The 72,089-nt window shown below is 35.2% G+C and overlaps 3 protein-coding genes across 3 annotated transcripts; all 3 read left to right on the forward strand.

The window, feature by feature from the left end:
- The first annotated feature begins 23,847 nt into the window (after positions 1-23,847).
- Positions 23,848-26,070, forward strand: LOC108459182 (pentatricopeptide repeat-containing protein At1g06580-like). Its single transcript, XM_017758538.1, has 4 exons — positions 23,848-24,354; positions 24,546-24,723; positions 25,628-25,692; positions 25,849-26,070. Exons 1-4 carry the CDS (start codon positions 23,848-23,850, stop codon positions 26,068-26,070), a joined length of 972 nt encoding a protein of 323 aa, XP_017614027.1.
- A 4,094-nt stretch (positions 26,071-30,164) lies between these two features.
- Positions 30,165-38,917, forward strand: LOC108460469 (uncharacterized). The gene is made up of 8 exons (XM_017759973.2): positions 30,165-30,692; positions 31,534-31,902; positions 31,979-32,238; positions 34,476-34,617; positions 34,814-35,185; positions 35,260-35,391; positions 36,061-36,189; positions 36,310-38,917. Exons 1-8 carry the CDS (start codon positions 30,594-30,596, stop codon positions 38,611-38,613), a joined length of 3,807 nt encoding a protein of 1,268 aa, XP_017615462.1. The 5' UTR covers positions 30,165-30,593; the 3' UTR covers positions 38,614-38,917.
- Positions 38,918-46,039: 7,122 nt separating this feature from the next.
- LOC108459184 (uncharacterized) lies at positions 46,040-47,337 on the forward strand. Its single transcript, XM_017758540.1, has 3 exons — positions 46,040-46,732; positions 46,802-47,001; positions 47,211-47,337. The coding sequence occupies exons 1-3, from the start codon at positions 46,040-46,042 to the stop codon at positions 47,335-47,337; spliced, it is 1,020 nt and encodes a 339-aa protein (XP_017614029.1).
- The last annotated feature ends 24,752 nt before the right edge of the window (positions 47,338-72,089 follow it).

Below are 72,089 nucleotides of genomic sequence, written 5' to 3' on the forward strand. Positions count from 1 at the left end.
ATCGAAGAAAATCCAAAATCGCCACCACGTTGCGATGAGAATCAACCTAATGTTGTGACGACACGACGTGACTTTTTCTCCATCGATTCTGACTCAACCTAATTTTGGCACATGCGACTAGTTCATATGAGTGAGAAAGATATGACATTCTTGTGCAATAGAGGTTTTCTCAAAGACACTAGTGTTGGTAAGTTACGTTTCTACGAGCATTGTGTTTTTGGGAAACAAACCTGATTCAATTTTGATTCAGTAGTCGACAGAATAAAAGAGACTCTAGATTACATTTATTCGGATTTATGGGGTCCATCTTTTGACATCTCAAAAGAAGATAATAAATATTTCCTAACTTTTATTGATGTTCACTTCAGAAATGTTTGGGTTTATTTCTTGAAATAGAAAAGCGATGTCTTCAGAATCTTCAAATACTGGAAGACACTGTTAGAACAACAAATCAAAAAATCTGTGAAGCGATAGAGAATAGATAATGGTTTTGAGTTCTGTTCGTCTAAGTTTAATGATTTTTGCAAATGAGAAGGAACTAAAAGACATCAAATCATTGTTGGAATTTAGCAGCAGAATGGAGTTGCAGGCTTAAGGAAATAATTTTTTGCTGAAGCCGTAAACCTGGCAAGTTCTTTCGTAAATCGATCTCCTCATCAAGCATTGAACAGTAAAGTTCCAAAGGAGATGATTAGGTCTCCCAATTATTCTAATCTTATAATTTTCGATTGTCCTACTTATGCTAAAGTTAGCCAGGGAAAGCTCAAACTAAGGGTTGATAAATGCATCTTTCTCGAATACTCTATCAGTATAAAAGGTTTTAAGTTGTGGTGTTCAGAATCTGACAAAATAATTGTTAGCAGAGATGTTATGTTTGATGAATTTTTCATGTTTCGATCAGATAATAGGGCTTTTACTTTTAAAGACACAACAAATCAGAGTGTCTCGAGTAAGGTGGGGTCAAAAGTCGAAACAAGGGGTGATGTCACGACTAGAAAATACGAATGTCGCAACGACACGATGAACAAAGGTCTTGTCTTGACGAAGAGACTCAAGAGGTCGCAATGACATAACAAAATTCTGATTCTTGCAAGTTTGAAGCTGTTTCGGATCTGGTTGGGGTGCCATTCGACCCTCAGGTTCCCTCACTATCTCAGTTAACTAGTTATCAGTTGGCTCATGATAGGAAAATGTGAGAAATACGACCACTACTAAAATATTGTGAAGGAAACCTAATGTCTTATGCTCTAAGTGTTGTTGAGAGCATTGATTCAATCGATCTTTTGTGTTGTTATGAGGCAGTTCAAGCCTCTGATTATAGCAAATTGCTCATTGCAATGGAAGAAGAGATAGAATCACTTCAAAAGAACGAGACTTGAAGGCTAGTTAAACCACCCATCGATAAAAGAATCGTTGGTTGCAAATGGGTGTTTAAAAAGAAGGAAGGTTTAGGTCTTAATGACACTAGGTACAATGCAAGACTGATTGCAAAGGGCTACAGTCAAGTGGTTCATGATGTTTTCTCTCCCGTTGTGAAACATACTTCCATTTGGGCACTTTTGGCCCTTGTTGTATCAAATAATCTTGAGTTAGAGTAGTTAGATGTAAAGATTTCTTTCCATCACAATAACTTTAAGGAGGTCATCTACATGCAATAATAAAAAAACTTTAAATTTGAAAGTAAAAAAAGATTATGTTTGTCTCTTACAAAAGTCTTTGTACAGTTTGAAGCACTCTCCTCGGCAGTGGTATAAAACATTTGACTCATTCATGTTGAATATTGGTTTTTCTTGAAATAAGTATGACAATTGTGTTTATCTACAATGTCCTGATGATGATTCTCTTATATATTTGTTGTTTTATGTTGATGATATGTTAATTACGACTAAGAATCCATATGATATTGATCATCTTAAAACCATGCTTAACTCTAAGTTCGAGATGAAGGATTTAGGTGCAGGAAAGAAAATTTTGGGGATGGAAAATTTGAAAAATAGACATTTCAAAAAAAAATTTTATCGCAACAAAGGTACATCAAGAAGATCCTTGACCAATTTGAGATGTAAGATGCAAAACTGATAAGTACTACTTTAGATGCACATTTTAAACACCCAATACAAAATGAAGAAGATCAAAGGTACATGTCAAAAGTACATTATTCAAGCACAATTGGAAGTTTGATGCATGCAATGGTATGCACTCATTATGATATTTTGCATGTTGTTAGTGTTGTTAGCAGATACATGGCCAATCCTGGTAAGTTACGTGCAATTCAGTGGATTTTCATATATTTATGGGGTACTTCTAACATGTGCTTAGAGTTTGGAAGAAATCAAAAGGGTTTTGTTGAATATGTTGATTCTAATTATGCATGAGACTTAGATTGAAGAAGGTCTCTTACAAGTTACCTATTTGTTTTTGGGAGTTGTGTCATTACTTGGAAAGCGTTACATTAAGCCATAGTGGCTTTGTCGACTACTGAAGTAGAATATATGGCAATTATAGAAGCAGTAAAAGAAATAATTTGGTTAAGGGGTCTATCTTGTAACACCATTAACCTGTATCCGTCGTCGGAACAGGGTTACGTAGCATTATTGTAGTTTATAGAGTAATTTCATATAATTCATGTCATTTACTTTTCATATCCAAAACTAATCATATTTTCCCTTGAATGCATCCTCAGGGTCTAAAATATTAGAATCAAGCCAGGACTAAATTGAGATCTTAGAGAATTTTTTGCGAAATTTCAAAAAAAAATTCTTATATACAAGGGTCACAAACCTGTGTGAGTAGGCTGTGTGACAAGCCCATGTCTTTCTCACCCAACCTAAACCTTCAACCTACAATAACATTTGCAAACGTTTGCCAACCAATTCAAGTCATATAAATCAAACAAACATCATTAACATGTATGAAATAGTATCACATAATCATATGATCAAACTTACCTTCTTGTAATGATTTATATTTACCCTAATTCAATTTAACCAAACCACATACATATAAGCTAAACATGATATATATCCTTATAATAACATGCCAAAACAATCCATTTTTAGCCATTCCAATGGCTAAGCTACAAAAACTATTTACATGCCAATATAGGCTAAGTTAACCTACACATGTCATTATATCAAAATAAGATTACTTTTTATACCAAAACAAGCTGGAGGATAGTGTGATGATTCTCCGACCGTTCTTCAACCTTAACGAGCTTTCGAAACACTATAAAACATAGAAAATAAAACCTAGTAAGCATTCAATGCTTAGTAAGTTCGTATAACAGAAAGTAAACTTACCAATCATATTCATTTAAATAATCATAACAATAACGTGCTTCCCAACAAATTAGCAAATTTGCCTAATCACATACATTCAAATAAGCAAGTTAGTCACATAATTCACATGTACATTAAGTAAGCATGGATGAGCTCATCATGCTACACTCATTTTAGGTATTTCAGAAGTATTTGGGACATAACTCTTTTAATCTCATAATTTTTCATGTCAGAAGTTTTGTCCATTGAATTATTGAAATATCGATGGATACTCAAGTAGTACACACAAGGTGTACAAAACTATAAACCGTCAATTCATAATCAGGGGTACCCAATAAGGCCCTTAATCAAAGAGCACACACTCGAGACACATATCAGGATGCTCAGATGAGCATGTAACAGGATACTTATCCGGGCTAAATAGGAAACTCATAAGAGTTGTATTTAGGGAGCTCATAGAGTTTATCAGATAACTCTGAAGAGTATCAAGGAGCACTTGATAAGGTAACAGGGAGTTTAAGCGAGCCATGATAGGAAGCCCATAAGAGCTTATATCAAGACACTCACGTAGAGTTGCGTTTGTGTTCGCATTATATGCAGGAACACAATTGATCAAATCATGTAACAGGATGATCACACTGAGCTGCGGTAGTGCGCAACACATGCATGATCACTATCGATCAAGATACTCTCAAGAACTATTTATCAAGCTACTCGAGATGGCTTTAACAGGATTGTTCGTCGGAGCTATATTCTATCTACACCAAATGCACGACCACATGTAATATGAGAAATAACATATATCCATTGAATTTCATTATTCAAACGGAACTTATTATTTTCTAGATATGATTGAACATATGATTATTTCATTTATTTTTAACATTTATATAATTCACAAAATCACATACCACATTCAATTCAAACATATAATTAAACACAATTTGGTTACACAAACTTACCTTGACACTTGCTTATGTATGAAAATCTACTAATCCGAAACTTTTTCTTTTCCTCGATCTAGCTTTGAATTTGAGTTGTCCAGATCTATATAAATGAATTTCATCATCAATTTATCACATTTCATATTCAATAGGATTCAATTTACAATTTTGACAAAATTACCATTTTGCCCCTAAACTTTTCATAAATTCCAATTTCATCCCTAGGCTCGAAAAATGAAATTTATGCAATTTAATCATTATTCCAAGCCTAACCAATTTTTACATGTCTTAATAACAGCCCATGAATTTCTTAAAAATCAAAAGTTTTCCATGGGTTTTAAAAATTTTCAATTTAGTCCCTAAATCACAATTTCATGAAAATTCTCTTTATAACAGTTGTTTATCTATTAACGATCTTTCATTTTCTACCACAAATTCAAAATTTCAGCACATTCATCCATGGAAAAATTTTTATATTTTGATATCTTTTCAAATTAATCCCCAAAATAGATAGATTAGACTATCTCAATCTCAAAAATATAAAATTACTAAAAACAAGACAAGAAAACATACCTAATTAAGTTGATTAGTTTTCTTTCTCTCTCCTAGGGTTTCCATGCAAAATTTGGGGATGAAGATGATAGAAAATGATAATATTTCTATTTAATTATTTATCATCCATTAATTTTTCCACTTTCTAATTTAGTCCTTGCCTTTTTCTAATTTTTCATGGATGATTCATCAAAAATATCTACTAACTATTCTTTAATGGTCTAATTACCATATAAAGACCTCGAGTTTTTAATTTCATAGCTATTTGATACTTATAACTATCAGAACTCAACTTTTTCATTTTATGTAATTTGGTCCTTTTCATAATTAAGCACATAATCGTTAAAATTTTCTTATCAGAATCTTCATATAACATTCTTATCATAATACGGACCATGCAATAATATTAAAATAAATATTATTTCTGCTCGAATTTGTGGTCCCGAAACCACTGTTCTGATTTCACTAAAATTGGGCTGTTACAATCTCTCCCTTAAGAATTTTCGTCCTTGAAAATCTTACCAATAAAATGGTTTGAGTATTGCTTTTTCATGGTGTAACACCCCTTACCCATATCCGACGCCGGGACAGGGTTCGAGGCGTTATCTGACTTAAACGTAAACAAACATTCGAATCCAAATCATAAAATTTCATCCAACTTTAAAACTTTACAATCACATGTAAATTGTCCCTTATGAGGGCCTACGAGGCCCAAAACATACTTTGGGAGTGGTTCGGGACTAAATCGAGAACTTTAACGATTTCAGGATAACTTAGAAAATTTTCATGTTTTGAGGAGTCACACGCCCGTGTGGGTAGGTCGTCTGATCACACATGCCCGTGTGGCTTGGGACACACCCCGTTTCCTCAGCCCGTGTAACTCTTTGACTATGATGTCATCAAGCAAATAAGGTCACACGGCCAAGTCACACGCCCGTGTGCTTAGGCCATATGGCGAATTAAATTCCCAAAATTAAGTGCAGACTTCACACGGCCTGGGAACACGCCCATGTCCTAAGGCCGTGTCCTTCACATGGCTGAGACATACAGTCGTGTCTCTACCCATGTGTTTACTACTGAGCATTCTATTTTACATATCTAGGGTGCAGGGGACATACGGTCGAACAACATACCCATGGAGCAGACCGTGTGCCATACACGGCCTAGACACATGCCCATGTGTCTACCCATGTGAACAAATTCTAGGCTATTTTCTGAGCCTTTTTGCCACCCTTAAAGACTCACTCACTTATACATGTTCTCAGCATGTAACAAAGCATATTTAATTACTCCAATATCCATATCCATGATTAAATTATGCCCCTAATGCCTCCATCCACTATCGCAATTTTTTATGCATCTCTTAATCTTTTCATACCAATTATAACCTCTAGGTTATTATATACTTCTTTCCAACTTTACACATTTATAACATTGTTATGGCCATACTCATTAATCATGGATCATTCACCAAATAAACATGCCATACCTTACATCCATCATTCACAAACAACCACATCAACATGAACACATTGCATGCATACATGATTAATAAGGGTTACAACCCAATAATAAATATGAGCCACGTCTCATGGCCACATACAAAATGAATTTATCCATCATCAAAAGCCACCACACTTGGCCAAATTAAATGACACATATGACAAAAAGGTGAGTTACCCTATACATGCCATTATATCAAAATGAATTTTTTTATACCCAAAACGAGATTGTTGATAGTGTGATCAACGCTCTAATCTTCCTCCAACCTTCATGAGTCTGCAAGCACTAAAAGACAGGGAAAATGAAACGGGGTAAGCATTACATGCTTAGTAAGTTCATATAACTGAAAGTAAACTTACCTGTCATTTTAAACACATGATCTAAATAAGTCATACTATTCATTAATTATAGATAAATTTTCCCTAAACACATGCACTCAATCAACAAGTTAGTCACAAATAATCCAAGGTGCATGGTTGAGCTCGTCATATCATGTACACGTTCCACTTCATGTTCTCATGTCTTATATATATATATTATCCATTGAATTATTGAATTCCCGATGGATATTTCATCCATCAATTCATATCCAGTAGTACCTTTTTGGTACACTCTCGAGCCACATATCCTACAGCAGAATTACCAGTCCAGACTAAATTCTAGCTATATTATATACTCTAAGGGCTTTGTCGAATTATCAATCCAAGTTAAATCCTTTATATGACAAAGAATTCCCTACAGGGTCATATTTGGATTACCAGTCCAGGCTAAATCCCAATTGAAACATATGTTCGATAGGCTAATTTTACGATTACCTGTCCGGGCTAAATCCTTTCTGCAACACATGCAAGATTCTATTTCTTATAAGACGTAACCTATCCATCGGAATTTAAAAATTCAAGCGGATTACAATCTCTTTTTAATCAATTCTTAACTTATGAATAATTTCTCATAATTCAATATTCTTACATTACACATTCAATTCCATACAACAATCAAAATCAACATATTTACATATTCAATTTACACAAACTTACCTGGATGATGTTTCGGATTTGAATTTCGACTATTCCAAAACCTTTTGTTTTCCACGGTCTACTTCCGAGATTGGTCTTTTCGAGTCTATATAAACAATTTAACTTATTAATCTATCACATTCATCAATTTCAGCCCGAAAATTCACTCTATGGTGAAATTACCTTTTTACCCCTAACTTTACACATTTTTACACTTTGGTCCCGAGGCTCGTAAAATGAAATGCATGCATTTTCTTGGTTACTTAAGCCTAGTAGAACATGTATTATACTTATACCAGCCTACATTTGCCTTCAAATCAAATTTTTAACCACCTAATTTACCATTTTTACAAGAAGGTCCTTTTAGTGTTTCCATGCAAAACTACTTGGTAAAAGATGCTAAACACACACCAAACTTTCATATTCCTCCATTAATCATCAAAATATAAGCATGAAACATATGGGTCAAGTTTCAAACATGAACCCTATCTCAAAATGATGGTAGAAATAGCTAAATCATACTTTAAAGACCTCAAAAACATAAAGAACATTAAAAATGGGGCTAGGACATACTTACAATCAAGCCAGAAAGTTGAAGAAAAACCCTAGCTATGGCTCCTTAAGAATTCCGACTAAGGGGGAGGAAGATGGACACAATTTTTTACTTATTTTCCCTTTTTATTCTTTAATTAACCAAATGACCAAAATGCCCTTTTTACTAAACTTTGAATTTTTATCCATGCATGCCCATTTTTGTCCAAAATTTTAGCACTTGGTCAAATTACTAATTAAGGGCCTCTAATTAATAATCCAACTCAATTCCATGCTAAAAGCTTCTAGAATTCAAGTTTTGCAACTTATTCAATTTAGTCTTTAAAAATAAATTGGGCATATTAGGTATAGAATTTCTTCATGAAATTTTCACACAAGCATACATTCACATCCTAGACCTCATAATAATCATAAAATAATTATTTCTACTTCAGATTTTTGGTCTCAAAACCACTGTTCCGACTAGGCCCTAAGTTAGGATGTTACACATGTTATCCTTCGGTTCCTAGGTAGCTTCTTCAATACCATGTCATTGCCAGAGAACTTTTACCAATGCTACTTTTTTATTTCTTAACTCTTTTGTTTCACGTGCCAGAATTTTGATCAGTTCCTCACTGTATGTTATATCAAGCTGAATCTTAACTTCTGTTGTAGAAATAACATGTGAAGGATCCGACCGATACCGTCGCAACATAGACACATGAAAGACATTATGAATTCGATCAAGTTCTGATGGTAATGCTAACTGATATGCAACAGGTCCAACTCTTTCAGTAATCTCATAAGGCGCGATGAATCGTGGACCCAATTTTCCTTTACAGCCAAATCGAAGAACTTTCTTCCAAGGTGATACTTTTAAAAATACCTTATCGCCGACCTAAAATTCTATCTCTTTTCATTTAAGATTGGCATAAGACTTTTGATGATCAAAGGCTGCTTTCAAACTGTCTAGAATTACTTTCACCTTTTTTTCAGTTTCACGAACTAAGTCAACTCTGTGTATCTTTTTCTCATTGAGCTTTGTACAATACAATGGAGTTCTACATTTACAACCATACAAAGCTTCATACGGTGTCATTTTAATACTGGACTGATAGTTGTTATTATAAGAAAATTCAACTAAAGGCAAATATTTTTCCCAGTTACCATCAAATTCAAGCACACAACACCGAAGCATATCTTCTAAAATCTGTATAACACATTCGAATTATCCATCAATCTGAGGATGGAATATGCTACAAAATATAACTGTGTACCCAAGACTTCTTGCAACTTGCTCCAAAATTGAGATGTAAACCGAGGATCTCTGTCTAAAATAATGGAGACAGGCACTCCATGCAATCTAACAATCTTAGAAACATATAATTCAGCTAATCTATCCAAAGAAAAATCCATACGTACTGGAATAAAGTGTGCATTATTTGTCAATCGATCAACAATTACCCAAATAGCATCTTTCTTCTTTGGAGACAAGGGTAATCCCATTACAAAGTTCATGGTACTTCTTTCCCATTTCCATTCTAGTATCGTAATTGGCTGTAATAATCCCAAAGGAAACTAATGTTCAGCTTTTACTTACTGACATATCAAACATTTAGATACAAATTCAGAAATATCTTGTTTCATTCTTGGCCACCAGTACATCTTTTTCATATCATTGTACATTTTATTACTACTAGGATGAATAGACATATTATCGTTATGAACTTCATGTAAAACCTTCTATACAAATTCTGAGTTCTTCGGTACACATATCCTGTCTCTGAATAACAAATAACCATCAAACTCAATCTAAAATTTTGAATCAGAATTTGACTCACATTGTACCCGTTTAGCCTGTAACTCATCATAACCCTTCTGAGCTTCACAGATCTATTGCAGAAATGTCGGCTTTGCTTTTAACTCAGCTATAATTGAACCATCATCTGACAATGACAACCAAGTATTCATCGCTCGCAAGGAAAATAAAGATTTTTTGCTTAGGGCATCAGCAACCATATTAGCAAATGGTAGTCAATAATAAGATCATAATCTTTCAATAATTCAAGCCATCTGTGTTGTCTTAAGTTCAAATCTTTTTGTAACAGGCCGATTTTGGGGCTAGTCAAAAAAGTTGTTTCGAAACTACTAACCCAAGGTCAAGGAAATTATTTTAAATATTATTTTATGTATTTTAATAAGATTAGATAAGTGCATGAAAATTTTGGTGAATTAATTTTAGCGATTGCTTGTTTAATTACAAAAAAGGACTAAATCGCATAAAATGAAAAAGTCTTATTTTATTAGATAAGGGTGACAATTAACTAAAGAACCTAAATTTGGGGGCCTTTAAAGAGCAATTAGACCCCCAATGCTTAGGCTAGCCTGCCATAGGAGACAAAAGAAAGAGAAATGGTCCAAATTAGGTGGGTTGGTGACCAATTTTAACTAGAATAAGAATAAAATAAAGAGTAAAAGATATCATCCTTTCCTCTTCTTCTTCATCACCAAAAATGAAGCCATTAGAGGGTTTTTGAGCTTCAAAATTTTTAGTCACTTAGTCTCTCTACAAGTAAGTGATTTTAATGAGTTTTCTTAATGATTTTTACATTTTTGAGACCTTGTGTCATGAGCTTTCTAATGGGGGGACTATTTTACAAAATAGTTGAAAGTCTAGGGCTTTTATATGAGAGCATTTAGGTTGTTTTATAAATTTTTGAGGAAGAATATGAGTCTTAGATGAGTCATAAACAACTTTTGTGAAGGGATTTCTCATGAAAACCCTAATAGGGACTATTTTGCATAAATTGTAAAATAGATGATAAATGTGTGAAATAGAGGAAATTTCAGATTGTTATAAGAGTAAAAAGGGTTTTTCTAGGTTTATAATAGGGAGAAATTTGATAAAAAAATTGACTTTCGAGCATAGGGGTAAAATGGTCATTTTGTGAAAGTCTAGGGGCAAAATAGTCATTTTGCCCAATTATGAAATTTTGAGTGTCTAAATTGATGTGCTGATGAAATAAATGAATTTTATTAATTTAGATCAAGAGAAGCGTGATTCAAGTTTTGATCGAGGTAAGAACAAAATTTACGAGGATTAAGCTCGTCTTCATCATTTTGTATCGAGGTAAGTACATATGTGAATAATGCGTTATTGAAGCTTACTTTGGAATATTTTGATAATATACATGTGTAATTGGCTCGTTGTTGTTATGTATCTAAATTCTCTTTGTTGCCATGGATGTATAAATGACATGTTATGTGAGTAAGTACATTGTGAGCAAGTACGATGCTATTCGGCTAGTTATGAAATCCCGTTGGACTTTAGACATAGCATAGGATACAAAGGGGTATGTTATAAAAATTATGTGGTCTAAACTCATGAGTTAAGTTTGAGTTCATGATATGAATGTTATAGGTATCATGGGTCCAGGTACTGGCTTCGTGTACAGACCCGTGAGTGGCTCAATGACCGAATGTTACATGGTAGCTATGGGGTCCAGGTCCTGACCTGATAAAAAGGCCCGTGCGTAGCTCAAATGTGAGTCTTTCATAGCATGAGGTAGCCTTAATTTCTTATATGGTAATTAGATGCAAATTCCCCACGATCTATATGTATTCCGAGAGTTCAACAGGTAACATTGAAGATTTAATTGGTGAAAACTTGATGAGGTATGTATACTGAACTTATGGATAGTACCTGGGTAAGGGACGAGATGCATTAAGTATACATGAATGAAAGAATGAGTAAGATAGAGATGTTAAAGGATTTATAACTTTCAAGCATGACAAGTTACTGTTTGACGAATATGATTTTCTTTTAATTACACTTTATTTGAATATATGTACTTACTAAGCTCCTATGCTTACCCTCATTTCTTTTCTTTCCTTATAGTACCGCCAAGCTAGCATCAGGAATCCAGTGACGTCTTAAAGCTTCGATCACACTATCACTTAAGACCTTGGTATAGCTAGTTTAATTGTTTTATTTTCTGGCATGTATAGGGACTCGAGTTTTTTGTTTATTATTTTGTTAGTTAGCCATAATGTGTTGGCTCATATGATAAAAATGATACTCATTTTGTATAGATCATGAATGTTGGCTAACACCAATTATTATTCAATGCAATGTTGTAAATTTCTAATGGTTGTGTTTGTTTTGGTTATGCATGTTATGTTCGTATTGATCTTGGTTGATCTTGTGTAGATAGGGGTATGTAAGGGTGGCAAAGAGGCTCGATAAATAGCCTTATTTTGTCCACACGAATAGACATACGGGCGTGTTTCTAGGCCGTGTGTGACACACAGTCAACCCCATGGGTGTGTTGGTCAGCCATGTGTCCCCTGCACATAAAAATTTCTAGTCAGTATGCATGGTAGTAAACACACAGGCAAAGACACTGTGACAGCCCTAAAGTGACCCTAGTTGGAAAGCGATTTCGGGACCGCTAAACCGAGTCACCAAATTATTTGAATATGATATCTATTGTCTAAAATATGTGATTATGAATGTGTGAAAGTTTTAAGCTTCGATTTAGTAAATTGCATGTGAAATTAGTCGATAGGACTTATGTGTGACACTTTTGAAATGTAATAGGTAAATCTATAAGGATCTATTAGTGCATGTAATCAAAGGGGTGGACTTGCATGTCAATTTCCCCCTTTTTATTTGCTAGTGGCCGGCCATGACAAAGGGGTGATGGGCAAAACATGTCATAAAACATGTTGTGCAATGGTGTATGCTAGGAAAAATATAATGAGTATGGGTAATAAAGAAATGGAAAAAAAAAAAAAGAATGGTGTGAGTGTTCCCCCCCCCCCATTACCGTGAGTTGAGGGAAAGAAGAAAAAAAAAAGTGTCCATCATTTTTCACTTCTTTTGGCTGAAAATTCTAAGGAAGAAAGAAAACAAGTTGTGTTCTTTGGTTCTTCTTGGCCGATTTGAGAGGAGGAAGAAAGAAGTGAAGCAATCGGTCATCTTAGGTCGATATCAAGGTAAGGAAGTTGATACTAGTTCTTGAAATCCTAGTTGATTTTGAGTGAGATATCAAGTTATTGTTGGTAACCCATGTTGAAATTGTGATTTTGGAATAAGTAAGGTTTTCGGCTATGGAGATTAATAAGGGTGATCGTTGTGTTTCATGCTAAATCTAGATGAACAATGGTAGTTTGTTTACATCTTGATGATTATGAGTTCCTTTCTTGGATCTACCCTAGATCCATGAAGTATATTTTTATTTGGTGTTGTTGGAAGTATCGGCCATGGTATATCCATAAGCATGATTTATGCTTATTGCATGATAGGTAAGATTTGTGTTTTGGATATATGTTTATATTTGGTTATGATCAACTTGTGATTCAGCTCTTGCACATATATATATATATATATATATATGTTTGCACATGATGTATTGGTATGACATATATACTATCTCAAGGTATATATTTACATATGATGATGTTTGGTTATGAAGTAAATGATTGATGCGTATTGAGTTACAATATGTAATGCATTAGTTAGTAAAATGTATGCCATTTATGTGTGGTATTAAGTATATAATTGGCCTCAACATAGACATGCATATTCGCCACATGAGGTGGATTGGTGTGCATGTATTCGGTTAGAGGCAAGCATATTGATGCCTTATCTTGGCTTAGATAATCGGCTAAAAGAGAGTGTGGACTATTGTGTTGAGTTAGATTCATGATTTCGTACTTATGTGACTTTAATGTCTAATGAATATATATGGGCTAAGCACCTTGAGTTCCTCTTTTTGATACTCAAATGATTAAATCAATTTATTTGTCAATTTAAGCTCAAGAGCAAAGGGGAACTAAATCCGATAAAGGGAAGGAAAAAGTGGTCGAATAGCCATCGAAATTGTTCGACAACATCCGAGGTAAGTTTTCGAGTAATGGAACTTAGATTATGATTTGATTAGATCACGTTTTAAGTAAATCAAATTCATGCTCTTTGTGTGTGGCTATTGAGCCGAAATTGCAAGTGTGATAAGTGCCTCGTGTTAGAGTTTTGCTAACGAAAATGAAATACGAATGTGTCATGATTTATTGATAAATGTGCATGGTTATTCGAATGATGTCCGGGCTAAGTCCCGAAGGCTTTGTGCTAATGACTAAATCCGGACTAAGATCCGAAGGCATTTGTGCGAGTTACTAATTCCGGGCTAAGCCCGAAGGCATTGTGCGAGTTACTAAATCCGGGTTAAGTCCCGAAGGCATTTGTGCGAGTTACTATAACCGGGCTATGTCCCGAAGGCATTTGAACGAATAGCTATATCCGGTTAAATTCCGAAGGTACGTGATTCGGGAATGATTGATCTTGCTGTAAAAATTTCAGTTAATACACTTGTAAAATCCCAACAATGAGGTATGTTTCGTATGTGCTTTGAATTAGTTGAGCCCTTACAAATAAGTATTCGCTCAGTTGATAAATGAGCTACCGGCCTTTGGCTAAGTTGATCTTTGTGTATGAATATAAGGGTTGGTAATGTGAAGTAAGTATGATATTGAGAATTTGTTCATATGAAATTATCTGTTTAGCTACATGAATGCTATACTTTGGTTGTGTTTAAATTCATGGCTCAAACTTACTAAGCACTAAATGCTTACTCCGTTTTCTTTGATTCTCTGTTTTATAGATTTTGGTTTGCCAGCTATCGGACTCGGGATTGTTGAAGTCGAAGTCGCCCACACTATCAAAGCCCCTTTATTTTTTTGGTACACTTTTGGTTGAACTTTGAAATGGCATGTATAGGACTACCTTTTTTGTTGTGGGTCATGTACCCTTCGATTTTGTGTAAATTTGGATAGCCATGCGAAAATGGCTTAGATATACTTTGATCATAGCATTATAATCGTTTTGTATGTTGTTTGTCGAGAGGTATGGAAATGTTGGTAACAGTTAGCCATGGGAATGGTCATTCATGATCACTTTTGGTATATGTATGACAAACTCTAGTTGATCCATGGAGGATCATGAAATAGGTAAAGTTTACCTTAAAAATAGATGCTGATAGCAGCAGTGACGTGAATGTGAAAAATCACTAAAAATAGTAGAAATGGAATTAAATAGTGAATAAATTATGTAATCGAACCTTGATGAATCTATTTTCATAGGAAAGTAACGAAACGATCATATGAACAGTATGTTAAGAGATATTTAAGTTTTCGTGAGACAGGGCCAGAACAGTTTCTGGATTCCCTGTTCCGACTTTGAAAATACATTATAAATTAACCAGAGATAATTAGAAGTCATGCCATATATGTAAAGATTCCTTTTTGAGTCTAGTTTCCTTAGAAGCAAGCGGCATAAGCATTGAAGCCCTGTACAAGGAGTTATCTAAGTCGCATTGTAGGAAGGTCAGTGTAGTCGAACCCTGTAATAGGGGAGACTTTAACTAATAAACTGTACTAATTGGCCCAACCAAAAATTCTAGAAAAATATCTGTAGATGGACATGTGAGTCTAGTTTCAGGGAAAAATTACGAAACTGATTTTCGAGTTTTGGAACTCAAGATATGATTTTTAAGGTGACAGTGACGCAGTCAGCCAACTGCCTGGAAATTTTTAAAATGGACTGTGAAAACGAGTGGTTTAAGCCCGTTAACCCCTCGTGTCCGACTCCGGCAGCGGTCTCGGGTACGGGGTGTTACAGACACGGCCATGTGTCTCAGCCATGTGAAGGGCACAGTCTAGCACACGGGCGTGTGCCTTGGCTGTGTAGCCCTTGAGGATTGCTAACTTCAGAAATAGAATGTCCAAGTTTTTGCACACCGGCTAAGACACGGGCATGTCATGGCCATGTGAAAGACACGGTTCATGGACACGGGCGTGTGTCAGGCCGTGTGAAAACCCCTTTAGGTTTGAATTAGAAAATAAATTCACACAGGTAAAGGACACAGGCGTCTCCAATGTGCTTAGGCCGTGTGGCTCAACACGACCATGCCTAAATGGTCACACGGGCGTGTTGCCCCTCTCACACGGGCGTGTGCCCCTATGTTAAGTGTTATTTTCAAAATTCTTTGAAGGACCCAGATTGATTCTGAATGGGTTCCAATGGATGTTTTGAGCCTCATAGGCTCTTATTAAGGAGTTTATAAAAAAAATTGAAAATGCTTTTAATTTAACCATCTTTTGGTGATATGAAAACATTTGTATGGATGAGTTCAAGTTAGGTAATGCTTCATATTCCATCTCGGTGTAGGGCACGGGTGTGGGGTGTTACACTTTTTGTGACATTAAGTACTTCAAACTTTTATGATCAATAAAGATGTGACATTTTTCACCAAATAGGTAATGCTACTAGATTTTTAGTGCAAAAACAATGGCTGCCAATTCAAGGTCATGTATCGGGTAACTTTTTTCATGTGGTTTTAGCTGTCTTGATACCTTATCTTGTATCAATACACAGCCTAAATCATTCAACGATGCATTACTGTAAATTATAAATTCCTTACCTGATTTAGGTTGAACTAACACAGGTGCTTTAGTCAAGAAAGCTTTTAATCTGTCAAAACTCTGCTGACATTTATCAAACCACTCTAATTTCACATCTTTTTTCAACAGATGAGTCATCGAGGAATCTATCATTGAGAATCGTTTAACAAACCTTTGATAATACCCAGCTAATCCCAAAAAACTTCTGACTTTCGAGACATTCTTCGGTGGCTTCCAATTAACAATATCTGAAATTTTGTTCGGATCCACCCTGATACCTTCAGCAGATACTATGTGTCCGAGAAAACCAACTTTCTGTAGTCAAAATTCACATTTACTAAATTTGGCATACAATTGTTTCTCAGGCAGAGTTTGCAACACTATTCTCAAATAATCAGCATGTTCATTTTTATCTTGGGAATATACTAGAATATCATTAATAAATACCATTACAAACCTGTCTAGATATGGTCTGAAGATTCTGTTCATCAAATCCATAAATACTGCAAGTGGATTTGTCAAACCAAACGACATCACAAGAAACTCATAATACCCGTACTTGGTTCTAAAAGCTATCTTTGGAACATCTAGTTCTTTCACCCGGACAGTGGCACCTTTCAACTGATCAAACAGATCGTCAATACGAGGCAATGGATACTTGTTCTTTATTGTGACTTTGTTAAGCTGCCTGTAATCAATACACAATCTAAATGATCCATCTTTCTTCTTTATAAACAAAACTAGTGCACCCTAAGGTGAAAACCTAGGTCGAGTAAAGCCTCTGTTAATGAATTCTTGCACATGTGCTTTCAATTCTTTCAATTCGGTAGGAGCCATTCTATAGGGTGCTATGGATATCGGTGTTGTCCCCAGAACAAGATCTATAAAGAACTCCACTTTCCTAACCGGTGGTAAACCAGGTAATTCCTTCGAAAATACATCAAGAAATTTACAAACAACCGGTACTAACTGAATCTTCTACTCAGATACTTTAGTATCTAATACTTATGCAAGATAGGCATCGTACCCTTTTTTGATATATTTCTATGCTGATATTGCTAAGATCACATTAGATATCCCATCCAATTTATCAGATTCAACATGGAGTAACTCACCATTTTAACACTTTAACTCAATTTATTTCTGTTTACAATTCACTACTGCATCATGCTGGGTTAGCCAATCCATTCCCAAAATCACATCAAATTCATCAAATGACAATAGCATCAAATCAGCCGAGAAAAAATAACCCTTTACCTCACCGTACAGTTTTTACAAATTTTATCCACCATAACATACTATCCCAATGGGTTTGAAACTTTAACCACAAATTCAGTGAATTCAATAGGTAAATTTTTAATAGACATTAAATTTGAGCATATGTATGAATGTGTAGAACCAAGATCAATCAAAGTAGTAATATCAATATTAGGAAGAGAAAATGTACCAGTAATGACATTTGGTGCAAAGGCATCTTTTCTAGCACGAATAGCATATGACCTTGCCGGTGCTCATACTTCAGATTTAATTGTTGAGTCTTTTGTAGCGCCTCAACTACCACTAACATTTTTGGGATGTCGGGGTGGTCTACCTCTCGAAGTGGGATTACTCAGCTTCAAAGTTTAATTAATATCTTTTTCAACCCTTTCTGGACAATCTTTGAGGAAATGATCAAGAGAACCACATTGGTAACAAGCTCCACTTTTCAAATGGCATTCTCGAAAATGAAATTTGTTGCAATATTTACATCTTGGTTTGGGATTACTGACACTTCCCACACTTGTTACAGATGGAGACAAAGATATCCGGTTAAAGCGTTGAGAACTCCGCTCTTTTCCAGAATACCTAACTGATGTGGTAAAACGATCATAATACTTCTTTGATTTCTTTGAAATAGATGATTGTGATTTGCCCATAAATCTTTTACCAAAAATTTAAGCTTCTTTCTCTGCTTGTTTCTTTTCTTTACTTAATTCCTCGGCTTTATGTGCTCGATCAGCCAAAACCACAAACTCCCTTAATTCAAGAATTCCAATCAACAGTTTGATATCTTCATTTAATCCCTCTTCGAAACGTTTACACATATCAGCTTCAGGTGAAACCTATTCTCTGGCATATTTGTTCAATCTAACAAATTCCTCGTTCATATTTAGAACTGTCATACTTCCCTATTTAAGCTCTAAACATTCTTTCTTTTTTTGATCTAGAAATCTCTGAGTAATGTACTTCTTTTTAAATTCAGTCTGGAAAAATTCCCAAGTAACATTTTCTCTCGGTACAATAGAAATCAGAGTATTCCACCAATGGTAGGTTGTGTCTTTTAATAAAGAAATTGCACATTTCAAACACTCAGCTGGTGTACATGATAATTTATCTAAAACTCTGATGGTATTTTTCAACCAAGACTCGACCCTCTCAAGATTATCATCGACATAAACCTAAATTCCTCTTCCCCATACTTACGGATTTTATCCATTGGAGGCTTACTAAATCTAACATGTTCAGCACCCTGTGGCATCTCTAGAACCGGTTGAGGAGCAGGTAGGGAGGTTGTTGTACAGTAGGATTTGTTCTCAAATATTCAGCGAACCACTTATTCATCATTTGAAAGAAGGCTTCTTTTACCTCGTCACTTCGGCCTTAGATAAGAGCCTTCTACTACTACTAGATGCAGCTCATTGAACGGAAGCTTGAATAGTGCTCTCATCTTCCTCGGATTCAGCTTTGGCTTGGTTGGATGACATTACTATATGAAAAACACATTTAAAAATGGTCAGGAGATATCACGCTATAATAATTTATATAATGCCATGTATAGCTAAACTTGTACTTGCTACGTTAGTCCGAGAATCAGCTAAATCATAACTCAGATACCAATAAATGTAACACCCCTAACCCGTATCCATTGACAGAACAGGGTTAAGAAGCATTACTGGAGTTTACAGAGTAATTTCATATAATTAATGTCATTTACTTTTCATACCCGAAACTAATCATATTATCCCTTAAATGGATCCTCGAGGTCCAATTTAAACATTAGAATCAAGTCGGGACTAAATCGGGATCTTAGAGAATTTTTCACGAAATTTCAAAAAAATTCTTATATACAGGGGTCACACACCTGTGTAAGTAGGCCGTGTAGCTCACACGGCCAAGTGACACGCCCATGTCTCAAGCCGTGTGGGCATTCGATGTGAGGCATACGATTGTGTCTCAGCCTCTGTCCTTACTCGTGTAACTCTATGACTTGTGTCACACGACCAGCCACACGCTTGTGTGCTAAGCCGTGTGGTCAATTTAATTTTCAAAAATTAAGTGCAGGATTCACACGACCAAGACACATGCCCGTGTTCTAGACCGTGCAGCCTACATGTCTGAGACACACGCCCGTGTCTCTGCCTGTGTGTCCAATTCTGAGCATTCTACTTCTCAATTTTAAGATGTAAGGGATACACGACCAAACCACATGCCCATGTGCCAGGCCATGTGTCACACACGGTCAAGACACACGCCCGTGTGGACAAAATAAGACTATTTCTTATCCTTATTTATCACCCAAATTTAATCTTCAACCTACAATAACATTTTCATACATTTGCCAACCAATTCAAGTCATATAAATCAAACAAACATCATTAGCATGTATGAAATAGCATCACACAATCATATGATCAAACTTACCTTCTTGTAATGATTTATATTTTACCCTAATTCATTTTAACCAAACCACATACATATAAGCTAAACATGATATATATACCCTTATAATAACATGCCAAAACAATCCATTTTTAGCCATTCCAATGGCTAAGTTACAAACAAGTATTTACATGCCAACATAGGCCAAGTTAACCTATACATGCCATTATATCAACACAAGATTACTTTTTATACCAAAACAAGCTAGAGGATAGTGTGATGATTCTCCAACCATTCTCCAACCTTAATGAGCTTTTGAAACACTATAAAATAAAGAAAATAAAACCTAGTAAGTATTTAATTTCTTAGTAAGTCCGTATAACAGAAAGTAAACTTACCAATCATATTCATTTAAATAAGCATAAAAATAACATGTTTTCCAACAAATTAGCAAATTTGCCCAAGCACATACATTCAAATAAATAAGTTAGTCAGATAATTTACATGTACATTAAGTAAGCATGGATGAGCTCATCATGCTACACTCTTTTCAGGTATTTCAGAAGTATTCGGGACATAACTCGTTAATCTCATAAGTTCTCATGTCTCCGTTGAATTATTGAAATATTGATGGATACTCAGGTAGTGCACACAAGGTGTATAAAACTGTAAATCGTCAATTCATAATTAGGGGTACCCATTAGGGCACTTAATCAAAGAGCACACTCTCGAGCCATACATCAGGATGCTCAGATGAGCCATGTAACAAGACACTTATTCGGAATAAACAGAAAACTCATAAGAGTTTTACTTAGGGAGCTCATAGAGTTTATCAGATAACTCCGAAGAGTTAATATCAGGGAGCACCGGATAAGGTAACAGGGAGTTCAAACGAGCCATGTCAGGAAGCCCATAAGAGGTTATATCAGGACGCTCATGTAGAGCTGCGTTTGTGTCCGCATTATATGCTGAATCACAACCGATCGAATCGTGTAACAAGATGATTACACAGAGCTGCGGTAGTGCACAACACATGCATGATCACTACTGATCAAGATGCTCACAAGAACTATTTATCAGGATACTCGAGATGGCTTTAACAAGATTGCTTGTCCGAGCTATATTCTATCTGCAACATATATAGTACCGCATGTAATATGGGAAATCACATATATCCATTGAATTTTATTATTCAAAAAAAACTTATTATTTTCCGGATATGATTGAACATATGGTTATTTCATTTATTTTTAACATTTATATAATTCATACAATCACATACCACATTCAATTCAAACATATAATTAAACACAATTTGGTTACACGAACTTACCTTGACACTTGTTTGTGTATGAAAATCTACTAATCTGAAACTTTTTATTTTCCTCGATCTAGCTTCGAATTTGAGTTTTCTAAATCTATATAAATGAATTTAATAATCAATTTATCACATTTCATATTCAATTGGATTCAATTTACACCTAGGCAAAATTATCATTTTGCCCCTAAACTTTTCATAAATTTCAATTTCATCCCTAGGCTCGGAAAATGAAATTTATGCAATTTAATCATTATTCCAAGCCTAACCGATTTTTACATGTCTTAATAATAGCTCATGAATTTCTTAAAAATCAGAATTTTTCTATGGGTTTTACAATTTTTCAATTTAGTCCCTAAATCACAATTTCATGAAATTCTCTTTGTAAAAGTTGTTTATCTATTAACAATCTTTCATTTTCTACCATAAATTTCAAAATTTCAGCATATTCATCCATGACAAATTTTCTATACTTTGATATATTTTCAAATTAATCTCCAAAATAGATAGATTAGACTATCCCGATCTCAAAAATATAAAATTACTAAAAACGAGACAAGAAAGCATGTTAATTAAGCTTGATTAGTTTCCTTTCTCTCTCCTAGGGTTTCCATGCAAATTTTGGGGATGAAGATGATATAAAATGATAATATTTCTATTTAATTATTTATCATCCATTAATTTAGTCATTGCCATTTTCTAATTTTTCATGGACAATTCATCAAAAATATCTACTAACTTTTCTTTAATGGTCTAATTACCATATAAGGACCTCAAGTTTTGAATTCCATAGCTATTTGATACTTATAGCTACTAGAACTCAACTTTTGCATTTATGTAGTTTGGTCCTTTTCGTAATTAAGCACATAATCGATAAAATTTTCTTATTAGAATTTTCATATAACATTCCTATCATAATATAGACCATGCAATAATATTAAAATAAATTTTCTTTCTGACTCCGATTTGTGGTCTCGAAATCACTATTTCGATTTCACTAAAATTGGGCTGTTACATATTCAGTGAACTGGTAAGTTAAAAAAGGGCAACTGTCATATATTGTGATAGTCAAAATGTCATACATCTCACCAAAGATCAAATGCATCACGAGAGAATGAAGCATATAGACATTTGTTATTATTTTGCTCAAGAGGTGATCATTCAAGGGGATATTCATATTTTTAAAATTGACATAGAACACAATTTGACCAACATGTTGACACAGAGCCTTCTAGTTTCAAAGTTTAAGCATTGCTTTGAGTTGGTAAGTATTAGAAAAAGAATCAGTTAAGCCCATAATAGGGCTCGACAGTGGAGTTGGTCCAAATACAAGTCAAGGTGGAGATTTTTTTGAAAAATGCCTCTTATTTTGACCAAATTTAAGTTTGACTTTTCTTCTCTTAGTTAAACTCTATTTTTAGTTTCCCACTTAAACTTTAATTAACCTAAAGTTGTTGTAATCATATATACTACGAATTTCAGCCTATAAATAGGCCTTAGTTACTTCATGTTTTAGGCAAAAAAAAATTATTTAGATTGAAAGAATTTTGTTCTCTGTTTCGAAGGGTTTTTCTTGTAAGGCTTCAAATTTTTCTTTTAATTCTCCCCATCTTTTGTACTCTACTTTATTATAGTGAAATCTCCTTTTACTCGTGACTTTTTATCCTCTCTTGAGGAGTTTTTCTACGTAAAATTTGCATGTTTGATCTTTTTAATTCTTATTTTATTCACTTTGTTCATTGCTTAACCAGATTTATCCCTACACAACTTGACATTAACTCAAAATTGATAATAAAGTCATGATAAATAATTGTAATATATTTAGTATTCTTAATATGATGTTTTTACGTGTTAAATTTCATTTTATTCACAATTTAATCTATTTTTCATTTTAATATTGTATATATTTCATATGTTATTATTTGTTAATTTTAAATTATAAATTTCATTTTTATTATATACTATTTTAAATTAACATCCGTATTTTGAATATAAAATTTTCACATACATTTTCGCATGATAGAATTTCTAATTATCCAATAATATTAACAGGCAATTAATTTGTGAGACCTTAGTGAAGGCGGAGTATGCCTTTCAGGTAAAAAAACCGATAGTTATTTAGTAATTATTTTTAATTTTTAACCTTAGAAGTAATAAATTGTAACTTAGGGCCCGTTTGTTTACCAGGAGGTTTTAAGATGTTTGGAAGCTTGAAAAGATTTTACATTTGGAAAATATTTTCCTAAGAGATGGGTAAAATCAACGCGTTTTATGGAAAATGTCTTACAGATTTTTTTTCCGGTAAGACATTTTCCTAGAGACGGGTAAAAATCCTTTTCCCTTCCTTCTGTTCTTTATCTTCTTTCTCTCTTTCTGCAAATCTCATTCCTCTCTTTCTCTCTTTCTCAGGCAAAGGCAAATCTCATTCCTCTTCTCAAGGTCTTGGCTTAAGGTATGGCATCTTCTTTTTAAAGCTATTGTTTTTTCTTCTTGTTCTTTATTTGTCCGTATTTTTACCGACTGTCTGGTAGTACCGCTGTCGCCACCATTTGTAGGTTTCATTTCAAGCTCAGCTCTTGCTGTTTCGTTTTTCTTAATTTCGGGATATGGGTAAGCTTGATTCTTCATTACTTCTTCATTCCATTGTTAATGATGGAATGAACCTTTCTAGTTTCCACTATTCTTTTGCTCGTTATTTTAAAATCGTTTCTAATCACATGGAAACTTTAAATGAGAGTTCAATGTCTTTTAGGCAAAACCCAAAGACTTATCATCACTTCAATAATGTTGATGATGCTTTGACTTTGTTTAATGAAATGATTGAGCAGCACCCAAAGCGTTCCATTGTTGAATTCACTAAATTATTAGTAGCCCTGGTTAGAATGAGACGTTATGCCACTGTTGTTTCTCTGTATAGCCAAATGGAATTGTTGGGAGTTTCCCATAACGATTATTTTTTCAACATCTTGATTAATTGCTTTTGTCAACTTGGTGGAATTGATTCTGGGTTTTCTGTTTTGGTCAAAATGCTGAAGCTAGGTGTTAAACCTGATGTTGTAACTTTTTCCACTTTGATTAAAGGACTTTGTAAACGAAGTAAGATTTCTCAGGCGGTGAGTTTGTTTGATGAAATGGTTGAAGAAGGATATCAACCTAATTTAATTATTTACACTACAATACTGAATGGGTTGTTTTATACCAGGAATATTGATTGAGTTGTTAGGTTTCTAAGGATGATGGAAGAAAAAGGTTTTGAACTCGATTTGTAGTAAATAGCACTTTCCTTAACTATCTTTGTAAGAAGTGCTTGCTAAAGGAGGCTCATGATCTCTTCTTCGAAATGAGCAAGCAAGGCATTAATCCCAATGTCATCACATATACTACATTAATCGATACACTTTACAAGAAAGGAGTGGTTTCTAAAGCTAAAGATATCCTTGGCACAATGAAAAAGCTAGGCATTGAGCCTAATGTTGCTAAAGGTATGATTGTTTGCCTAATAGATGTTGTTATAATGTAATGATCCAGGGATTTCTTCAAAACAATTATACCTGAAAGGCTACAGAACTTCTTATAGAAATGGTCGGTGAGGGCTTTTTTAGAGGTTTGTGCACTGCCACCTTATTTTTAGGTCTCGTCTTATATGGTAAATCAATCTTGACATGACTCTCACTTGTAAATTTGAATCAATTTGCTTATAAACAACTATACTGATGTGATAAGAATTTCTGGAAATTAGAATGAATCATAATGTCTATTTTCAGTTTAGTTGATGATGTACTTCAAAGATTAAGGATGAATGAAACAAATTTTATACACCGTTTTTCACTTCTCAGACCCATGAAAAGCTATTTTGGGACATAATATTTTTCATCTAAAGTCAAGCTTCGAATTTCATACAAATTTAGTCTAAGTTTTGCTTATTTATTGCAGAAAACTACATATTGTTGTTGGTAATGGCTGATTAATATATCATCCCTTGATTTGTAATGCTCATCTACATTAAAACACACTATTTTGACTTACATATCTATCTACTATGAGCAAATTCGGTAACACCCTGGGCTCTACGTCAAAGGTTTAACTTTGCAAGCTGCCTTAATCTGATGTATCAGACATATAAACAGCAAGAACCACAATTATATCAAACTTTGCAACTTCTTAATTACCATTCTTGCTTGATGTCTGTTCCAAATCGATCTTTTCTTGCCATGACCGCTTCATGGTATTTAAGTTTGATATTAGTATTTAAGTTTAGAGGTAGACATGATTGTCTAGTCTTGATTGTTGTCACTCTGAGATTGATGCCTTGCACCATACCGGACAATCACTTTTGAAACAAATGAAATATCTAATCACCCTTGTTAGGCGTGTAACTATGTGCAGCGCTAATATTAGAGTATAAGGCTCCTGAAAAACATCATCGACTTTCATTTTCTGCTAGCAGACTCGTATGTGGCTTAACGAAGTCCACCTATGTTCGCTACTAGTCTTACAATAAATACAAGAGTGGTTGTTATTATGTTTTTATTTCTCAGGTTGGAGTTGGACCTGTGTTTTACTTAAGAATTACTCTGAAACACAAATGAATGGTTGCTTTGATGCAGGGATCTCTTTCATCGACCTTTCTTATTGAGAACCAGAACAACTTCGTGGCAATGAGGACACTGAAGAATCATCTAGATAAGACAAAGAGCCTTCCATTCGTGAAGCATATCGCGGATTTCCATTTGCTGTTGTTTCTAGCCATGTCTCATGGCCTTGGTTCCGATGTTCTAACACTAGTAGCATGTGTTAGCACAGAGACAACTGTGACAGCCCTAATTTGACCCTAGTCGGAATGTGGTTTCGGGACCACAAAACCGAGTCATAAAATTTAGTTAAAATTTTAATTGCATATCTTATATGTGTGATAGTACTTGTATAAAAATTTGATGTTTTAATTTTATCTTAGAAATGTGAATTTTGCTTGAAAGGATCTAGTTGAGAGACTTAGAAAATTATGATAGGTAAATAAGTAAGGACCAAATAGTATTAAAATAGGAAAGTTTGGGTTTGCATGTCAAAGTGCCCAATTCATGTTAAGTGGCCAGCCAAGCATGGTTCCATTCCTCCAAGTTTATGTTGTTTATTATTTAATATTGGTAAGTAAATTAAAATAAATTAAAAAAGGAATTAAAAGGAAAAGATGAATAAAATAAGGAGGGAAGAGGAGTGTTCATCTTTTTTTCTTTGGCTATTGCCGTGAGTGAGGAGAAGGAAGGGAGATTTGGTTATTTGATTTTGGCTTGGAAGATGGCTAGAATGAGGTATGTATTGAATGATTCTTGAAAATCTATGCATGTTTGAGATGGTTAGTTCAAATTCTACTCATCCTATAGATTAGACTTAGGATTTTGAGGTTGAAATTCGACCAAGAAGCTTGAAACTCTTAGTAGATGTGTTAATGTCATTAAAATGGATAGTAATGTAGGATATGGTGAGTGGTTAATTGCTTTTAACTTGAAAGTTGAGGTTAAAATGGGTTAAGTGATTGCCGAATCTAATTTAGGGGTGGAGGATTGTGTTTCATGTTATATTGGATAGGTAGAGGTTGTAATGAGGTTGAAATTGTTGAATTGTTAGTTGGGTAACAAATGAAGCAATCGGCCATATGGGGTAAAAATGGGATGTTCATTTTAGTTGTTGTTTCATTTTTGTGAGAAATGGGTCAAGTGTTTATGAGATGAAATTTTGTGATTAGATGAATTAAAAGTAATAGTATAGTTGATATATATATATATATATAGATATACATATTCGGCCATCACTTAGGAGCTTATGTGATGTTGAGTTTAAGCTTTGCATATTCGGCTATATATACATATATATGTAAGCCCATTCGTGATATTACCTTAGGACTATGTATATATAACCGACAAAAAGATGGGAAAAACTAGCAAAGGTGATTGCCAAATGTCCAATGTATACATATGCATGTGTGATTGGATTATTGAAAGTATGGTAATTGCATAAGGTTATTAGCCGAATAGCTAAGAACATAAGGTAGCAAGATAAAAATTTTACCATGCCGTTCCGTATGTCATAAAATCATTAAAATGTGAATACCAATATATGTAGCAAAGCAGTTGAATGAGTTAATTTATTTGTTTAAGCTCAAGATCCTAAAGGAGAGGTGTCCAACAAGGGGAAATCGAAGGTCATCTAGTAGCCGACTTGGAATTATTTTACCCAACACAAGGTAAGTCATTAAGCATATAGTTGGTATTGATTTAAATGATCGTAATACCTATGCAATTGTGTTTAATGAGATGAAATGTTTACAAATGTATATGTATGTAGAGATGAAATTGTCGAATGTAAAAAGGAAGTGAAGCGTATAGAGTGGCTGGTTTTCGGCACTAAGTGTGCGGGCAATAAGTGTTCACGGTTGTGAGATTGGCACTAAGTGTGTGGGCTTGAAATGCATGGCACTAAGTGTGCGAGTTTAAAGTACATGGCACTAAGTGTGCGTGGTTGATTATTAAGCACTATGTGTGCGAACCCACTGTATATATATATATATTTTCTACAATTATTTATATTAAGGGTGCGACCTTACCGAGTCGATTTCGGACAGCGGAAAGGGTAAGTACCTTGAGTTCATGGCTAATAGGTGCTATGTTTATATTTGGAGTTGAGCGTGGTAAGTTTTGAACCTATGTGATGATTATAATTGAAGTCACGTACATAAGGTTCATCGTGGAATAGGTGAAAGTTCACTTAGTTGTATGATTGTAACGAAAATAAAATGGTGTATGGAAATGCCTCAATTATTCTATTGAATAGCGTATGAAATGTCAATGTAGGACTTGGAATGAGATTGAAACGTAAGGTTTAAGAAACTATGGCATAGTTCGGTATGGATGGAGTACTTAGCCTCATTTCGTTGTTTCCTCTTGTGAAAATTTTATTAATGGATGGTAGTGTAATGCTTATGACTTACTGAGTTATATACTCATTCGGTGTTTGCTTGTCACCTATTTTAGGTTTCTTGGACTCGACTTTTTGCGTATTCGGGACCGTCATCGAAGTCATCACACTGGCTAGCAACTTTTGGTATTTTCTTCTTAGTTGGTCTAGGAGAACATTTCGGCATGTATAGGCTATTATGTTTTGTTGAAATTTGGTATGTAAACTTTTAGCCATGCGAAAATGGCATAAATGTTCGGTTGGAATTGGTTCTATGATGTTTGGACACAAGTCTTGGTAATTCGGTTTTGGTTGAGTATTGGTTGAGGCCTACTCGATTATTATGCCATACGTCATGGCTGATTATTTTCGGTGTTAAATTCATGATTTGGTAATAGTGTAGTGGGAGATGCTCGGTGATGATTAGCCTTTGGCATGGCTAGTCATGGTCATAAATTGTGACATGTATGATGAATTATTAGTTAGATCAAGGAAAAATCATGAAATAGGCATAGTTTGTTTTAGTAATGATGCTGACAGCAGCAGTGATGTGAGATTGAAAAATCACTAAAAATAGTAGAAATGGAATTAAATAATAAAAAAATTATGAAATCGAAGCTTGATGAGTCTATTTTCATATGGAAGAAACGAAACGACCATATGAGCTGTATGTTAGGAGTTAATTAAATTCTTGTGAAACAGGGCCAGAGGATTTCTGGATCCCCTGTTTTGATTTAGAAAATTCACCGTAAATTTTATCAAGATAATTAGAGGTCGTGCCTTATATGTACAAATTCATTATCGAGTCTAGTTTCATTAGAGACAAACAGCATAGGCATTGAAGCCCTGTACAGGGAGATATTTAAAACGTAATGTACAGAGGTCAGTGTAGTTTAAATAGGGGAGAATTTAACAAATAAACTGTACTAATTGGCCCAACAAAAAATTCTACAAAAATTCCCCCATATAGATATATGAGTCTAGTTTCGGGAAAATTTACGAATTGGATTTGAGTTTGAACTCAAAATATGATTTTAAAGTGACCACGATACAAGAGCTGACTTGCACGGAACAAAAAAAAATAGGGGAAATAAATGAAGTAAGCCGGTAACACCTCGTGTTCGATTTCCGGTAACGGCCATGAGTTCGGGGTGTTACAACAACAGTACCAGAAGGTTACCAACTCCTAATCGAGTCCATGGCCAACACATCTTGATTCACTTATTATGTTTGGTCGTCTATTGGAAAATACTGTATATTTATGATCATAACAACTTACTTTTACCATTGTTTACTAGCATCATTACAAATCTCAATTATTCCTAGAATCTTAACATTATGCTTTACATTCAAAGCTAAAAATTGGTGAGCTGTATTTGATACGAAATTTATGATAAAAAAATGTTTTCAAGTAAGAAGCATAAAAAAATTTGGCTTCAAAATTTTTCTCAAGGTTGAATATATTGATACTTTTAATGTAGTGTAATATTAGTTATGCACTAAAACAATATTATTGTTATTATGTGGTGTACTACTAATTATGCATTTAGATAATATTATTAATTTCTAGTATTAATTGTGGTTTGGAAGCTAATTTATAATTATTCGATCCTTTTTTTATTTTTATAACACAATTACAAATAATTTATTTGACTTTAATTATTTTTAATTTATGACAGTAATATTCTAACTTAATAATTGAGTATTATTATATATTTAATTTGAATTATTTATTTATAAATAAATTATTGTAATATATGTAAAAATAATTTAAAATATAATTTTATTAATATATATATAAATTTATTAATATATGTAAAAATAATTTTTCTAAAAATATTTTTAAAAATTTACCAAAAATAAAAAATATTTTATACAAATTTATCTATACATCAAAAAATAAATTATTTTTAAAAATAAATTATTTTTAAAAATATTTTTAAAATATTTTATTAACAAACTAACAGAGTTTTTTTTGTTTCCAATTTGACCGTCAATCCCTTTTCCCCCTTGCCAAACAAACAAAGCAGCCTCAGGATCCTTTCTCACTGATTTTCATTTACAAAATATAAGATTATAAAATAAAAAATAAAATAAAAATAAAATGCAGCTCCAAATCTGATCATCGTCATCAACCCTCAAAGCCCACCCCTTCAGATTTTTCCATTATCTCTTCGATCTCTTTCTCAAATTCAATCCGATTTGGATCCCAAAAAGGAGAAAAAAAAAAAGAAAACCATCCATCATCATTTTCACGAACTCGGAATTTTATTTTATTTTATTGTTAAATCCGATTGAATCGGTTATTCTTTTGGATCGGCAAAAAAACACGGAATTGAAGGGCGGGGATGGAAAGATTGGTAAATAAGTGTAAATCAAAGAGAATTTAAGAAATCAAAGGATGCCAGGATTAGCGAAAAGAAATGAGCAATATAGTAGTGCCTCATTTGGGTTTTGGTCTAAGCATCGCGATGATGTTAGCTACAATCAACTTCAGAAGGTATTCGATTTTATTTCTTCACTTCAATTTTTTTGTTGAAAGTTTTGGTGATATAATTATTTTAATTGAATTGGGATTCGAATGGATCAGTGTTTCTTGTTGATTTTTTTATTTATCTAATGCGTAGTTTAAGTTTGGATTGGATTTTAATTTAATTGGATTTGTTTATTGTTTATCAGATTCCATTAATTTTGATTATGTGCCAATTTTGATTCTAGTATTGGATTTGTGGTTTAATGACATCTGCCTTTGCTTGGAGACAGCAGAAAATAGCTGCCTAATTTTGTTTAGTGACAAGGCACTGATCTTTTAGGGTATTCCTGGTTTTGAATTTAGTAGTGGAAGAAATAAAAGTTAGAAGTTTGATAATTTACTTCGTTACTGTCGGTTCTTAAAGAATCTTTTTACTCTTGTTGAGCTCTATGTGGCTTTTGGTCAAGGTCTTTGTAATTTTTTTTTGGCTATCACAAGTATTGGTACGTGATTGAGGAGGAATTTGGAATTCAAGGATTGGTTCTTGTTTGCCATTGGCAAATGAGAATAGTGCTGTGCCCAAGGCGGCACCCTAGTGGTTAGAAGGTGAAACACCAATTTTAAGAATTTAGTTTGAGTCTTTGGGATGGGAGGAGGCAGAGTCTATGGAATAGGTTAGAGATACTTCCCTTGTGTAGTCCTAGCCCAAGACCTATTGGGTCTCCACATTCTTTCTCCACTCTCCATATGTACCAAAAATAATGTCATTGATTATACTGTTTAAATAGCAATGTGGTTTATACGTACATCATTTATTGATTTTATTTTCTGATTAGTTACTAGAAAGAGCTGTGTTTTTGTATTGCAGTTCTGGAGTGAGCTTCCATTACAAGCTCGACAGGAGCTTCTTAGAATTGACAAACAAACCCTTTTTGAGCAAGCTCGCAAGAACATGTACTGCTCCAGATGTAATGGGCTACTGCTTGAAGGTTTTTTGCAGATTGTCATGTATGGAAAATCCTTGCAGCAGGAGGGAGTAGCTGGTAGCCTTCATTACAACCGGCCAGGACTCTCAAAAAGTCCAAGTGATGGAGGATTGAGTATGCCAGATGGGTCACAAGATGAAATTCAGAATCCCTCCGTGCATCCTTGGGGAGGTTTGACCACAAGTCGTGATGGTTCACTGACACTTCTTGATTGCTATTTGTGCTCAAAGTCACTCAAGGGTCTCCAAAATGTTCGTGTTGATCAAATTGTTTTCTCTGGTTATGTTTTTCCTTTTCGTCTAGTTGTTAATGTTTCAGTTGAATCAGGTGTTTGACAGTGCACGTGCAAGAGAGCGGGAGCGTGAATTGCTTTATCCTGATGCTTGTGGTGGGGGAGGTCGGGGTTGGATTAGCCAAGGAATTCCCAGTTATGGAAGAGGACATGGAACAAGAGAAACATGTGCTCTACACACTGCCAGGCTTTCTTGCGAAACCTTGGTGGATTTCTGGTCAGCTCTTGGAGAAGAAACTCGGCAATCTCTTTTAAGAATGAAGGAAGAAGATTTCATTGAGAGGCTCATGTACAGGTGTGTCTGTAGCTCGTTTATGGTTGAATGTGTTCCATTTGCTATGTTGTTTAGCCGCTGAACAATGTGAAGCCTGATAATCATTGATGTACTAGTTCTCATTGGAGCTAGAAATATAAGGCTTGTGGTGGAATTTCAGGATGAAGAGACAGTAGAAAGACATGAAATTTTCATTTGTGTGTCTCTCAAATCTTTATATATCCTGTGTTCTTCTCCATGGTGACACTTTGACTAGCCCTGCAAAGTAAATTATACATTAAGTATCTGATTTCCTAGCTATCGTAGTCTAAGTCTTTTAAATGGAAAATCCTGAAATAAAACTACTCACTATTATTTAGCTAAATGAGTGTGTTCTTCATACAGTGGTGTAACTCTAGGGCTGATCCTGAACATATTTAAAAATCCTGCTACAATCTCCTGAGTATAGCTTAATGACTTGTTTCTGGCTTTCAAGCATGATAAGAAACCATTAGGTCTGGAGAGGCTAGTCTTCAAAAATTTTCTATTCCTAGCAGCTTTTTAAGATGTAAATTAGTAAGAAACCTGAAACACTTTAGGTACTGCTTCCTTCAGAGGACTGTTAATCCTAAAAGTGGATAATGAGGCTGAGTTATGTTGCCAAAATTTTTCCATATTCAACAAAAGTTACAGCTCTTTTTAGAGAACGAAAACAATAAGATCTTATGATCTGGACTCATAAATGGATGATGAGTAACCTGTTTCTCTCTCTTTTCTTCTCTTGAAGTTATTCTGTTCCTTCCTCTGGGTAGTCAACTGTAGGCTCTCCAGTTCTGTTAGCAAAGGAGAAGCAAGATAAAATATTTGATGAAATTGATTTTACTAACCCTGCTATCAAGAGATTGTGGGGAGACATGGAAATGATCTTTTTAAGGATGGTATTGTGAACGTGTTGCTTTGTTTCAATGTTTGTGCTTCCAAGTGACTTTATGTTAGATGAACAAGGGAGGGTGAGTAAAAGAAGCATGCACTGCTTGCGTCAGTTCTGTTCCTAAAAAAAACGGCCTTTATATATATTTTTTGTTTGCTCACCATGTGATCTTTCTTTAACAGGTTGCTTTCTCTACATGATTTTTTGTCATGCTTATTATCCTTAATGTTACCTTTTCAATTCATTTAATATTTGTGGTTATGATGGAGTCAGATGTTGCTAACTAAGACATTGAACTTTCACTAGAGAAATTTTTGAGCAATTATTGTCGCTACTGCTGATACAGGCAATAGGAAATTGGTCAGAAAGAATGGTATTGGAATGGTGTCGTTGTTGAGAAGTTGTTACTTATTGAGGATGAAAAAATGGTTGGATTGGTGTATATGGTTAGAGGCATATTGAGAGTAAAATTTGTGTCATCCTTCTAGAAAAGTGAATATGATACAATTTGTTTTGAACAGTAAAAATGGAACGTTTAATGGACTGGAATGGCTGTATATTCTTTTCACCTCTTGCCTCATTACCGTTCATTTCCTTTATTTGGTGATTAAGTAGAAGGATGACAAAATTATCATCCATTAAGGCTTCCTACATCTTTTGGTCTGTTTGTTTTGAGGAAAATGAACTTATTTATTGGAAAAGGTGATATTTTCTGTTGTTTTGATCATTCTGTGTAAAATACTTTTTGTTGTTCAACTTTTTTCGAAAACTCTACATTGACATAAAAAGGATTGGTCCCTAACTTCAGGGATCAATCTTTTCTTTGCTTTGCTTCAGCTTCTATACAAGAAGGGATGAATCTCTATATTTAGGGGATTGATCCATTTTTCTTCACTTCAACTTTTAGGAAATGTCTTGTGCTTTATTGAAAAAGGAAAGGGGTAATATTCTGTTGACCTAAAGTTCATTTTCTGTAAAACAAACACCAGAAAGTGGGGAATCATTTTGCAGATTTCATTTTCCGTAACAAAAACAACCCTTACTTTCTTAGAATATGAAAAATAGGTTCTCTGTTAGTTGTTACCTACTAAAACTGGTGACATTTTATTCATTATTTTTCCTCTCAGAAAGCTTTATGCTAAAATTAATGTTACTTTTACATTGCAAAAGCCTCTTTTGGCACTTTTGAGACTCATTCTATATGGAACCATTGGGCCTAGGCTTAAATTTCATTCACATATCTGCTATTTTTTTATTAGCTCTACTTGAGAACATTGCTGTAGACTTCTGCTAGCTATTGTTCTGTATGCATGTCATATCTCATTCTCATCTTTGCATTTTGGCTCAGGTTTGACAGCAAGAGATTTTGCAGAGATTGCAGAAGAAACGTTATCCGTGAGTTCAAGGAGCTGAAGGAGCTAAAACGCATGCGTAGAGAACCTCGATGCACTAGTTGGTTTTGTGTTGGAGATACAGCCTTTCTGTATGAGGTATCCATATCTTTGACCTTTTGGTGCATTGACTATTCTTTTGATACTTTCGTATGTTCAATCTTTTAATATAACAGTTCGTAAAGAATATATGGTTGAAATTTGAATTCTGACTTCTAGAGTAATAATTACTGAGCTTGGTGTGGGACTTCTCAAAATATATGCGACTTATGCAACATTTGTCTTACTTGCCCAGGTATCTGATGACAGTGTCCACGCTGATTGGCGTCAAACTTTTGCTGACACAGTTGGAACTTATCACCACTTTGAGTGGGCAGTTGGAACTGGGGAAGGAAAATCAGATATCATGGAATTTGAAAATGTTGGCATGAATGGGACTGTTCAAGTCAATGGCTTGGGTCTTGGTGGCTTGAGTATATGTTATATCACTCTAAGGGCCTGGAAATTGGATGGCCGCTGCTCTGAGATTTCTGTAAAAGCCCATGCGTTGAAAGGCCAACAATGTGTGCATTGCAGACTTGTAGTTGGAGACGGTTATGTTACAATCACTAGGGGTGAAAGTATTGGAATCTTTTTTGAGCATGCTGAAGAGGCAGAGGAAGAAGAGGTAGTTAAAAACTTTGTGAAGTTTATAAATGAAGTTGTTTGGATAGTAGCGATTATTAACTCTTATCTTTTCAGGATGATGATTCCATGGACAAGGATGGAAATGAGCTCGATGGAGAATGCTCCCGTCCACAAAAGCATGCGAAGAGTCCTGAACTTGCTCGAGAGTTTCTTCTTGATGCTGCAACTGTTATATTTAAGGAACAGGCATGTGCATACCTTTTCATTGGGCCTTAAAGTCTTGCATGTACCTGCCATTCTTTTCATTAAAGAGAGCTGTGGAATTCTATCATTCCATTTGATACTTAAAAGCTATGTGTGTGGTCATTTGGAATATAACAAAAGTCCTGTGTATATCAATGACTTGACGTGTTAGTTCGTGGCAGGAAAGTTATTAATCAGAATTTCATTCCATTGTTTTTAACAGAATCTCTATTTAAAATGGTTTGTTGAATTTTATGGTTTGAGAAGGATAAAGAATGTACATTCAACTAATGACTAGGATACCTATATGAGTGATACATAGAATTGGGAAGATTGGAATTACTTTAAGAAAGATTACCTTAGGATCACTATACCATAGCTAGCTACTTGGCTGGATGGAGGAATGCAATGAGTTTGTTCTCTAAACAATGATATTTTGAGACAAGTATCAAGCCACCCTTGCTAACTTGCCCCATCCTGTTTTGCTTGTTGGAGTCAAACTATTTACTTGGTGGGAATAAACTGGATTTGGTTTGTGGTTCTTAGGGGTTGTGTCTATGAAGTTGTGGCACAGAAAACATACAAATCAATCTGTTTCAGTTGTTTGTGTTCTCATTAGTGTTAAAATTCTTTTTATGAACTTCTAAATAATTGATCCATTTTGATATTCAGGTTGAAAAGGCTTTTAGGGAAGGAACTGCTCGCCAGAATGCACATAGTATCTTTGTTAGTCTTGCTGTTAAGCTGTTGGAAGAACGCATTTATGTTGCATGCAAGGAAATTATTACTTTAGAAAAGCAGGTATGAATAATTGGTGATTCTTCGGGATGGATTTTTCTTTATGCTTGTCAGTAAATATGGGAGAGGATATTCTCAATATGTTTTTTGATAGATATTACTGTCCCTACTTATTTTCTACAGATGAAGCTTCTTGAAGAAGAAGAGAAGGAAAAGCGTGAAGAGGAAGAACGCAAGGAGAGGAAAAGAACAAAAGAGCGGGAGAAAAAGCTCAGGAGAAAGGAGAGACTGAAAGGAAAAGAAAGAGAGAAAGAAAAGAAATGTGCTGAAAGTACTACTCCTGTTTTTCCTGATGTCGCAAAGGAAGAATCTTCACTAACTCATGAGGTTGAAGAAAATATTGTTATTAATTGCAGAGACTCCGTGAGTGACACAGGTGATATTATTGTGTCAAGACCTGGTTCTCCAGATGTTCAAGATGAACAGTTTTTAGATGGGCACTCCACCTCAAGTTTGCAAAATCACTCTCTTGATAGTCCTGATGCAGAAAGTACAAACGTAAAAGATGGAAATGGCTCTTTTATAAAGGAGCAATCAAAATTTTCCCGTCGGAGATCGAAATTTCGCAAGGATGGTCAATTTGATCCGTCTATGAAATGGTGTGATCGACGCCGATTTGCTATTGTTTCAGAAAGCGCTCCTGTTAATAGATATGAGCCACGGCATCAAAGTGAAAACTTCGAGTCTCCTTCGAGTAACATCAATGGATCAAATAGGCAGTTAAGGATAACCAATGTGAAATCCAATGGTCGGAATTGTGGTGTTAAGTACACTGAGAAGTATCAGTGTTCCAATGGCCGGAGTGACAGATATGACATCTGCAGCTGCGGTGAACACAATGAATACAGAACCAAGATTGAGCCACATGTGTCTGCAACTAGAGTAGGTCGAGAGCCCAAATCTTTGAGCAAGGCTGAATCTAAATTGGCTATGCCCAAGCAACTCTATTGTGGTAGCAAGTATAATCAACAAGTTTACATGCGTGAAGATCATGGAAAGCTGAAACATAAAATTATTGCAGGAAACAATCCTTCTGATCGAGATTCACTTTACTCCAAGAAAGTTTGGGAGCCCACAGAAGTCCATAAAAAGTACCCCCGGAGCAACTCTGATACAGATATTGCTTTGAGGTCTTCTACTTACGTTGAAGGAGCTGGGCCTGATGACAACTTTGTTAAGTCATCTAGTGAGATGCGCTCAAATGAAGCTAGTGTAAATTTGGGTGAAATTGATCATGAGCATAGAAATGTTAACAGATCAAGAAACTCCAACCTTGCAACAGATAAGGACTGTCATGCGGAAACACATGATCAATGTTCTTCACTGAATGCTGCTTATGAGGAAGTCAGAATTTGTCCTAATAGAAAACTCACTTTGAATGGAATTCCTCATTCTACAATGAGTAGCACTTCTAATTCTGATAACTGCTCTTCATGCCTTAGCGAAGGAGATAGCAATACCTCTGCTTCAAATCATGGAAATCTGGAATCTTCATCAACATCAGATTCTGAAGATGCCTGTCAACAATCAGATAGGAGAGATGCATCAATCTGCATTGAAAATGGATTCTCTGAGTGTCAAGTGAAAGGAATAGATAAAAAACAGGATGCTGATGGAGGGGTTGCTTTGGAAAGGCACGCATTGTTTGGACATCAACCTGATGGTACAGGGAACAAAGCTCCAGGAAATCTGCCAACAAAAACCGCTGAAAATTCTGATAATGGAAAACCAACTGCCTTTATGGGTTCTCAACATCAAGGCATGTTTACATCAGTGCGTAGCCAACATATACAATTTCCAGTGTATCCAACTCCTTCAACCATGGGTTACTACCATCAGAATCCTGTATCTTGGCCAGCAACTCCAGCAAATGGTTTAGTGCCTTTTCCTCCAAACCCATATCTTTATACTGGCCCTCTTGGCTATGGTTTAAACGGAAACTCACATTTATGTATGCCATATGGTACTCTGCAGCATTTAGCTGCTCCCCCATTTAACCCTGATCCTGTTCCAGTTTATCAGCCAGTTTCGGAAGCCAATGGCTTGTATGCAGAGGAGCGAACTCTGATTCCAAAGCCTGGTAGAACAAGTGAAGCTTTCACTGAATTTAATGCAGAGAGGGCTGTCCCTGGAAGGCTGCATGCAACAGAAAAAACAGCAATAGGACAAGGTAGGCAAAATGATTTCTCTGTGAAATCAAATGCGGATGATTCTAGCTTTTCTTTGTTCCATTTTGGCGGGCCTGTGGCTCTTTCAACAGGATGCAAATCGAATCCTGTCGCTTTGAAAGATGAGATTGTGGAAGAACTTTCTTCCCAGTTTTCAGCAGATCATGTTGAAAGTTATGGTTGCAATAAAAAAGAGTCTACAATTGAACAGTACAATTTGTTTGCAGCGAGTAACGGGTTAAGGTTTTCGTTCTTCTGATATAGTGGTTAGGTATAGGTGACTGCTTGGCAATTCAGTCCCTACCTTCTTTCCCAGAATATGGAAGTCTGAGAGTACTTTATAATTGGGTATACAATAATCTTACTATGAAAGAAAATCCAAGTTCAGCTTATAGTTTTTCATTAGATTGTTTACCCCCTTCGTGTCATTGTTTTTATTGCATGTAGAGAAAGAAAGAGAAGTTGGGAGAGTGTCATATAATGTTTGAGGGCTTTCAGTATGAGATCAGGGTTTTTTCCCCTTTTATTATGCTTTGCTGGTATGAGATTTTGTTTTTTCAGAATTCATTTGAATTTGTTTGTCATTTCATTTCTGTTTCTTGAATGGTTTGCTTGAGATGAATATTAGCATGTCCCTTAAGTCCCTTGTTTATATTGACGGACTGAGTAACAGGCATCTGAACTTGGATGTCATATTGCTCATATTTGAAGCTTTTTGTGTATGCCCCAACTCCCAAGTGACTTTTGATTTCGTTTGTTGCTGACCCATTGGAACAACATAGAAGGAAAATCTATTAGACAATAGCCATTATCAGAATGTAAGCTGATAATATGCTGAACATGGATGCTTTCTGGGGTTTTTTAAAATTGATTTGCTATTATGCCGTTCTCCAAAGTGGCATGTTTAAGACAAGTTCTACACATTGTTTAACCTGGATTACATAGATGCTAAGTGATGCAAAAACTGTAAAATTGCTAGGTTGTTACAGTAGATTCTGTGGACTGAATCAAAATGAGTCGACTTTTTATCTATTTACATGAGCAGATGTGTAAGATATCTGTGCTTGCAAGTTTAAAGAAAATTTAATTTAAGAAAATTTAATTTAGCCCGGTCCTTGTCGAGCACAAGCAGCTTGTAAACAAGACCAAGTTTTTGTTGTTTTTTACTCAAATACGAGTAATTTGATTTTGATTTTTATTTCATGTAGAGTTCGAGCTATAACTAATTTTTTGTTGCTTTTCACTCAAGTTTGAATAATTTAACTTCTATCTCAAATTGAAGCTGAACTCGAGTATAAAAGTTAAATTTAATTAAACTCAATTGTGTATTAAGCTTTTAATTTCGAGTCAATTTCTTTAATTTTGAGTTGATTTTAAAGTTTTTGTGACTTGAATTCGAGTCAAATTCAAGAGAAGAAACGATTCTCAAATAAGGATCGGTTGTAATTTAGACATTGATTACGCTGTTGTCTAACTTAACAAATGCACAAGGTTGACCGACAAGTGATATATATATTTTGACCCTTGATGGAGAGGCTTGCAAGATGCTATGCTTTTCCATTTTCCATTCTTTCCTTTCGTTTTGTAAATTCAAAAGTTTAATTGTTATCCTTGGTAAATTCAAAACAGCTAAATAAAATTCGTAAACTTAATCATCTCAAACGAATGGTCAATTGTAGCGTTCTACAAAGTTGTTTTATATCAAGGAAGTTGAAAATTATTACATCGGGGAACTCTCCCCATCCTTGGGGATGGCTAATCACCAGTCTCCAACATGTACAAGCTACAATTAAAGTATGTTATGCCTTTCATGAAATATGCTTACACCTCATTCCAACTACTGAATCCTTTTCCCCCTCATTTTTCGGGTTGATTACTTAATAAGCTATTTTAATGGTAGAAGAAAAAGGAAAGCACTATTCTTAGCGTTCTCCTTTAGTTCTCTACACTAGAACAAATTTTTTCATCACTTTTCTTCATTTCAATTCATGTACCAAATGAAAAAGATGATGGATATCTAAAATACAAGGTTCTCTTTCAAAACTAAGGTTAGACTTGACGAGAAAACACTATTTCTCCTCATTTTCAAGCATGAATCAAGGTAGGTGTTTTTTCTCTCTCTCTTCATTTTTTATAAAAAAAAAAAGAAATAAAATCTTCTTTTTGGGAAATTCTATGGTGAAACTCCACTAAAAACAAGCTTAGGAAAAACTTTTACCAAAATATTTAAGGATTTACCAATATTTCTAAGACTACAAAATTATCTTTTACCAAAATATCTAAGGATTTAACAATATTTCTAAAGTTTTATCAATATTTATAAACCTTAAACCCTAAGTCTTAAAAATATTGATAAATCCTTGAATATTTTGGTAAAAGCTTTTTCTAAGCTGAAGCTCATGGTAGAAGTGCCACTCAAGCTTTTAGCTCCCATCCACTTGTAAAAATTGAATGTCGATAATGACAATATAGAACAATCGCAAATTAAAAAGAAAGAAAAATAAGAACACAGATTTTACGTGGAGACTCTTTTGGAAAAAACCATGGCAGAAGAGAAGAAAAATTCACTAATGTTGAAATTCGAATGATATAAGAGGAGTTTCGGCTACTTCTATTTATAGCTTGAAAAATCTTATCCTAATCAATGTCAAATAGAATGAGAGAATTTCTATACGAATTCTACTTGTACAATCAATATCAAATAGAAGAAGAGTAGTTATATACGAATTCTACTTGTATTTTATTTTATTTTAATAGGAATTTAAGTCACACAAAATTAACAATCTCCACCTTGATACGAATTCTCAACGAACAATTTCTTCACCACGAACTCTCAACAAACAAGTTCCCCACCTTTTCCCCGAAACCCTTTAAGGGGTGTTCTTCAACAATGAACACCAGCCAAGTCCAGGCTGTAATAGGCCAATTTTGGCCCAGATTAAAAAATAAATGAAATTAAATTTCAACAGTCCAACAGTCCAATTACAAGGCCTAAGAATTCACGGCCCAACAGGCCCGAAAAATTAAAACACCAGAAACCTAGGGTTTCTCCCCCCTCGCGTCGCAGTCAGGCCACCATGCCTCCGTACCCTCCAGTAACTTCAAGAGTCATGTTCACACCTCAGACGCTAGCATGTACCCCAGATACGCCATACACGCACACCCTCAGATCTCGCAAAAGGGACGAACGCACAGCAAAACAAAAACAAAAAACAAAGGAATATTGTATTATTTATTTATTTATTATCATTTTCATCTCTTCGGCTATAAAGCCAAGAGATTTCATCATTTGTAAGGTTACGCACACAAAAAAGGTAATAGAAAGCAATCAGAATAGAGAAAAAAAAATAGAGCAAGGTGATTCCCGATTCAAAAATCTCTAAACGCTTTATTTTCTTTCGTTTCATTCTGCCAGATTTGTGATTCTAATATTCGAGGGAAAAATAAGAAAAAGGAAAAGGGGCTTACCTCGTGAAAGCGTCGTGGGTCATCTTCTACTTCGTTGAAATCGAAGCATAGAGGATGCCTTAAGGCTAAAAAGACAACCCCAAGGCTCGATTAGGCTGGCCGCTGTTCATGGTGGCAAATCGGCTCTTAAGATGGGCATTTAGGGTTTGCTGAAGAAGAGGAAATGGGGCTAGGGTAGTTCGGCTGATTGAGGCTTGGCTTTAGCCTTTTTATGGGACCAAAAACGGTACCGTTCTGAGCTTTTTTCATTAGCTCTAAAACGACGCCGTGTCGTCCATACCCGCCCCGATCCGGTTCTTCACCCCTGGGATCCGCGCGTTTCTGCGGTGAGGGGTAATTGCGCGTTAAGTCCCCCTCATTTGCATAAGCATTCATTCGTGCATTGCCGGTTTTACTTCATTTTTAGAATTTAGCTTTGTAATTTGAATGTGTTTACAATTCAATCAGCGCCTAAACACTGTGTTTTGGGACCTGAATTATTTCCAGTTTGAGTCCCTACGCATTTGCGCGCATCACATGTTGGTTCTTTTTATTGTTATTGTTTTATTTTCAAATTATTCCTTTTCATTTTAATTTTATTTCAATTAGGTTTTTGTTTATATGATTCATTATTTTTGAGGAGATTCATTTAATGCCTTTTTAGGTGTCGAACTTTTAATAAATTTTATTTTTGTTTAAATAAATCATTATTTTGAAATCGTTATTTTATTTTACATTATGTGTAAAATTTCATTTAAATATTCATATTGAGCTTGCTATTTAAAAATACTTATTGTTTTTAAAATTCATTTAATTATGTGTGTAAAGTTATTTGAGAACTTTGTTTTTTTTTTGTGTGTGTTTATAAAATTTTTATTTTGAGATTATTCTTTATGTCATATTATTAATATATATTATGTAGTATCTCATTTAAATGCTTTTATATATTTGTACACATATAACCAAATTAATTTAATCTTATATGTATTATCATTTCTATGTTATTTTTACATGTGATTGCTTTTAAATTTATATATATGTAAATGTGTGAGTGTGTATGCTTTCAATCCATTATGTATATAGTATATTTTCTAAAATTCTATTTTATCATACATTTTAGCTATCCGTTCATGTTTATATATATTATTAAATTCACCTTTATTGCATGTATTTTTAAAATGTTTTTAACACCTTGTATATTATTTGATTTAAGATATCTATTCTATAACACTCATTTAAAAGATTACATATATCTCTAGTTTTTTGAATCCATCAATTCATATATTATACATTACGTGTTTATCATTATTTCAAACTAGTTGTATACCACATTGTTTTTTATTTTCATTTTATTTTGTATGTCTTGTATTGATTATATCAAATTAGGCTTTGTATATTATTGTGGCATACAATTGTGTGTATTGTTTTGTTTTGTTTTGTTTTGTTTTGTTGTGATGTATTGTTATATTATTATTTTCGTTTTGGTATTGTTATATTATTATTTTCGTTTTGGTATTGTTATATCAATTATTTTCCATGCATGATTGAAATTGGGTTATATTTTTAGGTTAGCTATATTTGATTGTTTGTTTTGTTAGTTGATTAAATAAGACTATTTTATCTTCATTCATCAAGTGTTGTATTTTATATGTGTATATCATCCCACGTTCATTGTTTCCCTTTTAATGCGTTTTAGGCTAGTTTTATAACTATTCATTCAAAAATTCTTTAAAATGAAGGCAATGTTCGATGTTTGGCAATTCGGGAAATTGTGCCCTATCGTGTTGGGTTGCAATTTCCCGTTTGTTCAAAATAATCGAATATTCCTTTGGAATTTCACTCATGTCTTTAAAGATTCTTCAAAACGAAGGTAATGTTCGATGTTTGGCAATTCGGGGAATCGTGCCCTATCGTACTGGGTTGCAATTTCCCGTTTGTTCAAAATAATCAAATATCCCTTTAGAATTTCACTCATGTTCTCTAAATTCTAAAATAACGCAATGTTCGATGTCTAGAAATTCGAGGAATCGTGCCCTACTGTGCTGGGTTTCGGTTTTTTCGTTAGACTAAATAATTGGGCATCCTTTTGTGATTTTCAACATATAAACTTTTGGAAGTCGAAATTTATCGTGTTTTCGAGGGTATAAAGGATCGTGTCCTATCGTGCTAGATGTGATGTCGTATTCCTCTGAAATAAGAGAATTTTGACGACCAACTTGGGCTATTCAAATGTTTATAAAAGGAACCACTTTTGAAAAAATCTTTTAAATCTCAGGCATAAGGACAATATTTAATCAATTTGGTACCAATTTTAGGCGTAATGAGGGTACTAAACCTTCCTCATACGTAACCGACTCCCGAACCTGTTTTTTCAAAATTTCATAGATTAAAATCATTGTTTTAGTAAACCAAAATGTTTTATTAAAATGACCAAACTTCTTGGTGATCCAATCACACCTAAACAAAAAATATTGGTGGCGACTCCATATTTAGTTTTCAGAGTCGGTCCACGTTTTTGTTTTCAAATAAAAAAAATGGTTTCGACAACTTGGCGACTCCACTAGGGACAAATAAGAGAGTCTGGCCATAAAATTGATTATTTGTTGTCCTTTTGTCGAAGTATCAAAGATATGTTTTATCATGATTGCATTTGTTTGTATGATTGTTATGGTTCAGGCTTTTAGAATAATACTGCATTTCATTGCATGACCGCTGTGGTCACACCTTCTAAGTGGGAGTAAGAAACTATGCTTTCGTGAGGTTTTCACTCCGTATGGGCTAGTGGATTGCTTCCGGGATACATCCGTACTTATGATTTCGTGAGATTTTCATCTCCGCATGGTCATAGGGAAATGTATTCCCCTGAATCGAACTTGATCCATATAAGCCTATAATGGGTGAGGATTGAGGAATCTGCTAGTTTAGGTACCTTATCTCTAGAACCGAACCACATATAGTAAACCTTAAGAGCTATCCTTGGGTGGAGCCGCATCAAACCTTAGTATTTGCCCATATATGTGTTATAATTATCTTTTTTGTGCTTGTATTTTACCACTATTATTTGATACTAACTTGTGTTTTGTTTTGATTGTGTTTTGCATGACATTGCATACTAAAGGAGGTGTTGATTCATATTTGATTACTAAGTTAGAAAGTTTGACATGGAGAATGAATTTCTTAATAAAGTTGAGGATAATGCAGTCGTCCGCGCATGGTCAGAGAAGTTACAATCAGAGAAAGGGGATAGCTTGGCAGAAGGATATACATCAGAGTTACAAGAATTCACTCGCGTCAATGTAGCACAGAATGAGTTGCAAGAGTTGAGAGATATATGGGCTTGTTGGGATGAAGGAACCAAACAGTTGTTCTATCAAAGCTATGGTGATATATCTTACTTGCTAGATATTAAGGTGGATAAGCACCTGTTTCGAGTTATGGTTCAGTTTTGGAATTCTGCTTACAAGTGTTTCACTTTTGGGAAAATGGATTTAGTATCTACCGTGGAGGAATATACTACCCTGCTCAGGAGTCCAAAAGTTCAAGTTAGAAGAGCTTATGCCAAAGTCTTTAATGGTCAAACTTTCGCGAAGAAATTGATGAATATTTCAGGGATGAGCGAGCCTTGGGTCACTACTCGGATTCAACAAAAGGGATATAGTAAATGCATCCCTTAGGAGAATTTGAGAGAGTTGGTTTTAACACATCCGGATGAAAGAAAGAGGGTCGACATCTTCGCCTTAAGCATCTATGGATTGGTAATTTTTCCCAAGGCTTTGAGGCACGTGAATGAGGCAGTCATCGACTTATTCGATCGTCTTGAGAAGGGAATCACACCTGTACTGGCAATATTGGCTGAGACGTTCAGATCCTTGAGCTTCTATCGGAAGAAGGGCGAGGGGCGGTTTATTGGATGTGTGCAGCTGTTGATAGCATGGTTTCATGGGCACTTTTGGAAGGTGGACAAGGTTTCTTATCGGGTCTTTTCTGAAGGTTATTCCCCGTTAAAAGAGGAGGCAGCCATACAAAGGAGAGAGGTTATTTCAGAGGAGAAGTGGATGGAAATCCTTCAAAACCTCAAAGAGGGGGATATAGAGTGGAGAGCTTATTGGATGGTTCCCGATGAGATCCTGTATCGATGTGGGAACTTTGACTGGGTGCCGTTGTTAGGAATTTGGGGAGCTACTGGGTATACTCAGTTGCTTGCATTAAGACAGTATAAATCGAGGTAGTTGGTACCCATGACTTACCGGCTGGCTCAGTGGGATTTCCCATATAAAGGTGACCACTATAAGAAGAAAGTTCGGGAACTATTAGATGCTTGGAAGCAAACTCGCTGGATGAAGAGGTTGGTTGTTGGTTCCATGGTGACTCCTGAATATAATGGATGGTTTAGGAAGAAGGTCAATGATAATCTTCCTAGGCCAAATTTGGAAGATACTCGACCTATGGTGGAACAATTACAAATCGCCCTGTCAGAGTTGGAAATTATAAAGCAAGACTTCGAGAAGAAGAGTTCTGAGCTTGGGAAAAAGATCGAACAATTGGAGGAAGAAAAGATGCATCTGAGATTAGACATAGACGTTCAGAGATCAGAGGCTAAGAAGTGGAGAAAAGGGAAAAGTAAGGCCGAAGAAGATCTAGACAGCTTGAAGACAGATAATAAGAAGTTACGCCTGTCTATGAGGACTGCGGGGTTAGGTAAAACTTTCGAACAATGGCGCCATAAAATTCGAGATGAAAAGACCAAAGCCGACCGATGGGAAAGGAAATTCCGAGAGGCTCAGGTACGAAATGAGGATTTAGAGAAGAGTCTATTAGAAAGCAAAAGTGAACGAGGTGAATTGAGGGCTAGAGTGGTAGAACTCGAGAAGTCTCTTCATCAATACCGAAGCCGTAATACCGTAATGGAGTTGAGGGCAAGCTTGAGTAAGGTAGAAGAAATGAAAGGAAAAATAGAAGAATTAGAAGCGTCACTACAAAACTGTGAAATGCAGATTTAGTTTTTCGAGGCAAGTGAGGAGCGTTGGAAGGAGCAGCTTCACCATGCGCAAGACCAAGTTAGAAACAGGGATTACATTATGGGGGAAGCCATAACCCAGATTCGGGAGGTAGCCGATTACTTGCAAGCTTTAGCAGTACAGGCAGACATACTGAGGGTGAAGTACGAGTTGGAGTCAGATCGGGGGCAGGAGCTAGCCTCGTTCTTTAGGAAAATTAAGACTTTAAGTATTAGAGCGAAGTTTTATTTGTAACTTAGCTTTATGTAAAGAATTTTATTTTCTAGTGAAGTTTTCTAAAGGGAATTGCATCAAAATTGATGCCTCCTTTGCATTCATGCATTTGCATTGCATTACATCATATGCATTAAAGGTCATAAAAAAGTTTCTGATTAATTAAAAATTATTTCAGTAATCTAGAAACCAACAAAAACCAACCAACTACGTACCCCTACGGTACAAGGAAAATGACCAAGTCAATGGATAAAAGACTTGAGAAATTGGAGCAAATGCAAAAGGACATGCAGGAACAAATGTAGTCACAGATGCAAGAGCAGCTAGGCTAGATTCAGCGAGAAATGAAAGAGCAAATGATGGAATCCCAAAGAGAGATGATGAGTTAGTTGTCCCAATTACTAATGGGAAGAATGGATAAAGGAAAGGGTCCCATTGACAATGTTGGGGAAAATAATGAAGACCCTCAATATCCTTCTGGCTTCACTCCAACACATATACCGACACAACCTGAGATAAATCTGCAAAGACTATCTGTTACGATCATGCCTCAGCAAATTCAGGCCGGAGCTGTGATACCAATAAATTTCCAAGTCGGCTCAGGCTCTAACCCTGTTAATAACTTGAATTATCCACTCATTCCTGATTTGGATGAAGTCACGGAAGAGGAAAAGGCAAGGATAGAATCGCAAAAACAATTGGAAGAACAGTGTAAATGGCTGGAGGAAAAATTCAGAGCTATGGAAAACGCTGATAGTCATCATAGGATTGATGCTAAGGACCTGAGTTTGGTCCTAAACTTGGTCCTTCCTCCCAAATTCAAAATGCCTAAATTTGAGAAGTACAATGGAACGAGCTGCCCTGAGGTTCATATCACTATGTTTTGCAGGCGAATGATAGGATACGTCAACAATGACTAGCTATTAATTCACTGCTTTCAGGACAGTCTGGTTGGGCCGGCATCTAAATGGTATAACCAATTGAGCCGTGCTAAGATTAACTCATGGAAAAACCTAGCTCAAGACTTTATGAAATAGTATAGTCATGTGATGAACATGACTCCTGACAGGGTCACTCTCCAGAATATGGAGAATAAACCAAATGAAAGCTTCAGATAGTATGCCCAAAGATGGAGAGAAGTTGCCATACAAGTTCAGCCACCGTTTCTAGAAAAAGAAACCACGATGCTCTTTATCAACACTTTGAAGGCCCCTTTTATCACTCATATGTTAGGGAGTGCCACCAAAAGCTTCTCAGACATAGTGATGACAGGTGAAATGATTGAAAATGCTGTGAGAAGCGATAAAATAGAAGTCGGGGAAAGTACCAAAAGATCGGCCCCGAGGAAAAGAGATAATGAAGTGAATAACACGAGCACATTTAGTAAGGGTCAGTCCAAGTCACTCACTATAAACCAACCAAAGACGGTGACCGCCAATCAACATAGCACTATGAGACAAGAATCCAACACGAGGCTGAACACAGAAAGGCCACAGTTCACACCTATACCCATGACGTATAGGGAACTGTTCTAGAACCTATTCAACGCTTATGTAGTGTCCCCTTTCTACCTGAAGCCACTGCAACCCCCGTTTCCCAAATGGTATGACACAAACGCCCAATGTGAATACCATATAGGAATCACCGAGCATTTGATCGAAAACTACACCGCGTTCAAGAAGTTAGTTGAAAGATTCATTAAAATGGGGATTGTAAGGTTTGATGACCCAGCTGTACCCAATGTAGCAGGAAACCTGCTCCCTACTCATACCGACCAAGGAGTAAACGAGATAAACGAAGGCGGAAGAAAAAAGATCAAATATGAGGTTGCAAAGGTCAGGACCCCATTGAGGCGGGTGTGGAAGGAAATGGTCAAGAGAGGATTAATCGCATTGGATTGGAGAGAAGAAGCTGAAGAAGAGAGGAACTACTGTGAGTTCCACAACGAGGTGGGGCATGAAATTCAAGAATGCGTGGAGTTCAGGGCCCTGGTACAGGACATGATAAACAATAGAGAAATGGAGTTTTATGAAGAAACCGAAAACCCCGGAGAGGGAGATATATGTGCGTCAGAGGGAGAATCGACGGCCCAGAACCAAACAGTTAACTACCCCGTGGTCATCATATCACGACCCAAAAGTAATGAAGCATGAGTGCAAATGCCACCGAAAGTCATAATCTAAAGACCTGCAGTCTTCCTCTATAAAGACAGTAAGAGGGTCCCATGAAATTACGACTGTAGCGTGACGATCCCAGGAAAAAGAGAACCTGGTTGATGCTTCAAAAGAGGACCAAGATAGGGGCTCCTATACGCGTAGCGGGAGACGTTATGATTCAGCAAGCGAGAAAGCAGAACCCTCGAAAGAAAAAGCCATAGTGGTCGAACAAAAGAAAGAAAAAGCGGCCAAATCTGAACTTCTTGTTAATGAGCCGGTCAACGAAGAGGAGGCTAAGGAGTTTTTAAAGTTTCTAAAGCACAGCGAATATAGTGTTGTGGAACAACTGCGTAAACAACCAGCTCGTATCTCGGTGCTAGCCTTACTTCTGAATTCAGAAGTCCATCACAGCGCGCTAATGAAAGTTTTGAATGAAACATATGTTGTAACACCCCCTACCCATATCCGTCGTCGGAATAGAGTACGAGGCATTACTAAGGAGTACAAAACACTTACAGATAATTTAAATATATTTTCATAACAACTTGTCTCGATTTCATACTATTTCATATTTAAGCTTTTGTGACAGCCCAAAATTGACCCTAGTCGGGAAGTGGTTTCGGGACCACTAAACCGAGTCACCGAAATGTTTGAACGTAATATTTATTGTCTAGAATATGTATTTACTGAATGTGTAAAAATTTCAAGCTTGGTTTAGTCGATTGCATGTGAATTCAGTTAGTAGGACTTGTATGTCACTTTTGAAAATGATAGGCTAATCTATAAGGACCTAATAGTACATGTAGTCAAGAGGAGGACTTGCATGTCAAAATTCCCCCAAGTGCTAGTGGCCGGCCATGACAAGGAAGCATGGGCAAGACATGTCATGAAACATGTTGGGTGAGTGGTTTATGTTGAAATAAATAAAATAAGGTGCATGAGGAAAAAAAAAAGGTGTGTGTGTGAAGGCTTTCCCTCCCTCCCCATTACCGTGCAAGTGAGAAAGAAAAACAAAAAAAAAAGCTTTGTTCATCTTTTTTCCATCCTTTTGGCCAAAAATCTCAAGGGAGAAGAAAGGGTCCTTGCTCATGGTTGGTTTGGAATAGGTTGGCCATCCTTGTAGCTAGATTAAGGTATGTTTAATATGGTGCCATGAGATTCATGCATGTTCTTAGTTGCTAGTTTTAGTTCTAATTAGTCCATGATTCAAAACCTTGCTATGTCATGGGGATGATAGTATGAAATGAAAATTTGAGATAAGTAAGGTTAAATTTGATTTGGTAAAATCGGCCACATGGGTGTATATGTTTGTAAAATATATTTTCTTTGTTAACTCCTTACAATCGGTTGTAGGAGTAATATTGGCTTATAAGGTTGAGTTGATTCATGATGTTGTATGTTAGGATTAAAATACTTGAGACTAGATTAGCTTAATGGTGACCATGCATTCGCCTTGAAGCATTAAACAAAGGTTGGTTGAGATTTTGATATTTTGAACAAAGATAGTTGTGAAATGGGGTGAAAACCATTAAGTTATACACATAAAAATCCAGCAAGAAGATTAAACTACTAAATGTATTCATTTTAGATCAAGACATCAAAGAGGAGAACCAAGCAAAGGCAAAGCGAAGATAATCGAGTAGTAGATTGGGAATCATTTCATCCGATATAAGGTAAGTCATTAAGCACTTATTTGTACTAATTTAAAGGGGTCGTAATGTCTAAGTGATGTTGCTGAATGGAATGGTAGAATATATATATATAAACATGTATGTATGTGGTGATAAAAATATTGAATTGAAAGAAAAGAGGTGAGATGTATTGAATGATCGGTTCGGCACTAAGTGTGCGGTGTAAACATTTATAATCACAAATTGGCACTAAGTGTGCGGGTTCAAATTATACAGCACTAAGTGTGCAAGTTTGATTATATAGCACTAAGTGTGCGAGTTCGACTATTAAGCACTAAGTGTGCGGGCTTATGGCACATCCTCTAATAAACGTACACGTTCTACGTGCGCGGCCTTACCGAGTCAATCATGGACAGCGGTACGAGTAAACACCTTGAGCTTATGAGGAATGGACATTTTATTTATATTTGGAATTTTGGTTTGGTAAGTCTTGATCTATGTGGTGATATTACTCAAAATAAATGCATGCAATGTCATATGGCGTAATGTATGAAATATCAAGTAGGGCTTGGTATGTGACCAAACCGAAATGCCTAAAGAATTATAGTACCGTTTGGGGTGTGGATGGAGGATTTTAATTCCGCCTTAATTATTTTCTTTTATGGTATATTATTACTGAACGGCAATATAATGCTTATGGCTTACTGAATTATATACTCACCCGGTGTTTGCTTGTCGCCATTTTAGGTTTCTCGGACTCGTCCTTTTTATGTGCTCGTGATCGTCATTGGAGTCATCACACCGGCTATCAACTTTTGGTATCTTTTTTGTGTAGTCGGTTTAGGAGAACATTTTGGCATGTATAGGCTAATATGCTTTGTTGAACTTTGGTATGTAAACTTTTAGCCATGCGAAAATGGCATAAATGCTTGGTTGGATTTAGTTCTCCAATGTTAAGTCACAAGTCTTGGTAATTCGATTTCCATGTCTTATGCCATGGTTGATTATTTTGGTATTAAAATGCATGTTATGGCAATAGTGTAGTAGGGAGATGTTGGATAATGATTAGCCTCTGGTATGGCTAGTCATGATCATGATTTGTGACATGTATGATGAATCACTAGTTAGATCAAAGGAAATCATGAAATAGGCATAGTTGCTTTAGTGACAGGTGCTGGCAGCAGCAGTAATGTGAGATTGAAAAATCACTAAAAATAGTAGGAATGGTATTAAATAGTAAATAAATTATGTAAATGTACCTTGATGAATCTACTTTTATATAGAAGAAACGAAATGGTCATATGAGTTATAAGTTAACAGATATTAAAGTTCTTGTGAAACAGGGCCAGAACGGTTTCTGGATCCCCTGTCCCGACTTTGGAAAATCATTGTAAATTAACCAGAGATAATTAGGAGTCATGCCATATATGTAGATTCCTCTCTGAGTCTAGTTTCTATAGAAACAAACGGCATCAGTATTGAAGCCCTGTACAGGGAGATATCCAATTCGTAATGCTCAAAGGTCAGTGTAGTCGATCCCTGCAACAGGGGAGACTTTAACTAATAAACTGTACCAATTGGCTCGACTAAAATTCTAGAAAAAATATGTAGATGGAAATATGAGTCTAGTTTCATGGAAAATTTGCGAAACTGATTTTCGAGTTGTAAAACTCAAGTTATGAATTTTGGAGCGACTAGTACACAGATTGGCAGCTTGTCTGAAACTCTCAATAAGTGGGTTGAAGTCTGTTAACACCTCGTGTTCGACTCGTGACGGTCTCGGGTTCGGGTGTTACATTTTATTGGTATCAGAGCTATGGTTTAGTCGGTTCTAGGACTACCATAGCGCGTATGAGTCTAGCTATACATGCCTTAATGTTAATGTTTAAATGTGTGATGACTTCGACGGTTAAAATTTTTGTTTTGATTAGTAAATGGATCCGGTGTAGAGAACCTTGGCGGATGACGTTGAAAGTGTAGCGGCTGCTCCTGCACAAGGGACGCCGCTGTTGAACCTCAGGTCATCTGCGAATAATCAAGGTGAGGAGGCAAAACAAGCCTTCTTTACCATGATGAATGAGTGGGTAGCGCAATCGCCCGAACCAATCCGGCTGTCCAACAATTCCCGAATTTAAATAATCCACCCCAAGGGCTGTAATGCCATCGGTTCTCGATCCTATGAGGCCGAGTAAGCCACCTGTAGACTTGATTAGAAAGCGGGGCTGAGGAGTTTAAGGCCATAGTCACCGATGATGCCGAAAGAGCCGAGTTCGCTTGATAACACCATTCGGTGTTTGATGAATCATGCACACCGATGAATGTCTAAAGTGTGCTATATCCTTGTTGCGAGACTCGACTTACTATTGGTGGAGGACTTTGATCTCCATAGTCCCAAACGAAGCGAGTTACTTGGGATTTCTTTCAAACAAATTTCAAAGAAGTATATTAGTCAACGGTTCATCGATCAAAAGCGTAAGGAATTCTTGGAACTCAAGCAAGGCCGTATGACAAGACTCGAATACTGAACATGAGTTCGTAAGACTTAGTCGGTATGCTCGGAGTGTGTGGCCGATGAGGTTGCTATGTGCAAAAGATTTGAAGAAGGATTGAATGAAGATTTAAAACTACTAGTGGGTATTTTAGAGATAAAGGAGTTCGTGACGCTGGTCGAACGAGCTCGCAAGGCGGAAGAACTTGGAAAGGAGAAGAAGAAGGCTGAATTTGAAGCTAAAGACTATCGTAAGAGATCGATGGGTAAAGCTCCGTTCTCGATCGTAAAGAAGTTCGTGGAGGACACTAATAAATCGAGGACGATCAAGGAATTTCCATTAGAACACGACCATCGACGGACTCCAGAGCTACTTGGTGGCTAGTGTGGGCAATAATCGTCAAGAGAGACCTGAATGCCCCAATGTGGAAGACGACACCTAGGTGAATGTTGGGGTAAGTCCGTTAACCGGCTCATTATTCGGATGTGGTTCAAGGACCACTTCATTAGAGATTGCACGGAGCTAGATGAGAAGAATAAGATGCAAGGTGCAAGATCGAGTGGGCGACACTAGAGGTAGACCCCGAGGATTTCGGGAGGTAGGGGTGGTAATCGAGGGGAGCCACCGACACGGCTGTTCGATCCGAGACTCGTGCTCTGCTAGAGCATATGCCATCCGCAAGACGAGAGGAGGCATCCTCCCCGACGTTATCACGGTACTTTTACTCTCTTTGATACTAGTGTGATTGCATTGATTGACCCCGCTCTACTCATTCATATGTATGTGAAACTTTAGCATCCAAAGAAGACTCACCGTTGAGTCTACTAAGTTCGTAATTCAGTGTCAAACCCTTTGGGTCAATACGCACTCGTTGATAAAGTGTGCAAGAGATGCCCCTAATAATTCGAGAATCGCTTTTCCTACCGATCCGATGCTTCTACCATTTGATGAATTCGATGTTATTCTTGGTATGGATTGGTGATCGTACATGATGCGGTGGTGGATCGCAAAAGGAAAACCATTGATTTGAGGAGTGCAAATAATGAGGTAGTCCGAGTCGAGTCTCTCGATTTAAAAGGAGTGCCAGCGATAATATCTTCTATGACCGCTCGGAGATATGTGAAAAGGGTGTGAAACATACCTTGCGTATGTGCTTGAAAGTAAAGAGACGGAAAAGAAACTCGAATCGGTACCGTGGTTTGTGAGTATTCAGATGTTTTTCCGAGGAGTTACCGGATTGCCACCGGTTCGAGAAGTGGAATTCGCATCGGTTGTACCGGTACTACGCCGATCTCAATAGCTCCGTGTCGTATGGCATTAACGGAGTTAAAGGAATTGAAGGTCCAATTGCAAGAATTGACGGATAGGGGTTTCGCTCGACCGAGTTTTTTCTCCATGGGCGCACCGAGATTGTTTGTGAAAAGAAGGACGGAAGCATGAGGTTGTGCATCGACTATCGTCAACTCAATAAAGTGACGATAAAGAATAAATATCCGCTGCCACGAATTGACGATTTGTTTGATCAATTAAAGGGAGCCTCGGTGTTTTCAAAGATAGATTTGAGGTCGGGTACTATCGGTTGAGGGTCCGAGAATCGGACATACCCAAAACCGCTTTTAGAACGAGGTACGGTCATTACGAATTCTTGGTGATGCCGTTTGGGCTCACTAATGCCCTGCGGTGTTTATGGATTTAATGAATAGAATTTTCAGCCATACTTGGATCGGTTCGTAGTTGTATTTATCGATGACATTTTGGTCTATTCGAGAGATGAAATCGAACATGTTGAACACCGAGGCTAGTGTTGCAAATCTTACGAGATAAGCGAGTTATACGCAAAGTTCAAGAAATGTGAATTTTGGTTGAAAGAGGTTAGCTTTTGGGGCACGTGATGTCCGTGATCGGTGTCGAGGTGGACCCGAACAAAATTTCGCCATAGTCGATTGGAAACCACCAAGGAATGTTACCGTTAGGAGCTTTTTGGGGCTTGCTTAGGTTATTACCGACGATTTGTAAAGGTTTCTCGACGATAGCCACGCCAATGACGGCTTACTCCAAAAGGATGTTAAGTTCGAATGGACGGAGAAATGTCGAAAAGTTTCGATCAATGAAAGCTTATTTGATGAAGCCCCAATTCTAGTGCAACCCGAATCGGGCAAAGAGTTTGTCATTTATAGTGACGCATCCCTACTTGGGTTGGGTTGCGTATTGATGCAAGAAGGGCGAGTTGTGGCCTGCGCGCGAGACAATTAAAGCCACATGAGAAAATTATCCGACCCATGATCTCGAATTGGTCGCCATCGTATTCGCCTTAAAGATATGGCGACATTACTTATTTGGTGAGAAGTGCCATGTGTATTCGGATCACAAAAGTCTCAAATATTTGATGACTCAAAGAGACTTAAATCTGCGACAAAGACGTTGGCTCGAGCTGTTAAAGGATTATGAGTTGGTCATTGACTATCACCCGGAAAGGCTAATGTGGTTGCGGATGCCTTAAGTCGTAAATCACTATTTGCGTTATGAACGATGAATGTACACTTGTGCATTTCTACCCGACAATGTGTTAGTAGCTGAATTGAAAGCCAAACCATTATTGATACGTCAAATTCGTGAAGCTCGAAAAGTCGACGATGAGTTGGTTGCAAAACGGGATGAGTGTGTTCGAACAAGGAATCGAATTTCAGATTGACGACCATGATTGCTTGACGTTCAAGGGTCGATTATGTATTCCAAGGAATTCGAACTTGTTTCGATGATTTTGAACGAGGCTCACAAGAGTCGAATGTCAATCCACCCGGGAGTACGAAAATGTACAACGACACGAAACACCGCTTTGGTGGCATGGTATGAAACGAGACATTTCCAACCTTGTTTCAAGTGCCTAGTATGTCGCAAGTAAAGGCGAACATCAAGTGCCCACGGGTTTGCTTCACCAATTATGATACCGAATGGAAATGGGAACGAGTCACGATGGATTTTGTATCCGGCTTGCCGTGTCGGCAAGCAAGAAAGATGCAATTTGGGTCGTCGTTGATAGATTGACTAAGTCGGCTCACTTTATCCCCGACGCATCACGTTTTCATTGGATAAGCTAGCTGAATTGTATGTTTCTCAGATTGTGAGATTACACGGGTACCGATTTCTATTGTGTCGATGAGATCCAAGATTCACCTCACGATTTTGGAAGAAATTGCAAGAAGCTTTGGGTACCAAGCGCATTTTAGCACCGCTTTTCATCCCCAAACCGATGGTCAATCCGAGCGGATAATTCAGATACTTGAGGATATGTTGAGATGTTGCATCCTCGAGTTTAATGGTTCATGGAATGGTATTTACCCTTGATTGAATTTGCTTACAACAATAGTTTTCAATCAAGCATTAAGATGGCGCCTTACGAGGCTTTGTATGGTCGTAAATGCCGTACACCATTGTTTTGGACCGAGCTCGGTGAGAGCAAAATTTTCGGTGGATTTGATTAGAGATGCTTGAGCAAAAAGTTCGAGTAATTCGTGAAAGTTTGAAGGTCGCTCAATCGTCGAAGTCGTGACGCGATTTAAAACGAAGAGATATTGAGTATCGTGGGAGACAAAGTGTTTCTTAAGGTATCACCGAAAAGATACTCGATTTGGCCGTAAGGGCAAATTGAGTCCGAGATTCATTGGGCCATATGAGATCTCCGAACGAGTCGGCCCGATGGCGTATAGGTTGCTTTTACCCCGAACTCGAAAGGATCCACAACGTTTTCCATGTTTCGATGCTTGACGTTACCGATCCGATCCTTCACATGTAATAAACCCTCCGAGATTGAAATTCAAGCCGATATGAGTTATGAAGAAGAACCGATTCGTATCCTAGCTCGTGAAGTGAAGGAGTTGCGAAACAAAAGGGTTCCGTTAGTAAAAGTGTTATGGCTCAAACACGGATGGAAGAAGCTACTTGGGAACCCGAGAATTCTATGAAAGAGCGTTACCCAAACTGTTTATCGGTAAGATTTTCGGGACGAAAATTCCTTAAATGGGGAGAGTTGTGACAGCCCAAAATTGACCCTAGTCGAAGTGGTTTGGGACCACTAAACCGAGTCACCAAAATGTTTGAACGTAATATTTATTGTCTAGAATATGTATTTACGAATGTGTAAAAATTTCAAGCTTCGGTTTAGTCGATTGCATGTGAATTCAGTTAGTAGGACTTGTATGTCACTTTTGAAAAATGATAGGCTAATCTATAAGGACCTAATAGTACATGTAGTCAAGAGGGAGGACTTGCATGTCAAAATTCCCCCAAGTGCTAGTGGCCGGCCATGACAAGGAAGCATGGGCAAGACATGTCATGAAACATGTTGGGTGAGTGGTTTATGTTGAAATAAATAAAATAAGGTGCATGAAGGAAAAAAAAAAAGGTGTGTGTGTGAAGGCTTTCCTCCCTCCCCATTGCCGCAAGTGAGAAAGAAAACAAAAAAAAAGCTTTGTTCATCTTTTTTCCATCCTTTTGGCCAAAAATCTCAAGGGAGAAGAAAGGGGTCCTTGCTCATGGTTGGTTTGGAATAGGTTGGCCATCCTTGTAGCTAGATTAAGGTATGTTTAATATGGTGCCATGAGATTCATGCATGTTCTTAGTTGCTAGTTTTAGTTCTAATTAGTCCATGATTCAAAACCTTGCTATGTCATGGGGATGATAGTATGAAATGAAAATTTGAGATAAGTAAGGTTAAATTTGATTTGGTAAAATCGGCCACATGGGTGTATATGTTTGTAAAATATATTTTCTTTGTTAACTCCTTACAATCGGTTGTAGGAGTAATATTGGCTTATAAGGTTGAGTTGATTCATGATGTTGTATGTTAGGATTAAAATACTTGAGACTAGATTAGCTTAATGGTGACCATGCATTCGGCCTTGAAGCATTAAACAAAGGTTGGTTGAGATTTTGATATTTTGAACAAAGATAGTTGTGAAATGGGGTGAAAACCATTAAGTTATACACATAAAAATCCAGCAAGAAGATTAAACTACTAAATGTATTCATTTTAGATCAAGACATCAAAGAGGGAGAACCAAGCAAAGGCAAAGCGAAGATAATCGAGTAGTAGATTGGGAATCATTTCATCCGATATAAGGTAAGTCATTAAGCACTTATTTGTACTAATTTAAAGGGGTCGTAATGTCTAAGTGATGTTGCTGAATGGAATGGTAGAATATATATATATAAACATGTATGTATGTGGTGATAAAAATATTGAATTGAAAGAAAAGAGGTGAGATGTATTGAATGATCGGTTCGGCACTAAGTGTGCGGGTGTAAACATTTATAATCACAAATTGGCACTAAGTGTGCGGGTTCAAATTATACAGCACTAAGTGTGCAAGTTTGATTATATAGCACTAAGTGTGCGAGTTCGACTATTAAGCACTAAGTGTGCGGGCTTATGGCACATCCTCTAATAAACGTACACGTTCTACGTGCGCGGCCTTACCGAGTCAATCATGGACAGCGGTACGAGTAAACACCTTGAGCTTATGAGGAATGGACATTTTATTTATATTTGGAATTTTGGTTTGGTAAGTCTTGATCTATGTGGTGATATTACTCGAAAATAAATGCATGCAATGTCATATGGCGTAATGTATGAAATATCAAGTAGGGCTTGGTATGTGACCAAACCGAAATGCCTAAAGAATTATAGTACCGTTTGGGGTGTGGATGGAGGATTTTAATTCCGCCTTAATTATTTTCTTTTATGGTATATTATTACTGAACGGCAATATAATGCTTATGGCTTACTGAGTTATATACTCACCCGGTGTTTGCTTGTCGCCATTTTAGGTTTCTCGGACTCGTCCTTTTTGCGTGCTCGTGATCGCATTGGAGTCATCACACGGCTATCAACTTTTGGTATCTTTTTGTGTAGTCGGTTTAGGAGAACATTTTGGCATGTATAGGCTAATATGCTTTGTTGAACTTTGGTATGTAAACTTTTAGCCATGCGAAAATGGCATAAATGCTTGGTTGGATTTAGTTCTCCAATGTTAAGTCACAAGTCTTGGTAATTCGATTTCCATGTCTTATGCCATGGTTGATTATTTTGGTATTAAAATGCATGTTATGGCAATAGTGTAGTAGGGAGATGTTGGATAATGATTAGCCTCTGGTATGGCTAGTCATGATCATGATTTGTGACATGTATGATGAATCACTAGTTAGATCAAAGGGAAATCATGAAATAGGCATAGTTGCTTTAGTGACAGGTGCTGGCAGCAGCAGTAACGTGAGATTGAAAAATCACTAAAAATAGTAGGAATGGTATTAAATAGTAAATAAATTATGTAAATGTACCTTGATGAATCTACTTTTATATAGAAGAAACGAAATGGTCATATGAGTTATAAGTTAACAGATATTAAAGTTCTTGTGAAACAGGGCCAGAACGGTTTCTGGATCCCTGTCCCGACTTTGGAAAATCATTGTACATTAACCAGAGATAATTAGGAGTCATGCCATATATGTGTAGATTCCTCTCTGAGTCTAGTTTCTATAGAAACAAACGGCATCAGTATTGAAGCCCTGTACAGGGAGATATCCAATTCGTAATGCTCAAAGGTCAGTGTAGTCGATCCCTGCAACAGGGGAGACTTTAACTAATAAACTGTACCAATTGGCTCGACAAAAAATTCTAGAAAAAAATATGTAGATGGAAATATGAGTCTAGTTTCATGGAAAATTTGCGAAACTGATTTTCGAGTTGTAAAACTCAAGTTATGAATTTTGGAGCGACTAGTACACAGATTGGCAGCTTGTCTGGAAACTCTCAATAAGTGGGTTGAAGTCTGTTAACACCTCGTGTTCGACTCCGGCGACGGTCTCGGGTTCGGGGTGTTACAGCTTTACTCACCAAAGTATTTGAAATATCATCTTTATGCAAATAGCACACATGAGGTACATAATTCCATAATTAAGAATGAACACATTTATCAAACATATTGCACATTCATATATCAATGTCTCATGTTTCCATATATCAATAACCGTCATTTTTCTTGTTTTTTCAGATAATTATGTGTAACCATTGATAAGCATGCGATTCACTGTTTCTTCCCGTCAATCACAATTTCAAATGACAAATTCGTGTGAATGAGCTCAACCTCATTAGGTCTTTAAATTCTGTCACTTTGATTCACATACTCATAATTTACTAACTTATCCTGTCAAACACAATCTTTGAATGACAAAAATCATATAATTGAGCTCAATAATAATAATGATAACATTACTTACATTTCTTTTTCCACACGTTACATTTACGGCTTACCAACTTGTCCATTCAAGGAATGGCTTACGGATTTGAGTACATCGTCATCTGAAGTCCGAAGTCTAGCTGAAGCACATAAGTGCTAAACGGAAGCCCGAAGGCTAACTGAAGCTCATCAGAGCTGAACTGAAACCCCAAAAGGGTTAACTGAAACTCATATGAGTTAACGGAAGCTCGTAAGAGCTAAAAGGAAAGCAAACACGAGAATTCGCAACAAATGCTTAATCTCAGTTTACTTGGGTAATTTACTGTCAATTCATCTTTTTCACTGAAAGGTTGTACTTATTTCTGCGTTCGTTCCTCCAAATTCTCGTTCAATTTCATAACTTTTGTACATAATTTACTTATTTTCAACAATTAACATACACAAATATTAATCACCATTCATAAAATAATATTGAAATTTAATAATATTAACAAATGGTCACTAAATTTAGTTATATAAACTCACAAGTTCGATTTTTTGTATTATAGCGATAATCATAATTTCATAATAAATATTCCAAATAAAACATTATATCGTTTCTAATTCAACAGTTATCGATTATAATCGGGCATGTGATCAATTTATACACGAGTCATTCATATATTTTTCCTCCTCCTCCTCTCCATCCACGTCCTTGGTATAAATAACACACTTGTAAGTAACCTTATCCATAATTTTCACTAATTACTTATGTGAATATTCAAGCAGCCCATCTGTATCATAGTCACTAAATTATTTTTATCTTGAGCTACAGAACTCCAAATTAAGATCCATAAATTTTCCCAGAAACTAGACTCATATGTCTTCTTACCATAAAAATTTCATAATTTTTGGTTGGGCCAATTAATACAGTTTATTCATTGAAGTCTCCCCTGTTCTGCTGTCTGACAGTTCCGACCCATCTTCACTAAAAACTAATTATCTTCTCATACAAGATTCGAATGATGTCCTCGTTTGTTTCTATTGAAAATAGACTCATTTAGGATTCTAAAAATATAAATTTAAGCCTCTAATTATTTTTATCCAATTTTTGATGATTTTTCAAATTCAGAACAGGGGAACCCGAAATCATTCTGACCTTGTCTCACAAAAGTTATTGTATCTCATGATTTACAATTCCATTGCTTATATAATTTCTTTTATAGGAAACTAGACTCAATAAGCTTTATTGTCATATTTTATTCATCCTCTAATTATATTTCTATAAAGTTTTTAAAGTTAGACTACTGTTGCTGTCCAAAACAGTTTTAGTGCAGGATGTTGATTTCCATTTTGCCAAAAATGTCACAATTCATACAATTCAGTCCTTACTCAATCAATCCCTCAATTAAGATAATTTTCTCAATTAATACTTTTCCTAAACATTATAAGTTATTTCATAACAATTGAAATTCATAATTTTCACATAAAACTCTAACTTCAAACTCTTTTACAATTAGGACCCAAACATTCACTTTCTATTCAATTCTTTCAATAAAATCAACATATAAACAATTTAAAGCTCTAATTCCATGCCAAATCATCATATACTTCCAGCACATATTCATAGAAACTTTCAATTTCTTTCATAGAATCAAAAACTAATGAATTCAACAAGTGGACCTAGTTGTAAAAGTCACAAAAACACAAAAAATTCAAGAAATAATCAAGAATTGAACTTAATTGAAGGAAAAATATGAAAACCCAGCTTAATAGAATTCTTCCATGGTGTTTTTCTGATGAGAATGCAGAAAAATAAAGAGAAATCTAGATAATTCCACTTTAGTCCCAGCTTTATTAAGTAAATTTTGTAATTTTTCAATTTTGCCCTTAATTCTCCTTATTTTCTTGCTGATTTCATGCCCTTGCCGTCCAACCCAAATAGACCTTGGGTCTATTTTCCTTTTAAACCCTCTTTCTTTTATCAATTAAGCTATTTAATCATTTCTCACAATTTTGCATTTGATACAATTTAGTCCTTTTTGTTCAATTAACTATCAGAACTTTAAAATTTCTTGACGAAACTTTAATACTAACATATTAACACTCCATAAATATTTATAAAAATATTTATGGCTCGATTTAAAACTCTCGAGTTCTCGATACCTCGTTTTCGATTCTAATTATTTTAATATTTATTTTTAGCACACTATTCACTATTTCAAATTTTTTTTCTAACTTCATATTTAACTTATACTCACTAAATTAATAATATTTCCTACTCATTTGTCGTATTTAGTGATCTCGAATCACTGTTCCGACACCACTGAAAATTAGGCTGTTACAACTCTCCCCCTCTTTAGGGATTTTCGTCCCCGAAAATCTTATTAGAAGAAATTGCTTTCAACACTCGTGAAACACTTTTACTAACTTCTTAGAATCACAATTCGGTTTAACCTAGAATTTTTTTTTCAGTCACCCTTGAACTCTAGAATAAATGTTGGAACTTATTGTCAAAATTCTAAATTACCCTCTTAGGAACACATATACTTAGTGATCATCAAATAAAAACTCAGTACCTCTTGAAATGATTATACGGATCTTTCTTTGGCAAATGATTAACCACAATCAAATAGCATCTTATTTTTTTCAGAGAGAATGACAATTCTGATACGAAATCTATGGCAATTCTATCTCACAACTTACTCGTCTCATCACTGACTGTATTAGTACTAAATACACTTGGTTTCTCGTCTTTTACACATTAACAAATCAATGTTTGAATATGAATCCAAAATATCATTGAACACATACAATCACTAGCATAACTAACTAATATAACTGCACATTTTATCTTTCTTGGATGAGCAGACTAACTACTACATAAACTTCGGATTCATCTGTACATACATTTTATCTCGAGATAACAATAATAACAAAAATCATGTTCGACCTAAAATTCAACATCAGAAGTAATTTCGTTCCAATCTCATTTAGATTACCACCCATTATCACATTTTTGAGCTTCTCAGTTTCACAAAGAAAACCCCACTTTAGCATTTAATTTGGTTGAAATCAAATCATCATCAAATAAAGGCAATCATGTAGTCAACATTCACAAAATAATCAAGATTTTCTAATAAGTCTATAATGTAGAGTAACAACCCGTATAAACAGAATAATAGCTTTACATGAATCTCACCATTTACTTTTATCTTCAACATAACAGAATAGTATAACAAAGAAAAATGAAGAAGTCCCAATCATAATTTAATCAGACCAACGATGCTCTCATCAAATATTTTAGCTAGCTAGCATTCTCATACAATAAGATTTCCATCAGAAAATGAACAGCCACATATTCCTCTGACTAATTCTGTCATCCCTAATCCCATAATATTTCATTCATTAACAAAAATCAATTCAAAAGAATTTTCCAGTAAGTACACTCTTTAGACATCATATCTGAATAAGTCAATTTACTGAAATTAGCTTCTTCTCTAATCATGACATTGCATATCTCGAATGATCTTTAAAACATTCTAATACCTTTTTCCAGAACTGTATTTACTTTTCAAACTATTCTCGTTTCTGTATGCCTTACTAATCACTTCAACACTATACTCTCCAATTCTACACATGGGAATTTATTAACATAATTCTCATGAAATTTTGTCATAATTACAACTTTGGTAAGGGGGTGAGGTCGTAAAGCCTCTAACTCAACTCTCATAACTACACCCATATGACTTGACATTCATACATAACATTATCGTTTTCACATAATTCACTTCAAGTAAAATTAATACACTTATATAGTCTATCAATATTTTCTGCCATATACAATTTCAAACGATGAATTCACTTAATTTAGCTCAATATCAACAATTAATCAATTTCAATATTTTAAGTCCATTTATCACTAACCTTTCTTAATCAATTTAGGGAACAATTTCAGAATTGAGTACTTCGTTTTCACCATGCCATAGTAAAACTATGGTCTTGCACATAGTCACATATCACACACCGAAGCCATAGCCCAGCCATGGTCTTACACGGATCACATATCACATTGATGCCATATCCTAGATATGGTCTTATACGGAAGCATATAATCACATATCTCTGATGCTATAGCCCAGCTATGGTCTTATATAAAAATCACATATTACATGTTGCCATGGTCCAACCATGGTCTTTTTCGTCAATTCATCTTAGCCACTGAACGAAAGTACCCAAATCCGTTGTTCCACTTAATTTGTACTTTTATTCAAATATCATTTTACAACTATCACAGTTTAATGACATTCATATGCAATAATATACTATATCATTCATGAAATTTTCATATCACAATAGTAAATTTAGCCATATGAACTTACTAATCATACTTATTCAACCAAGTGTACATAAACGCACACTTATTCAATTTTGAATAAAATTTACTTAATCAAACATGTTGGACACATAACATCATAGACATGCCAAACAGACACGGATAGCCTTATCATAATATAAACATTCATTTCATTTCACCTTTTTATATTTCAACTTATTGTTATCTCATTTCGTACATTATCACATACATATCATGAACTTCTATTCATACCTTGTCAAGTTTCAATTTAACACAAACACATTTTCAATGTCTCAACACCAAATTTTCGCACTGTCAAGATTAGCTCGGTTGGAAAGCGCCTCCGTCTTATCAAAACAATTTCGTTAGCGCCAGAAGATATCACACTATCACGAGTAGTAATATAACATGTATAGCTAAACTCACATGCGCTAGGTTAGCCTGAGAACCGACTAAACCATAGCTCTGATACCATTAAATGTAACACCCCCTACCCGTATCCTTCGCCAGAATAGAGTACGAGGCATTACCGAGGAGTACAAAACACTTACAGATAATTTAAATATATTTTCATAACAACTTGTCTCGATTTCATACTATTTCATATTTAAGCTTTACTCACCAAAGTATTTGAAATATCATCTTTATGCAAATAGCACACATGAGGTACATAATTCCATAATTAAGAATGAACACATTTATCAAACATATTCCACATTCATATATCAATGTCTCATGTTTCCATATATCAATAACCGTCATTTTTCTTGTTTTTCAAATAATTATGTGTAACCATTGATAAGCACGCAATTCACTGTTTCTTCCCGTCAATCACAATTTCAAATGACAAATTCGTGTGAATGAGCTCAACCTCATTAGGTCTTTAAATTCTGTCACTTTGATTCAATACTCATAATTTACTAACTTATCCTGTCAAACACAATCTTTGAAAGAAAAAAATCATATAATTGAGCTCAATAATAATAATGATAACATTACATTTCTTTTTCCACACGTTACATTTACGACTTACTAACTTGTCCATTCAAGGATCGGCTTATAGATTTGAGTACATCATTATCTGAAGTCCGAAGTCTAGCTGAAGCACATAAGTGCTAAACGGAAGCCCGAAGGCTAACTGAAGCTCATTAGAGCTGAACTGAAACCCCAAAAGGGTTAACTGAAACTCATATGAGTTAACGGAAGCTCGTAAGAGCTAAACGGAAAGCAAACACGAGAATTCGCAACAAATGCTAAATCTCGGTTTACTTGGGTAATTTACCGTCAATTCCTCTTTTTCACTGAAAGGTTGTACTTATTTCCTGCGTTCCGTTCCTCCGAAATTCTCAGTTCAATTTTATAACTTTTGTACATAATTTACTTATTTTCAACAATTAACATACACAAATATTAATCACCATTCATAAAATAATATTGAAATTTAATAATATTAATAAATGGTCACTAAATTTAGTTATATAAACTCACAAGTTCGATTTTTTTGTATTGTAGCGATAATCATAATTTCATAATAAATATTCCAAATAAAACATTATATCGTTTCTAATTCAACAGTTATCGATTATAATCGGGCATGTGATCAATTTATACACGAGTCATTCATATATTTTTCCTCCTCCTCCTCTCCATCCACGTCCTTGGTATAAATAACACACTAGTAAGTAACCTTATCCATAATTTTCACTAATTACTTATGTGAATATTCAAGCTGCCCATCTGTATCATAGTCACTAAATTATTTTTATCTTGAGCTACAGAACTCCAAATTAAGATCCATAAATTTTCCCAGAAACGAAACTCATATGTCTTCTTACCATAAAAATTTCATAATTTTTGGTTGGGCCAATTAATACAGTTTATTCATTGAAGTCTCCCCTGTTCTGCTGTCTGACAATTCCGACCCATCTTCACTAAAAATTAATTATCTTCTCATACAAGATTCGAATGATGTCCTAGTTTGTTTCTATTGAAAATAGACTCATTTAGGATTCTAAACATATAAATTTAAGCCTCTAATTATTTTAATTAAATTTTTGATGATTTTCCAAATTCAGAACGGGGGAACCCGAAATAATTCTGACCTTCTCTCACAAAAGTTATTGTATCTCATGATTTACAATTCCATTGCTTATATAATTTTTTTTTATAAGAAACTAGACTCAATAAGCTTTAATTTCATATTTTATTCATCCTCTAATTATATTTCTATAAAGTTTTTAAAGTTAGACTACTGTTGCTGTCCAAAACAGTTTTAGTGCAGGATGTTGATTTCCATTTTGCCCCAAATTTTACAATTCATACAATTCAGTCCTTGCTCAATCAATCCCTCAATTAAGAAAATTTTATCAATTAATACTTTTCCTAAACATTATAAGTTATTTCATAACTATTGAAAATCATAATTTTCACTTAAAACTCTAACTTCAAACTCTTTTACAATTAGGTCCCAAATAGTCACTTTCTATTCAATTCTTTCAATAAAATCAACATATAAACAATTTAAAGCTCTAATTCCATGCCAAATCATCATATACTTCCAGCACATATTCATAGAAACTTTCAATTTCTTTCATAGAATCAAAAACTAATGAATTCAACAAGTGGACCTAGTTGTAAAAGTCACAAAAACACAAAAAATTCAAGAAATAATCAAGAATTGAACTTAATTGAAGTAAAAATATGAAAAACCAGCTTAATAGAATTCTTCCATGGTGTTTTTCAGATGAGAATGCAGAAAAATAAAGAGAAATCTAGATAATTCCACTTTAGTCCTAGCTTTATTAAGTAAATTTTGCAATTTTTCAATTTTGCCCTTAATTCTCCTTATTTTCTTGCTGATTTCATGCCCTTGCCGTCCAGCCCAAATAGTCCTTGGCTCTATTTTTCTTTTAAACCCTCTTTCTTTTATCAATTAAGCTATTTAATCATTTCCCACAATTTTGCATTTGATACAATTTAAACCTTTTTGTTCAATTAACTATCAGAACTTTAAAATTTCTTAATGAAACTTTAATACTAACATATTAACACTCCATAAATATTTATAAAAATATTTATGGCTAGATTTAAAATTCTCGAGGTCTCGATACCTCGCTTTCGATTCTAATTATTTTAATATTTATTTTTAGCATACTATTCACTATTTCAAATTTTTTTTCTAACTTTATATTTAACTTATACTCACTAAATTAATAATATTTCCTACTCATTTTTTGGATTTAGTGATCTCGAATCACTGTTCCGACACCACTAAAAATTAGGCTGTTACAACTCTCCCCCCCTTTAGGGATTTTCGTCCCCGAAAATCTTATTAGAAGAAATTGCTTTCAACACTCATGAAACACTTTTACTAACTTCTTAGAATCACAATTCGGTTTAACCTAGAATTTTTTTTTCAGTCACCCTTGAACTCTAGAATAAATGTTGGAACTTATTGTCAAAATTCTAAATTACCCTCTTAGGAACACATATACTTAGCTGATCTGTCAAATAAAAACTCTGTACCTACTGAAATGATTATACGGATCTTTCTTTGGCAAATGATTAACCACAATCAAATAGCATCTTATTTTTTTCAGAGAGAATGACAATTCTGATACGAAATCTATGGCAATTCTATCTCACAACTTACTCGTCTCATCACTGACTGTATTAGTACTAAATACACTTGGTTTCTCGTCTTTTACCTGTTAACAAATCAATGTTTGAATATGAATCCAAAATATCATTGAACACATACAATCACTAGCATAACTAACTAATATAACTGCACATTTTATCTTTCTTGGATGAGCAGACTAACTACTACATAAACTTCGGATTCATCTGTACATACATTTTATCTCGAGATAACAATAATAACAAAAATCATGTTCGACCTAAAATTCAACATCAGAAGTAATTTTGTACCAAACTCATTTAGATTGCCACCCATTATCACATTTTTGAGCTTCTCAGTTTCACAAAGAAAACCCCACTTTAGCATTTAACTTGGTTGAAATCAAATCATCATCAAATAAAGGCAATCATGTAGTCAACATTCACAAAATAATCAAGATTTTCTAATACGTCTATAATGTAGAGTAACAACCCGTATAAACAGAATAATAGCTTTACATGAATCTCACCATTTACTTTTATCTTCAACGTAACAGAATAGTATAACAAAGAAAAATGAAGAAGTCCCAATCATAATTTAATCAGACCAACGATGCTCTCATCAAATATTTTAGCTAGCTAGCATTCTCATACAATAAGATTTCCATCAGAAAACGAACAGCCACATATTCCTCTGACTAATTCTGTCATCTCTAATCCCATAATATTTCATTCATTAACAAAAATCAATTCAAAAGAATTTTCCAGTAAGTACACTCTTTAGACATCATATCTGAATAAGTCAATTTACTGAAATTAGCTTCTTCTCTAATCATGACATTGCATATCTTGAATGATCTTTAAAACATTCTAATACTTTTTTCCAGAACTGTATTTACTTTTCAAACTATTCTCGTTTCTGTATGCCTTACTAATCACTTCAACACTATACTCTCCAATTCTACAGATGTGAATTTATTAACATAATTCTCATGAAATTTTGTCATAATTACAACTCTGGTAAGGGGGTGAGGTCATAAAGCCTCTAACTCAACTCTCATAACTACACACATATGACTTGACATTCATACATAACATTATTTTTTTCACATAATTCACTTCAAGCAAAATTAATACACCTATATAGTCTATCAATATTTTTTGCCATATACAATTTCAAACGATGAATTCACTTAGTTTAGCTCAATATCAACAATTAATCAATTTCAATCTTTTAAGTCCATTTATCACTAACCTTTCTTAATCAATTTAGGGAACAATTTCGGAATTGAGTACTTCGTTTTCACCATGCCATAGTAAAACTATGGTCTTGCACATAGTCACATATCACACACCGAAGCCATAGCCCAGCCATGGTCTTACACGGATCACATATCACACTGATGCCATATCCTAGATATGGTCTTATACGGAAGCATATAATCACATATCTCTGATGCTATAGCCCAGCTATGGTCTTATATAAAAATCACATATTACATGTTGCCATGGTCCAACCATGGTCTTTTCCGTCAATTCATCTTAGCCACTGAACGAAAGTACGCAAATCTGTTGTTCCACTTAATTTGTACTTTTATTCAAATATCATTTTACAACTATCACAGTTTAATGACATTCATATGCAATAATATACTATATCATTCATGAAATTTTCATATCACAATAGTAAATTTAGCCATATGAACTTACTAATCATACTTATTCAACCAAGTGTACATAAACACACACTTATTCAATTTTGAATAAAATTTACTTAATCAAACATGTTGGACACATAACATCATAGACATGCCAAACAGACACGGATAGCCTTATCATAATATAAACATTCATTTCATTTCACCTTTTTATATTTCAACTTATTGTTATCTTATTTCGTACATTATCACATACATATCATGAACTTCTATTCATACCTTGTCAAGTTTCAATTTAACACAAACACATTTTCAATGTCTCAACACCAAATTTTCGCACTGTCAAGATTAGCTCGGTTGGAAAGTGCCTCCGTCTTATCAAAACAATGTCGTTAGCGCCGGAAGATATCACACTATCACGAGTAGTAATATAACATGTATAGCTAAACTCACAAGCGCTAGGTTAGTCTGAGAACCGACTAAACCATAGCTCTGATACCATTAAATGTAACACCCCCTACCCGTATCCTTCGCCAGAATAGAGTACGAGGCATTACCGAGGAGTACAAAACACTTACAGATAATTTAAATATATTTTCATAACAACTTGTCTCGATTTCATACTATTTCATATTTAAGCTTTACTCACCAAAGTATTTGAAATATCATCTTTATGCAAATAGCACACATGAGGTACATAATTCCATAATTAAGAATGAACACATTTATCAAACATATTCCACATTCATATATCAATGTCTCATGTTTCCATATATCAATAACCGTCATTTTTCTTGTTTTTCAAATAATTATGTGTAACCATTGATAAGCACGCAATTCACTGTTTCTTCCCGTCAATCACAATTTCAAATGACAAATTCGTGTGAATGAGCTCAACCTCATTAGGTCTTTAAATTCTTTCACTTTGATTCAATACTCATAATTTACTAACTTATCCTGTCAAACACAATCTTTGAATGACAAAAATCATATAATTGAGCTCAATAATAATAATGATAACATTACATTTCTTTTTCCACACGTTACATTTACGACTTACCAACTTGTCCATTCAAGGATCGACTTATAGATTTGAGTACATCGTGATCTGAAGTCCGAAGTCTAGCTGAAGCACATAAGTGCTAAACGAAGCTTATAAAATCAAGCTCATCGAGTGAACTGAAACCCCAAAAGGGTTAATCGAAACTCATATGAGTTAACGGAAGCTCGTCGAGCTAAACGGAAAGAAAACACGAGAATTCGCAACAAATGCTGAATCTCGATTTACTTGGGTAATTTACCGTCAATTCATCTTTTCACTGAAAGGTTGTACTTATTTCCTGTGTTCCGTTCCTCCGAAATTCTCAGTTCAATTTCATAACTTTTGTACATAATTTACTTATTTTCAACAATTAACATACATAAATATTAATCACCATTCATAAAATAATATTGAAATTTAATAATATTAACAAATGGTCACTAAATTTAGTTATATAAACTCACAAGTTCGATTTTTTTGTATTATAGCGATAATCATAATTTCATAATAAATATTCCAAATAAAACATTATATCGTTTCTAATTCGACACTTATCGATTATAATTGGGCATGTGATGAATTTATACACGAGTCATTCATATATTTTTCCTCCTCCTCCTCTCCATCCACGTCCTTGGTATAAATAACACACTTGTAAGTAACCTTATCCATAATTTTCAGTAATTACTTATGTGAATATTCAAGCTGCCCATCTGTATCATAGTCACTAAACTATTTTTATCTTGAGCTACAGAACTCCAAATTAAGATCCATAAATTTTCCCAGCAACTAGACTCATATGTCTTCTTACCATAAAAATTTCATAATTTTTGGTTGGGCTAATTAATACAGTTTATTCATTGAAGTCTCCCCTATTCTGCTGTCTGACAAT

The sequence above is a fragment of the Gossypium arboreum genome, chromosome 4 (genome assembly GCF_025698485.1).
Source record: "Gossypium arboreum isolate Shixiya-1 chromosome 4, ASM2569848v2, whole genome shotgun sequence".
NCBI lineage: Eukaryota > Viridiplantae > Streptophyta > Magnoliopsida > Malvales > Malvaceae > Gossypium > Gossypium arboreum.

Bases quoted from the DNA above. Each gene is read 5' to 3' on its own strand.
- LOC108459182 (XM_017758538.1), top strand. From the start codon at position 23,848: ATGGGTAAGCTTGATTCTTCATTACTTCTTCATTCCATTGTTAATGAT. The intron at 24,355-24,545 runs GTGAGTTTGTTT...CTTTGTAAGAAG, and splicing joins GAAGTAAGATTTCTCAGGCG to TGCTTGCTAAAGGAGGCTCA. The intron at 24,724-25,627 runs GTATGATTGTTT...AACTATGTGCAG, and splicing joins TGAGCCTAATGTTGCTAAAG to CGCTAATATTAGAGTATAAG.
- LOC108460469 (XM_017759973.2), top strand. From the start codon at position 30,594: ATGCCAGGATTAGCGAAAAGAAATGAGCAATATAGTAGTGCCTCATTT. The intron at 30,693-31,533 runs GTATTCGATTTT...TTTGTATTGCAG, and splicing joins GCTACAATCAACTTCAGAAG to TTCTGGAGTGAGCTTCCATT. The intron at 36,190-36,309 runs GTATGAATAATT...TATTTTCTACAG, and splicing joins TTATTACTTTAGAAAAGCAG to ATGAAGCTTCTTGAAGAAGA.
- LOC108459184 (XM_017758540.1), top strand. From the start codon at position 46,040: ATGACTTACCGGCTGGCTCAGTGGGATTTCCCATATAAAGGTGACCAC. The intron at 46,733-46,801 runs GTAGAAGAAATG...ATGCAGATTTAG, and splicing joins TGAGGGCAAGCTTGAGTAAG to TTTTTCGAGGCAAGTGAGGA. The intron at 47,002-47,210 runs GTTCTTTAGGAA...AAATTATTTCAG, and splicing joins CGGGGGCAGGAGCTAGCCTC to TAATCTAGAAACCAACAAAA.